The sequence below is a fragment of the Oncorhynchus mykiss genome, chromosome 9, assembly GCF_013265735.2.
Source record: "Oncorhynchus mykiss isolate Arlee chromosome 9, USDA_OmykA_1.1, whole genome shotgun sequence".
NCBI classification, from domain to species: Eukaryota; Metazoa; Chordata; class Actinopteri; order Salmoniformes; family Salmonidae; genus Oncorhynchus; species Oncorhynchus mykiss.
Genome location: NC_048573.1, coordinates 32,088,606 through 32,160,694, shown reverse-complemented (window position 1 = coordinate 32,160,694; position 72,089 = coordinate 32,088,606). Strand labels below are relative to the sequence as shown.

Below are 72,089 nucleotides of genomic sequence, written 5' to 3'. Positions count from 1 at the left end.
TATGAACTGACAGAACAAGGAATACTTGTGAGAATAAAAAAGGGGAAGATTGGGGGAGAAGAAAAGGGAGGGGAAAATATAGAAAGAATAAGGAAACAGGAAACATTTATGGTTCTTCGTTATTTATTATGATTAGCTGAAAAACAATTAACATTTTGTTTTTTCCTGTGTTTGAGGAAGGGGAACAGGTCCCCAGTTCGAATCGTGCCTCAGCCAGAAATAACATTTCTAAACAACCGCTATAGTCTCCAAAAGTGTCATTTTTCACATTGATTAATTGAAAATCACCTGAGTTAATGAAATGATTATGGTAGTATAATCATAACATATAGAAGCGTTGTTCTAATGAGATTGGTTTATTACTGTATTATACTCCCGTTACCTTGTTTATGCAATTAGTATCTTAAATGATCAGTTATCTGTTGCAGTTTCTTGTGTACTGCATATTACCTGATATAATTATGAACATTCTAGCGCTCGATTCAATCAGATTAGTGTTGGTCGACACCATCAATAGAGATTGTTTTTGCGTGTCAGAGGTGGTCAAATCTACAAGCGGCTCCTTGCATTACCTTAACGCGTATACTGCCATTGGATGCAACGAAATCACTCAACTTCATATCCAATGAATCCCATGCAGCCACGTTAGAAGTTCCTGCAGCCATGTTACAGGTTCAAACACTTGAATGCGTGAGGTTCTATTGTAGGCCATAGGCCCTACTCGCGATTAGACTGATAGGCTTTAATTAAATCCCCCCTATCCAAATGAACATATACAGTGCCTTGCGAAAGTATTCGGCCCCCTTGAACTTTGCGACCTTTTGCCACATTTCAGGCTTCAAACATAAAGATATAAAACTGTATTTTTTTTGTGAAGAATCAACAACAAGTGGGACACAATCATGAAGTGGAACGACATTTATTGGATATTTCAAACTTTTTTAACAAATCAAAAACTGAAAAATTGGGCGTGCAAAATTATTCAGCCCCTTTACTTTCAGTGCAGCAAACTCTCTCCAGAAGTTCAGTGAGGATCTCTGAATGATCCAATGTTGACCTAAATGACAAATGATGATAAATACAATCCACCTGTGTGTAATCAAGTCTCCGTATAAATGCACCGGCACTGTGATAGTCTCAGAGTTCCGTTAAAAGCGCAGAGAGCATCATGAAGAACAAGGAACACACCAGGCAGGTCCGAGATACTGTTGTGAAGAAGTTTAAAGCCGGATTTGGATACAAAAAGATTTCCCAAGCTTTAAACATCCCAAGGTGCACTGTGCAAGCGATAATATTGAAATGGAAGGAGTATCAGACCACTGCAAATCTACCAAGACCTGGCCTTCCCTCTAAACTTTCAGCTCATACAAGGAGAAGACTGATCAGAGATGCAGCCAAGAGGCCCATGATCACTCTGGATGAACTGCAGAGATCTACAGCTGAGGTGGGAGACTCTGTCCATAGGACAGCAATCAGTCGTATATTGCACAAATCTGGCCTTTATGGAAGAGTGGCAAGAAGAAAGACATTTCTTAAAGATATCCATAAAAAGTGTTGTTTAAAGTTTGCCACAAGCCACCTGGGAGACACACCAAACATGTGGAAGAAGGTGCTCTGGTCAGATGAAACCAAAATTGAACTTATTGGCAACAATGGAAAACGTTATATTTGGCGTAAAAGCAACACAGCTCATCACCCTGAACACACCATCCCCACTGTCAAACATGGTGGTGGCAGCATCATGGTTTGGGCCTGCTTTTCTTCAGCAGGGACAGGGAAGATGGTTAAAATTGATGGGAAGATGGATGGAGCCAAATACAGGACCATTCTGGAAGAAAACCTGATGGAGTCTGCAAAAGACCTGAGACTGGGACGGAGATTTGTCTTCCAACAAGACAATGATCCAAAACATAAAGCAAAATCTACAATGGAATGGTTCAAAAATAAACATATCCAGGTGTTAGAATGGCCAAGTCAAAGTCCAGACCTGAATCCAATCGAGAATCTGTGGAAAGAACTGAAAACTGCTGTTCACAAATGCTCTCCATCCAACCTCACTGAGCTCGAGCTGTTTTGCAAGGAGGAATGGGAAAAAATGTCAGTCTCTCGATGTGCAAAACTGATAGAGACATACCCCAAGCGACTTACAGCTGTAATCGCAGCAAAAGGTGGCGCTACAAAGTATTAACTTAAGGGGGCTGAAGAATTTTGCACGGACAATTTTTCAGTTTTTGATTTGTTAAAAAATATCCAATAAATGTTGTTCCACTTCATGATTGTGTCCCACTTGTTGTTGATTCTTCACAAAAAAATACAGTTTTATATCTTTATGTTTGAAGCCTGAAATGTGGCAAAAGGTCGCAAAGTTCAAGGGGGCCGAATACTTTCGCAAGGCACTGTATTATGCAATAGCCTGCACTTTCTATCGCCATTTTAAACTTCTAATGCGGTAGGGATAATAACCCACTGGGCACAGATGTCACTTTGTATGCTCCCTTTGTTACAATATACAATGACAATTTGATGACCAAATATTATAATAAAGTTGCTGTTCATTAGCAGTAAAGGCCTACATTTAATGACAGGTATTTCTAGTAATACAGTCTGTTTTCTAGATGAACACAACCTTCACGTGTCATAGGCCTATGCATGTTTTGCCATTATCTCATCATAATACATACCTTCTGAAAGAGCTCATACCATCTCTTCTGCCTCGGAGCTGGCCAGTTGCCTGCATTGACAAGCCAAACCCCTGTGGTGGCAAATGCCAGCAAGTGGAACATCCACTCCCTTATGGGACTTATGGGGCTTTTTAGACGTCTGAAACCAACAGTATGAATGTATCACACTATCATATAACACTACCACAAGAACAATTAGCAATACATAGCAAACCAAATGTAAACTAGGCTAATTACAGTCAGCCTACAAGAATACATGGTGGTATTGGGAAATTAGTCAGGCAAGTAGGCTAATTAAGCATCAGGGCAAATTAGTAAACAGACTATATCAGCTAGGCTATATCATGGACTGACTGACTTTAATTCATAAACAAATATACTGAACAAAAATATAAAATGCAGACTGAACCAGGTTTTGCTTTTGCTGAACCAGATTTTGCTTAGCCCCAGTCAGTTAATTTTTTATCCTGACAAACCCACAAGTCCTTAACAATTACAAGCATACCCATAACATGATGTAGCCACAACTATGCTTGGAAATATGGAGAGTGGTACTCAGTAAAGTGTTGTATTGGATTTACCCCTGTTAGGATCTAATTCTCAGAGTAAAAACTTGACAGCTTAAACCAAGTTTATTCTTCCCAGAGGATCAATACAGCTGCATTAGACAAAAACATTGTTCACACAAGCACTGATATTAAACCCTTTCTCCTAGGCTGAGTCTCCTCCTACACATCGGAACAGCCGATGCATCTCTGTTGCTAGACAGAACCTTAGTGATATCTGTTCTTCCTCTCTTCATCTGACCTGACCTCTGCACCAAAGTGCTCACTCCTCCCCAACTCACGGTTGTCATAGGCGGCAGCGTAGCCTAGTGGTTAAAGCATTGGACTAGTAACCGAAAGGTTGCAAGATCGAATCTGAGCTGACAAGGTACAAATCTGTCGTTCTGCCCCTGAACAAGGCCGTCATTGAAAATAAGAATTTGTTCTTAACTGACTTGCCTAGTTAAATAAAGGTAATGGTGACTCGTACCAGACTGTCCCTTCTCTAACAATAACATGTCATAATGTAAATGTTATACATTACCATCTCTCCCTCAGTGACATGAATAACTATATTTGATATTCTCAGAACCCAACACCACAACACTTTGTATTCAGGACAAAAGGTGAATTGCTTTTCCAATTTGTTTGCAGTATGTAGTGGAAATTTCCTGTATTTTCCAAATCATGAGAGCAAACCACCACACAAGTCAGAGTTATCATAAAGTCCATCTTTAATTATTATGAGCTCCATCACAACCCTGTGACTCTCAGATCAATTCAGTGTCTATAAATGAATTCTCTGAGAGTGCTTACACATTGCAACTGAGATCCTTTATAGCAAAGACACACATAGCCAGACAGCATTGGCTATAAATTATCGTTCAGCTTTGGTCTCCTAAAATATGTTCTTATCTCGCTCTTGGTACCACTCAGGACCAACACCATTACCTCACCCAATGGCATATATCAAATACACTCCCTCCTGGACAAGATCACAGAGACAGTGACTGGCACACAGACATTGTGGAGTCAAGAGATAATTGGTTCCCCCTCAATCATCCCGTCATGTGGTTTAAAAGATACGTTTACACATGACACATTCACAGATAAAACTAAACAGACCTCTCCCCTCTCTGGGCCCACATAACTTTGCCCACATAAGCATGCGATAAAATGAATAAAACATCTTATTTATAAATGTTACCCAACTAATTCTGATTCTGCCATGACAAGTATTACCTGCCTTTTTGCAAACAGGAATATTTTTATTCTGTACAGGCTTCCTTCTTTTTACTCTGTTAATTAGGTTAGTATTATGGAGTAACTACAATGTTGTTGATTCATCCTTCATTTTCTCCTATCACAGCCATTAAACTCTGTTTTAAAGTCACCGTTGGGCTGATGGTGCAATCCCTGAGCGATTTCCTTCCTCTCCAGCAACTGAGTTAGGAAGGACGCCTGTAGCTTTGTAGTGACTGGGTGTGATGATACACAATCCAAAGTGTAATTAATATCTTCACCATGCTCAAAGGGGTATTCAAGGCACTCGCACATCTGAGCTATCTTTTTTGCAGATGCACAAGATGGACCCCATAATGTCAAAGTGGAATTATGTTTTTAATTAAATTAATTCTAAATGAAAAGCTGAGAAAAAAGAAGAAACTCGCACACTGATTTTGCTAGTATCTCTGTTCTTTAATAAGCTTTACGTATCGGCCTCAACAAGGACTTCGTTAGAGCTTTTGTGAGCACATTTTTTTTTGCATTACTTAACATTTTCCCTCAACTCCAACCCCATTCGATGCATTGAATGGATGTGAGTGGAGCTATGTCTACATAAGGGTGCTAATAAATAAAATACTCACAAAAACTCTGACGAATACCTTGAGGGCGATATGTAAAGCTTATTAAAGAGCAGTGATACTAGCAAGAGCAGTGTACGGGTTTCTTCTTTTCTCCGCTTTTCATTTAGAATGTAGGTGTGTAGGTGAAGTGACACAAAATCTCAAAGCTGTAACAACAAAATGTGGAAAAAGTCAAGGGGAATGAATACTTTCTGACGGCACTGTATTTCAATGTAGTCCTATGGTTTCCTTTATTCATATTTCCCAGGTTATATCGGAGTTCCGTGTGTCTCTGTCCCAGAGTCATGTATTTGTATTTATTATGGATCCCCATTCTGGATTCTCATCTTCCTGGGGTCCAGCTAAATTATGGCAGTTTATACAATTTCAAAACATTACAATACATTCACAGATTTCACAACACACTGTGTGTCCTCAGGCCCCTACTCCACCACTACCACATATCTACATTACTAAATTAATGTGTATGTATAGTGTGTATGTTATTGTGTGTGTGCCTGTGCCAATGTTTGTGTTGCTTCACAGTCCCCGCTGTTCCATAAGGTGTTTTTTGATCTGTTTTTTAAATCAAATTTTACTGCTTGCGTCAGTTACTTGATGTGGAATAGAATTCCATGTAGTCATGGCTCTATGTATTACGGTGTGCTTCCCATAGTCTGTTCTGGACTTGGGGACTGTGAAGGAACCTCTTGTGGCATGTCTTGTGGGGTATGCATGGGTGTCCAAGCTGTGTGCCAGTAGTTTAGACAGACAGCTCGGTTCATTCAACATGTCAATAACTCTCATAAATAAATTGCAATTTTCCTATGTCCTTTTTATGGCACCTGACCACACGACTGAACAGTCGTCAAGGTGAGACAACACTAGGACCTGTAGGACCTGCCTTGTTGATAGTGCTGTTAAGAAGGCAGAGCATCACTTTATTATAGACAGACTTCTCCCCCTCTTAGCTACTACTGCATCAATATGTTTTGACCATGACAGTTTACAATCTAGTGATACTCCAAGCAGTTTAGTCATCTCAACTTGCTCAATTTCCACATGATTTATTACAAGATTTAGTTGAGGTTTAGGGTTTGTGGTGGCTTATTTCTGCATTACCAAATGAGGAGACTTACAAACTTCACACACCAGTCAGAGTTATACTTAAACTACATCTTTAATAATAATAAGAACTTTGCAATAGCATTTGACTTTCAATGATGCACCATCTCTAATGAACCATTGAAAGTGACAACAGAAAAGTACAAAGATCTTTTATAGCCAAGATACAGCCCTCTCAACTTACATGACGAACCACAGATATTAGGAACGTTCACAAAGGGACTTTATAATTGAGAAAGGAGTATCCCTTAGCCAGATAACATTCGCTATAAATTATCGTTCAGTTTGGTCCCTAAGACGAGGTTCTAATCCAGTTCATGGTACTTCATAGCACAAAAACACCATCTCATCCAATGGCATGAATCAATTGTCAACTCTAGATACTCCCATCTCAAGTAAACCCCCTCTTGACCCCACTCCTGGACAAGCTCACTGAGGTGAGTGAGCCTCTAGGTCATACACTATCCCAGGATAAGTGCAACATCAGAGAGGACATACAATGGTTCCAGACACTGCCATTCACCTCCCCCCAATGCCAAAGGAGGGAGTGATTTGCATACAGACATTGTGGAGACAAGTAATTGGTTCCCCCTTAATCACACCATCCCTTCACATGGTTTAACAGATACATTCACATATGAAGACAATGTTCCATCCTGTCCTCTTCCCTTTCTGATATTCTGCATAGCACCAGAGACATGTAAAAGACAAGCCTGACCTCTCTCCTCTCTGGGCCCCAAGTGACTGAGCCCCAGCTGAGGGAAGAAATGTATTGGAAATACATTCTAATAAAAAGTATACCACATAAGAATATTATTCAGATATGACATCTTAATTACTTATGTTACCCAACTAATTCTGATTCATCCACCACAGGTTTAGTGAGTGTTTTGTTCCAAATACAATGCTTTTAGTTTTAGAAATATTTAGGGCTAACTTATTCCTTGCCACCCACTCTGAAACTAACTGCAGCTCTTTGTTGAGTGTTGCAGTCATTTCAGTCGCTGTAGTAGCTGACATGTATAGTGTTGAGTCATCCGCATACATAGAAACTCTGCCTCTACTCAGTCAGTGGCATGTTGTTAGTAAAAATTGAAAAAAGATACAGCCTGGAATCGAACCAGGGTCTGTAGTGATGCACTGAGATGCAGCGCTGTCTGCGGTTCTGAAACACATCAGTGCGCTGTTTAAGTGGCGCCTTTTCCTAGACCATGTTGCTATGTGCATAATAGCAAAGTTAACCAGAATACTGGTGTTGGGTGCAATGCGGCGGAGGCAGCAGCAGAGTTAAAAGACGACAGAAGAGCCCTTGCCTTATTTGTCTAAGAAAAGTGAGGAGAGAGGAAACCCTAACTTAATTAGGTCTATAATCAATTGTTAAATATGCCTGGCTTTATAAATCATCCATATATGAAGTGCATTCGAAAAGTTTTCAGACCCCTTGAATTTTTCCACATTTTGTTACCTTATAGCCATATTCTAAAATGGATTAAATTAATGTTATTCCTAATCAATCTACTCACAATACCCCATAATAATAAAGTGAAAACAGGTTTTTAGAATTTCTTGCAAATTATTACATAATTAAAAACTGAAATACCTTATTCATGTAAGTATTCAGAACTTTTCCTATGAGACTCGAAATTGAGCTCATGTGCATCCTGTTTCCGCTGGTCATCCTTGAGATGTTTGGCCACCCGGCCAAACTGAGCAATCAGGAGAGAAGGGCCTTGGCCAGGGAGGTGACCAAGGACCCGGTGGTCACTCTGACAGAGCTCTGTGGCGATAGGACAACCTTCCAGAAGGACAACCATCTCTGCAGCACTCCACCAATCAGGCCTTTATGGTAGAGTCACCAAACGGAAGCCACTCCTCAGTAAAAGGCACAGACAGCCTTGCCAAACGGTACCTAAAGGACTCTCAGACCATGAGAGACAAGATACTTTGGTCTGATGAAACCAATATTGAACTCTTTGGCCAAGCGTCACATCTGGAAGAAACCTGGTACCATCCTTACGGTGAAGCATGGTGGGTGGCACCATAATGCTGTGGGGATGTTTTTAAACGGCAGGGACTGGGAGACTAATCAGGATCGAGGGAAAGATCAACGGAGCAATGTACAGAGAGATCCTTGATGAAAACCTGCTCCAGAGCTCTAACCACCTCAGACTGGGTCGAAGGTTCACCTTTACAAAGAAATGCTGATGATATGTTACTTAAGCTCCGTTCATTGCTTTCCTTGGCAGATAGCAATTAGGGTCCAGATTGTTGGGGCCAGTTTCCTTTGAGTTGATTGAGGTGATTTGGTGTAAGGGGTTCCAAGTCACTTGGGTCATCAGAGACCGAAGTGATTGGGCGTTGAAAATGGCCTGTACCTCACACAGAGCAGTTTGTAGGACTTAGTCATTGAGGGTTTGCTGCCTCGTGACTAGGTCTGTGGCGGTCATGAAAGGTTATTGTCATGCAAAAGTCTGTCCGTCTCAAGGTACTTGACCGTTAATTAACATAAACATGTTTAGCATCTCCAAGCCTCCACACATATAACCACTCAAACATCTACATTTAAAAAAGTATAATAAACCAATTTAATCTACACCATCACAATACCTCCATTATTTATTTTTTGTCAGGTCTAAAGAAATATTACGATAAAGAAAATGTATTCTAGAAGAACAGAATATGAGTTGGCCTACTGTAAGCCTATGTTCAATGCTCCATGCCATAGGCCATAGGCTTGTTCATTTAGCTGACAAGATATGCTTATATGTCCCGTGCCATTATTTTATTTTATGTGATTTTATAGTAAGAAGAATATAATTTTACTTAGATGAATAAAATAGAAAGGATATTTTTGTCATTACAGAGTGAGCGCACATATGAAGTGGCTATGTGGAGTGTAAAAGTGATAATTTGAAACAAGTCCTATATGCTAGATTTAGAGTTATTTGGCAACCTTAGTTGTGAATGATACAGACCGTCTTAAAAATCGAAACATATATGGGCTGCATGCTATTGATGATTTGAGAAAGTAGTGTCGTGACGTGGCTATCATTAATGCGATGACTGCTATTTATCAAATTATTACCTACGTTTAATTATTACTCCATTAAATTAATCCTGTAACAATTAACTCATTAGGAATTTGGGGCACCACGGGAAAAGTTGTTTACCGAGTTACTATCTCCCGACTTAAACTCTAAAGATTATCTAAATATCTCTTACATAAAGAAAAGTCAATCTTTGTCCACCAGAGGTCACAGTGTCCTTCTTAGTTGTCGGCTTCTTTGTCTTGGAGTGTTTTTAGAATGGATTTTTCAGGTGTACCACACAGTGGTGAGAGATATTTGACCTTCCCTCCAGGCTTTGGTCAATTATCTTAGACTACTTTACATGCAGAGCTGCAGACAGTGCATGTTTTGATCTAGTCTTCACCTTCTTCACTCATCAAGAGTTTCAGAGGGTCTTACCATTTTCTGGTCTTGTAGTTTTAACCATTTCAACATGTGGACCACGTCCTCACGTTCTCTGGTCTGTATTTACATTCTCAGCGAGTCCTTTTAAGCACTCTGGTCTTGGAGGGCGGTTCCATCACGTGGACACGAACTCTGACCTCATTAGGGGCGTGGCTTAGTTACTGTGCAACAGACATGAAAAAACATTATCTCATTAGAAGACTAAACTCATATTTCTATCTTTTCAAACATAGTTTCATCGTTCCCCATATTGTATTAACATCCTACAGGGTGGAAACTTTACAGCTAGAATGTGTTTCCTTCCTAAGTTACAGTATTTCCTTTATAAAGTCTTTCTGATCATTTTAATGACATCACAAAATAGACATTCATTTTACATATTCCATCCCTCATCTTCCCCAACGTTTGGATGTTGAAATATATTGTTCCAGTGTCCGTTGTTTGATGTTGAAGTTTTGGCTTCGAAATCTCTCTGTTTAACAAAGGGATTTTCAACTTCTCAATAGTGCTGTCAGGATTTGGCCAGGATTGTTCAGGTTATGGTCACTAGATGCCCCCATTGTGCTTTTTTGACCCTTTTGTTTTTCCCTTGTTCTAAGTTATTAGTTGCACCTGTGTCTCATTTCCCTTGAATGTATTTATACCCTTTAGTGTTCCTCAGTTCTTTGCTCTGTGTTTGTAGGTTAGCACCCAGCCATGCTGTGAACTTTTGTTTCTCTAGTTGGATTTTCTTGAGGTACTCTGGTTTTGTTCTTGTTTATTTTAGTTTTTTCCCTGCTGTTCTTACCACTTTGTGGATTTTCCTTGTGTCTTGGAGGATATACATTTTTTTCTCTTGGAATTACTTTTGACGTTGTGGATTTATATTTTTGCCTGAAGATCTTTTCCTTTTTTCTTTATTAAATCACCGTCTCTAGTACTGCTGTGTCTGCCTCATCTTCTGGGTTCTGCCGACTATTAGTGGCTCAGTTTACTAAGTGACTGTTTCTCACACCGGAGACCTGAGTTTGTAACCGGGTCCTGACAAGTGCAGGGTAAGAGAGAAAGTTTATGACCGGCGTTAAGTCATAAAACTGGACCAACTCCTCCCTTCATCTCTGGTGGAAGAGAGGCAGGGGTCTGGCTATCTGTCAGCCCTGTGCCGAGCTGATCTGACGCCTTTGATCCTCACCAAGGAGAGAGAGTCATGACAGTAACAAAAAAAGCTTGCGCACTGTTCCTTACCTCCATCTGCACAGATGTTCTCTCATCAGGTATTTTCACCCGTCAGACTATTCACAATTTAATCTAATCTTTATTAATATGTTAAATTAATTTGGATTTAGAATAGCCCATTTATTAAATGGGCAGGTGGAAAAAAGTATGTGTATGCACTCCAATACTGAATGGAGACTGCATGCTTTCCACTGTCTATTTTGTAGGCTACTTCAGTTTTATAGCCGAGCACGTGCTTAATATGAGCTGAGAAATACAGTGCCTTGCAAAAGTATTTACCACCTTGGCGTTTTTCTTATTTTGTTTAATTACAACCGGTAATTTACATGTATTTTTATTTGGATTTCATGTGAAGACATACACAAAAGTCCCAATTGGTGAAGTGAAATGAAAAAAAATTACTTGCTTAGAAAAATAAATAAATCAAATGGAAAAGTGGGGGTGCATATGTATTCACCCTTTGCTATGAAGCCCCTAAATAAGATCTGTTGTAACCATTTAGCTTCAGAAGTCACATAATTAGTTAGATTGCACACAGGTGTATTTTATTTAAGTGTCACATGATCTCAGTATATACACCTGTTCTAAAAACACTCCAAGACAAGGCCCCACAGATCCTGCAACACCACTAAGCAAGGGGCACCACCAAGCAAGCAGCACCATGAAGACCAAGGAGCCTCCAAACAGGTCAGGGACAAAGTTGTGGAAAAGTACAGATCAGGGTTGCATTATAAAAAAATATCAGAAACGTTGAACATCCCACGGAGCACCATTTAAATCTATTATTAAAACATTGAAAGAATATGGCACCACAACAAACCTGTCAAAAGAGGGCCGCCCACCAAAACTCACGGACTAGGCAAGGAGGGCATTAATCAGAGAGGCAACAAAGATACTGAAGATAACCCTGAAGGAGCTGCAAAGCTCCACAGCAGAGATTGGAGTGTTTTCCCATAGGACCACTTTGAGCCGTACACTCCACAGAGATGGGCTTTACAGAAGAGAGGCCAGAAAAAAGCCATTGCTCAATAAAGAAAAAAATAAGCAAACACGTTTGGTGTTTGCCAAAAGGCGTGTGGGAGTCTCCCCAAACGTGGAAGAAGGTACTCTGGACAGATGACACTAAAATTGAGCTCTTTGGCCATCCAGGAAAACGCTATGTCTGGCGCAAACCCAACACCACTCATCACCCTGAGAACACCGTCCCCACAGTGAAGCATGGTGGTGGCAGCAACATGCTGTGGGAATGTTTTTCATCGGCAGTGACTGGGAAACTGGTCAGAATTGAAGGAATGGTGGATGGCGCCAAATACAGGGAAATTCTTGAGGGAAACCTGTTTCAGTCTTCCAGAGATTTGAGACTGGGACGGAGGTTCACCTTCCAGCAGGACAATGACCCTAAGCATACTGCTAAAGCAACACTCGAGTGGTTTAAGGGGAAACATTTAAATGTCTTGGAATGGCCTAGTCAAAGCCCAGACCTCAATCCAATTGAGAATCTGTGGTATGACAAAGATTGCTGTACACCAGCGGAACCCATCCAACTTGAAGGAGTTGAAGCAGTTTTGCCTTGAAGAATGTGTAAAAATGCCAAGCTTATAGAGACATCCCAAGAGACTTGCAGCTGTAATTGCTGCAAAAGGTGGCTCTCCAAAGAATTGACGTTGGGGGGGGGGGGGGGGGGTGAATAGTTATGCACGCTCTAGTTTTATTTATTTTTGTCTTATTTCTTGTTTGTTTCACAAACATATTTTGAATCTTCAAAGTGGTAGGCATGTTTAAATCAAATGATAAAAACCACCCAAGAATCTATTTTAATTCCAGGTTGTAAGGCAACCAAATAGGAAAAATGCCAGCGGGGGTGAATACTTTCGCAAGCCACTGTAAATATAAGAACACTTATTTCAATCCATGCATCAACCGCTGTTTGAGGACCATGCTCTTGCTGCCCGACAGGTGATGTTCCGCCCAAACTCTTTATGACATGGGCTCTCCAACCTTGTTCCTGCAGCTACTCTGTGCTTATTTTGGGAAAAGAAGTGAAATCTGTAGTAACATGTTTTTTGTGTGCTCTGGTGCTCGAGAAAAGAATAAAGGATGGAGAGGAGGAGATGAAAACGCAAGACGGTGAGATATTCTGTATAGCTAAATGTAGTATGTCACCCAATTAATTAAGAATTTTTTTTATACGATTTATTAGGATCCCCAATAGATGACGCCAATGGCGATAACTGGTCTTACTGGGGTCCAACACATAATGATAAAGACATTACAGAAAAAATACTTTACAATTTACATACACTTAAACATTAACATTTAGTGCGTGTGTGGGTGCGTCTATCAGTTACACATACAGTGCCTTGCGAAAGTATTCGGCCCCCTTGAACTTTGCGACCTTTTGCCACATTTCAGGCTTCAAACATAAAGATATAAAACTGTATTTTTTGTGAAGAATCAACAACAAGTGGGACACAATCATGAAGTGGAACGACATTTATTGGATATTTCAAACTTTTTTAACAAATCAAAAACTGAAAAATTGGGCGTGCAAAATTATTCAGCCCCCTTAAGTTAATACTTTGTAGCGCCACCTTTTGCTGCGATTACAGCTGTAAGTCGCTTGGGGTATGTCTCTATCAGTTTTGCACATCGAGAGACTGACATTTTTTCCCATTCCTCCTTGCAAAACAGCTCGAGCTCAGTGAGGTTGGATGGAGAGCATTTGTGAACAGCAGTTTTCAGTTCTTTCCACAGATTCTCGATTGGATTCAGGTCTGGACTTTGACTTGGCCATTCTAACACCTGGATATGTTTATTTTTAGAACCATTCCATTGTAGATTTTGCTTTATGTTTTGGATCATTGTCTTGTTGGAAGACAAATCTCCGTCCCAGTCTCAGGTCTTTTGCAGACTCCATCAGGTTTTCTTCCAGAATGGTCCTGTATTTGGCTCCATCCATCTTCCCATCAATTTTAACCATCTTCCATGTCCCTGCTGAAGAAAAGCAGGCCCAAACCATGATGCTGCCACCACCATGTTTGACAGTGGGGATGGTGTGTTCAGTTGTGTTGCTTTTACGCCAAACATAACGTTTTGCATTGTTGCCAAAAAGTTCAATTTTGGTTTCATCTGACCAGAGCACCTTCTTCCACATGTTTGGTGTGTCTCCCAGGTGGCTTGTGGCAAACTTTAAACAACACTTTTTTATGGATATCTTTAAGAAATGGCTTTCTTCTTGCCACTCTTCCATAAAGGCCAGATTTGTGCAATATACGACTGATTGTTGTCCTATGGACAGAGTCTCCCACCTCAGCTGTAGATCTCTGCAGTTCATCCAGAGTGATCATGGGCCTCTTGGCTGCATCTCTGATCAGTCTTCTCCTTGTATGAGTTGAAAGTTTAGAGGGACGGCCAGGTCTTGGTAGATTTGCAGTTGTCTGATACTCCTTCCATTTCAATATTATCGCTTGCACAGTGCTCCTTGGGATGTTTAAAGATTGGGAAATCTTTTTGTATCCAAATCCGGCTTTAAACTTCTTCACAACAGTATCTCGGACCTGCCTGGTGTGTTCCTTGTTCTTCATGATGCTCTCTGCGCTTTTAACGGACCTCTGAGACTATCACAGTGCAGGTGCATTTATACGGAGACTTGATTACACACAGGTGGATTGTATTTATCCTCATTAGTCATTTAGGTCAACATTGGATCATTCAGAGATCCTCACTGAACTTCTGGAGAGAGTTTGCTGCACTGAAAGTAAAGGGGCTGAATAATTTTGCACGCCCAATTTTTCAGTTTTTGGTTTGTTAAAAAAGTTAGAAATATCCAATAAATGTCGTTCCACTTCATGATTGTGTCCCACTTGTTGTTGATTCTTCACAAAAAAATACAGTTTTATATCTTTATGTTTGAAGCCTGAAATGTGGCAAAAGGTCGTAAAGTTCCAGAGGGCCGAATACTTTCGCAAGGCACTGTACATGTCAGTACATACACACAACAAGTAGGTCACATGGGGTGAGAGGCGTTTGCTTTACACTTGCACTATATAAGATGGAAGGAAGTTCCATGCACTCATGGCTGTGTATAATACTGTACGTTTCTTTGAATTTGTTCTGGACCTGGGGACTGTGAAGATTCCCCTGCTGGCATGTTTGGTGGAGTAGGTGTTTGTGTCAGTGCTGTACAAATGCAGTAATTGTAGGCTAACTTTATGCCGCCCTGCACAATCAATGAACCAGGGCTATACTTCTCTCCCACTCATGGATATACATGTTGGAGCATAAGGTAACCAGTCCATCCAGTATGCATAATAAAACAGTTCACACTCAAATATGATTACTCTAATTTATTTAATTTTTGAAGTAGAGGCTAAACCAATTATGTACCAATGGCATCTTAAATCCGTTTTGTTTTGTTTTTCCGCCCTGCGTAATATGCGGTAGGCTATGTATTGAGAAATTAAAATTCACACTTTTTTGGTTACTACATGATTCCATAGTGTTGATGTCTTCACTATTATTCTATGTAGAAAATAGTAAAAAATAAAGAAAAACCCTTGAATGAGTAGGTGTGTCCAAACTTTTGACTGGTACTGTATTTTGAGTTTCGTGCAGTAATACAAATAAATTAATACACTATAAACTTAAACAGTTAGGTCCATATTGTAACCTGTCACAACCCCACCCATCTAACATTGCCATTTCATGCAATGTTTACTGTACAATGCCTTATTGTACATGCATTTGTCTTGAGTTCCTTAATGAGTGAAGACAGCATTGGAAATCAAAGAGGCACTGAACAAATGCTATTCACCATAGTTATCAAATCCAGGACTGACTTAGACTTATCTAAGAATCATCTATTTTTGAGAACAGGCCATTGCAATAAAAAAGTTTGATTTACCATTTACAGTATATCAGTGCAAATGTCAACTTTTGGAACATTTAGGGGACTCTTTTAAAAGCAATTTTCTTCTGATGGAATAGTATGGGCATTCCCCTTACAGAAATAAACATACACTGACATACATTCTAAGCTTAAATAAGGTGACCAGCGTAATTATGCAGAAATAATTTCTGACCCTCCTATGGACCAGGAGGCCATCTAGTCCCTGAATGAGATCATACACGTTCACTTGTTTCCTTTACTGTAACAACAGGACCAGTTTTTTCATTTAGATCACAATTAATAAGATTTAATGGGGGGGGGGGGGGGGATCACCACTCCTTCTCTGAGACACTTGATACATACGGACCCTGATTCAAAATTACTTTACAATATGAATACCATGCACTGCATGTTCTTAGTACAGAACACATTTGTATTCCCACTAAACCATGCATAAAGACAGACAAAACATAGACAGTAACAGTAAGCAGACAAGAAGCAGCTGGTTCATTAAAAGAAAGAAAAAACCTGTGCTGCTGTAAAAATTCCGTAATAGTCCTCAGACTTGGCAATGAGGAAATATTTAATTATGACTACAAGAGCAAAGTACTCTTTTGTGAACCTCAAAGAACCATTGGAGAGCTCAAATGGTTTCGTTGAGTCATTTTGGTTCCACATAACACCATCACCCTTCCCAAAGAACCCTTGAGGAACCCTCCTTTTTTTGTGTGTAGCATGTGACAGGACTATTCTCATGGAATGCGATACGATCGCACAAATTTCAGGTTATTTGTTAGTTAAAGAGATACTACAACCTGTTCTATTTTTGGCCTCAAAGTCACAGGTGGAATCTTGAGATATATATATATAAAAAAAAAAACAGTGTACATTTTAAAAGACATTACCCAATAACTCATAAAACTCTATAACATACGTAAAATAACCAGACCCTTTCCAGTGTCATTTCAATAGCCACTTGGGGTTTTGAGGAGTTGCCTAGTTTTAGCTGCTCCTTCAAATCTACTCCCATCTGTAGCAGTGTACCCTTCCATATTTATTTTCCAGCTTTGACGGTGCGTACCAGCTCTGAGAGGGCGATTGCACGCCTGTCATGGAATACTGTACATCCTACAGTATCACGACATCCACCGAAGTCGTTTCCTCTCCTTGTTCGGGCGGCGGTCGGCGTCACCGGTCTTCTTTCCATCGTCAATCCACTTTTCATTTTTCATTTGTTTTGTCTTGTTTTCTTACACACCTGGTTTCCATTTCCATCATTAATTGTTGTGTATTTAACCCTCTTCCCCCCCATGTTCTCGTGTGGAATTGTTTGTTTGTAAGTGGTTGTACGCTATGTTACTGGTGTGCGTCGGGTTTTGTACCCATGTAGGTCCTTTTTGTATTGCCGTGGGTTTTGTAATTAAACTGCTCCGGCTATTACCTTTCTCTGCTCTCCTGCGTCTGACTTCACTGCCACCAGTTCTGCAACCCCTACATACAGGCCCTATCAGGGCTGGCTTTGCCACCCACTGTAGAGCCCAAGGGCTATGGGCTACCAGCATGGCCCGTGTGTGGTGTGGCAAAAGATCTGGGACCAGGTGCCACACAGCACTCCTATAGAAGCCTGAAAGACACTAGTTACACCCCACCTCTGTCTTTTGCCTCCATACCCTCTCCGGTTTTATACTGCATAACAGACTCCACAGAAACCCCACTCTGGCCCTACACACTGCACCTCTACCGCACCTCTACAGCTGCACCATCGAGAGCTTCCTGAATGGTTGCATCACTGCTTGGTATGGCAACTGCTCGGCCTCCGACCGCAAGGCACCACAGAGGGTAGTGCGAACGGCCCATTACATCACTGGGGCCAAGCTTCCTGCCATCCAGGACCTCTATACCAGGCGGTGTCAGAGGAAGGCCCTAAAAATGTCAAAGACTCCAGCCACCCTAGTCATAGACTGTTCTCTCTGCTACCACACGTCAAGCAGTACCGGAGCGCCAAGTCTAGGTCCAAGAGGCTTCTAAACAGCCTCTACCCCCAAGCCATAAGACTCCTGAACATCAAGTCAAATGGCTACCTAGACTATTTGCATTGCCCCCCCCTCCCCTCTCCACACCACTGCCACTCTGTTGTCATCTATGCATAGTCACTTTAATAACTCTACCTACATGTACATACTACCTCAAATAACCCGGAGCCCCCACACATTGACTCTGTACCAGCACCCCCCTACATATATATATATTTTTTTTTTACTGCTGCTCTTAAATTACTTGTTACCTTTCTCTTATTCTTATCCGTATTTTTTTAAACTGCACTGTTCGTCAGTGAGTAAGCGATACAATTTTATTTGACTTACTTCCTTCCTTTTTTGAAGAATCTCTCAAATAGCATCCCTACATTAGTTCAGTACTTCACTCTGTGAGCAGTGGCAAAAAAAGTAGAACTACAACTATTTCCTTTAAAGCATTAAATCGACATTGATTTGAATTTAGAATTAAAATTACATCATTAACTTGAGAAAAACAATATATGTCTATGCCTGCATGACTTATGTATACATTTGTTAAAGGGCAGTGTATTGTGCACTGTAAAGATTCATACAGTACCAGTCAAAAGTTTGGACACACCTACTCATTCCAGGGTCTTTCCTTATTTTTTACTATTTTCTACATTGTAGAATAATAGTGAAGACATAAAAACTATGAAATAACATATGGAATCATATAGTAACAAAAAAGTGTTAAACAAATCCAAATATATTTATATTTGACATTCTTCAAAGTAACCACTTTGCCTTGATGACAGCTTTGCACACTTTTGGCATTCTCTCAACCAGCTTCATGAGGTAGTCACCTGGAAAGCATTTCAAATAACAGATGTGCCTTGATAAAAGTTCATTTCTGATGAGTCCCACCGTACCTTCTCCGCTATTCAATCTGGTTTCAGAGCTGGTCATGGGTGCACCTCAGCCACACTCAAGTTACTAAACGATATCATAACCGCCATCGATAAGAGACATTACTGTGCAGCCGTATTCATCGACCTGGCCAAGGCTTTCGACTCTGTCAATCACAACATTCTTATTGGCAGACTCAACAGCCTTGGTTTCTCAAATGATTGCCTCGCCTGGTTCACCAACTACTTCTCTGATAGAGTTCATTGTGTGAAATCGGAGGGCCTGTTGTCCGGACCTCTGGCAGTCTCTTTGGGGGTCTATGGGGGTGCCACAGAGTTCAATTCTCGGGTCGACACTTTTATCTGTATACATTAATGATGTTGCTCTTGCTGCTGGTGATTCTCTGATCCACCTCTACACAGACAGCATTCTGCATACTTCTGGCCCTTCTTTGGACACTGTGTTAACTAACCTTCAGATGAGCTTCAATGCCATACAACTCTCCTTCCGTGGCCTCCAACTGCTCTTAAATGCAAGTAAAACTAAATGCATGCTCTTCAACCGATCGCTGCCCGCACCCGCCCGCCTGTCCAGCATCTCTACTCTGGACGGTTCTGACTTAGAATATGTGGACAACTACAAATACTTAGGTGTCTGTTTAGATTAAAAAGTCTCCTTCCAGACTCACATTTCCAATCCAAAATGAAATCTAGAATCGGCTTCCTATTTCGCATCAAAGCATCCTTCACTCATGCTGCCAGACATACCCTTGTAAAACTGACTATCCTACCGATCCTTGACTTTGGCGTTGTCATTTACAATATAGCCTCCAACACTCTACTCAGCAAATTGGATGCAGTCTATCACAGTGCCATCCATTTTGTCACCAATGCCCCATATACTACCCACCACTGTGACCTGTATGGTCTCGTTGGCTGGCCCTCGCTTCATATTCGTCGCCAAACCCATTGGCTCCAGGTGATTTATAAGTCTTTGTTTGATAAAGTCCCGCCTTATCTCACCTCACTGGTCACCATAGCAGCACCCACCCGTAGCACGCGCTCCAGCAGGTATATTTCACTGGTCACCCCCAAAGCCAATTACTCCTTTGGCCGCCTTTCCTTGCAGTTCTCTGCTGCCAATGACTGGAACGAATTGCAAAAATCACTGAAGCTGGAGACTTATATCTCCCTCTCTAACTTTAAGCACCACCTGTACCTAGCCCATCTGTAAATAGCCCATCCAACTACCTCATCCCCATACTGCTCATTTGCACCCCAGTATCTCTACTGTATATAGACTTTTCTATTGTGTTATTGACTGTATGTTTGTTTATCCCATGTGTAACTCTGTGTTGTTGTTTGTGTCACATTGCTTTGCTTTATATTGGCCAGGTCGCAGATGTAAATGAGAAGTTGTTCTCAACTGACCTACAAGATCAAAGCTGCTATGCAGTGCCCTAGACCACTGCACCACCCGGGAGGCCCCTGACACTTCTTATTAATTAAGCTACTCCTGCTTTGCAGTATGAAACTTTGACACTGGCAATATATCATATGTTAAATGGAAACTGTCTGAAAACAATCTATTACAATGGGCATTTACCACCACGAATTGTACATGCAGTTAAATGGCATAAACTCACAAGTCCACTACTGGGACATTGTACATTATACGTACACTCTACCTGTGCTGTCCTTGGACTGTTTTTGACAGTGCCCATTGTCAATATCCTTATTGTGAGCAATGACACATGTACTGTCCAATTAGCAGCGTATTTTATTGGCAAAACACAATTTATTTTTTCATTTTTTTCCAACTTTATTTAACCTTTATTTTCACCTTTATTTAACCAGGTAGGCTAGTTGAGAACAAGTTCTTATTTGCAACTGCGACCTGGCCAAGATAAAGCATAGCAATTTGACACATACAACAACACAGAGTTACACATGGGATTAACAAAACGTAGTCAATAATACTGTAGGGAAAAAAGTCTATATACAGTGAGTGCAAATGAGGTAAGATAAGGGAGTTAAGGCAATAAATAGACCATGGTGGCGAAGTAATTACAATATAGCAATTAAACACTGGAATGTGCAGAAGATGAATGTGCAAGTAGAGATACTGGGGTGCAAAGGAGCAAGATAAACAAATAAATACAGTATGGGGATGAGGTAGATAGATGGGTTGTTTACAGATGGGCTATTTACAGGTACAGTGATCTGTGATCTGCTCTGACAGCTGGTGCTTAAAGCTAGTGAGGGAGATATGAGTCTCCAGCTTCAGTGATTTTTTGCAGTTCATTCCAGTCATTGGCAGCAGAGAACTGGAAGGAAAGACGACCAAAGTAGGTGTTGGCTTTGGGGACCAAAGATATACCTGCTGGAGCGCGTGCTACGAGTGGGTGCTGCTATGTTGACCAGTGAGCTGAGATAAGGCAGGGCTTTACCTAGCAGAGACTTGTAGATGACCTGTAGCCAGTGGGTTTGGCCAAACAACGAGACCATACAGGTCGCAGTGGTGGGTAGTGTATGGGGCTTTGGTGACAAAATGGATGGCACTGTGATAGACTGCATCCAATTTGCTGAGTAGAGTGTTGGAGGCTATTTTATAGATGACATCGCCAAAGTCGAGGATCGGTAGGATGGTCAGTTTTACGAGGGTATGTTTGGCAGCATGAGTGAAGGATGCTTTGTTGCGAAATAGGAAGCCGATTCTAGATTTAATTTTGGATTGGAGATGCTTAAATGTGAGTCTGGAAGGAGAGTTTACAATCTAACCAGACACCTCGGTATTTGTAGTTGTCCGAGTATTCTAAGTCAAAGTCGTCCAGAGTAGTGATGCTGGACAGGCGGGCAGGTGCGGGCAGTGATCGATTGAATAGCATTCATTTAGTTTTACTTGTATTTAAGAGCAGTTGGAGGCCACGGAAGGAGAGTTGTATGGCATTGAAGCTCATCTGGAGGTTAGTTAACACAGTGTCCAAAGAAGGGCCAGAAGTATACAGAATGGTGTCGTCTGCGTAGATGTGGATCAGAGAATCACCAGCAGCAAGAGCGACATCATTGATGTATACAGAGAAGAGTCGGCCCGGGAATTGAACCCTGTGGCACCCCCATAGAGACTGCCAGAGGTCCGGACAACAGGCCCTCCGATTTGACACACTGAACTCTATCAGAGAAGTAGTTGGTAAACCAGGCGAGGCAATCATTTGAGAAACAAAGGCTGTTGAGTCTGCCAATAAGAATGTTGTGATTGACAGAGTCGAAAGCCTTGGCCAGGTCAATGAATACGGCTGCACAGTAACGTCTCTTATCGATGGCAGTTATGATATCGTTTAGGACTTGAGCGTGGCTGAGGTGCACCCATGACAAGCTCTGAAACCAGATTGCATAGCGGAGAAGGTACGGTGGGTTTCGAAATGGTCGGTAATCTGTTTGTTAACTTGGCTTTCGAAGACTTTAGAAAGACAGGGTAGGATAGATATAGGTCTGTAGCAGTTTGGGTCTAGAGTGTCACCCCCTTTGAAGAGGGGGATGACCGCGGCAGCTTTCCAATCTTTAGGGATCTCTGACAATACGAAAGAGAGGTTGAACAGGCTAGTAATAGGGGTTGCAACATTTTCGGCAAATAATTTTAGAAAGAGAGGATCCAGATTGTCTAGCCCGGCTGAATTGTAGGGGTCCAGATTTTGCAGCTCTTTCAGAACATCAGCTGACTGGATTTGGGTGAAGGAGAAATGGTGGGGGCTTGGGCGGTTTGCTGTGGAGGGTGCCGGGCAGTTGACCGGGGTAGGGGTAGCCAGATGGAAAGCATGGCCAGCCGTAGAGAAATGCTTTATTGAAATTCTCAATTATAGTGGATTTATCGGTGGTAACAGTGTTTCCTAGCCTCAGAGCAGTGGGCAGCTGGGAGGAGGTGCTCTTATTCCCCATGGACTTTACAGTGTCCCAGAACTTTTTTGAGTTTGTACTACAGGATGCAAATTTCTGGTTGAAAAAGCTAGCCTTAGCTTTCCTAACTGCCTGTGTATATTTGTTCCTAACTTCCCTGAAAAGTTGCATATCACGGAGGCTATTCGATGCTAATGCAGAACGCCACAGGATGTTTTTGTGCTGGTCAAGGGCAGACAGGTCTGGAGTGAACCAAGGACTATATCTATTCCTAGTTAAAAAAAATTTGAATGGAGCATGCTTATTTAAGATAGCGAGGATGGCACTTTTAAAGAACAACTCCTGTGGCGGGCGGGGCACAGTGCACGGTGTTTCTTCCGACACATTGGTGTGGCTGGCTTCCGGGTTGGAGGCGCGCTGTGTTAAGAAGCAGTACGGCTTGGTTGGGTTGTGTTTCGGAGGACGACATGGCTTTCGACCTTCGTCTCTCTCGAGCCCGTACGGGAGTTGTAGCGATGAGACAAGATAGTCAATGTAAATAGTCCGGGTTGCCATTTGATTCATTATTCAGCAGTCTTATGCCTTGGGGGTAGAAGCTGTTGAGGAACCTTTTGGACATAGACTTGGCGCTCTGATATCAGTTGCCGGTAGCAGAGGGAAGAGTCCATAACTTGGGTGACTAGAGTTTGACAATTATTTCGGCCTTCCTCTGACACTGCCTATTATATAAGTCCAGGATGGCAGGATGCTCAGCTCCGGCGACCTACGAGCTGTTGGACATAATATAGGCCTTATGGACAAAATCGCATTAAAAAAAAAAAAAAACTATATCCATACGGCCCTTTAGTAATGGATAATTGACAAACAATTCAAAACATTTTCAAAAACGGTGCAAAACGTACCTTCATTTGCCATATGGTTTCTGACAGTAGAGTGCACACGCCATCTATAGGATTTTTAGTTTATTACATGGTACATTAAGCATATACCATTTGCAAATGTTTTGGACGATCCGCCATACAAATCTGTGGTATTTTCTTTTGTATATCTGGTTTGTCCAATGGCAATAAGTCGCCATTCATTTTTGTACATAAAGCATATGGTTTCACTTACCACATGAATTACATCGGTAGAAAAGACAAAACAACCTACTAGTTCGCTGACTATACAGCTAAACACTGCAACAATTTCCATGGGACAGAGAGCAATCGTTCCAGCTCCACCACTGATGTGCTCGACTGTACCAATTATGACATAATAGGACTGGTTAATCTAAGAGCTATTACCCAAGTTTGACCGTTTCAAACAAACAAATGTCTGCTGTTTAATTTAATATTTCACTCACCTAGACATCGCTTATCAAAGTGCAAGGACTTGTCTGAATCCATGTCACTAACCAACATAGATACAGCCTCTTTCACAGTGAAAAATAATGGTCGCATCAGCGCCATCATTTTGAGTAATGAAAAAAAAAAGAAAGTAAGCATACCCTGTTTCTGGATGAGGACAACAGATTGCTGTTAAGAACAATCCGAAATGTATTTTTGATACTGTCGCAAAGCTAACTAAAAAGCAGCATTCCCCAAGTGAGGATGGCTTTCACTTCAGCAGTAATAAATTCATGAACTTCTTTGAGGAAAAGATCATGATTATTAGAAAGCAAATGACGGACTCCTCTTTAAATCTGCGTATTCCTTCAAAGCTCAGTTGTCCTGAGTCTGCACAACTCTGCCAGGACATAGGATCAAGAGAGACACTCAAGTGTTTTGGTACTATATCTCTTGAAACAATTATGAAAATAATCATGGCCTCTAAACCTTCAAGCTACATACTGGACCCTATTCCAACTAAACTACTGAAAGAGTTGCTTCCTGTGCTTGGCCCTACTATGTTGAACATAATAAACGTCTCTCTATCCACTGGATGTGTACCAAACTCACTAAAAGTGGCAGTAATAAAGCCTCTCTTGAAAAAGACAAACCTTGACCCAGAAAATATGAAAACCTATCGACCTATATCGAATCTTCCAATCCTCTCAATTTTTTTTGAAAAAACTGTTGCACAGCAACTCACTGCCTTCCTAAAGACAAACAATGTATACGAAATGCTTCAACCTGGTTTTAGACCCCATCATAGCACTGAGACGGCACTTGTGAAGGTGGTAAATGACCTTTTAATGGCATCAGACCGAGGCTCTGCATCTGTCCCCATGCTCCTAGACCTTAGTGCTGCTTTTGATACCATCGATCACCACATTCTTTTGGAGAGATTGGAAACCCAGATTGGTCTACACGGACAAGTTCTGGCCTGGTTTAGATCTTATCTGTCGGAAAGATATCAGTTTGTCTCTATGAATGGTTTGTCCTCTGACAAATCAACTGTACATTTCGGTGTTCCTCAAGGTTCCGTTTTAGGACCACTATTGTTTTCACTATATATTTTACCTCTTGGGGATGTCATTCGAAAACATAATGTTAACTTTCACTGCTATGCGGATGACACACAGCTGTACATTTCAATGAAACATGGTGAAGCCCCAAAATTGCCCTCGCTAGAAGCCTGTGTTTCAGACATAAGGAAGTGGATGGCTGCAAACCTTCTCCTTTTAAACTCGGACAAAACAGAGATGCTTGTTCTAGGTCCCAAGAAACAAAGAGATCTTCTGTTGAATCTGACAATTAATCTTAATGGTTGTACAGTCGTCTCAAATAAAACTGTGAAGGACCTCGGCGTTACTCTGGACCCTGATCTCTCTTTTGAAGAACATATCAAGACCATTTCAAGGACAGTTTTTTTCCATCTACGTAACATTGCAAAAATCAGAAACTTTCTGTCCAAAAATTATGTAGAAAAATTAATCCATGCTTTTGTTACTTCTAGGTTAGGCTACCCGGATAAAGCACTAAATAAACTTCAGTTAGTGCTAAATACGGCTGCTAGAATCCTGACTAGAACCAAAACATTTGATCATATTACTCCAGTGCTAGCCTCCCTACATTGGCTTCCTGTTAAGGCAAGGGCTGATTTCAAGGTTTTACTGCTAACCTACAAAGCATTACATGGGCTTGCTCCTACCTATCTCTCTGATTTGGTCCTGCCGTACATACCTACACGTACGCTACGGTCACAAGATGCAGGCCTCCTAATTGTCCCTAGAATTTCTAAGCAAACAGCTGGAGGCAGGGCTTTCTCCTATAGAGCTCAATTTTTATGGAATGGTCTGCCTACCCATGTGAGAGACGCAGACTCGGTCTCAACCTTTAAGTCTTTACTGAAGACTTATCTCTTCAGTGCGTCATATGATTGAGTGTAGTCTGGCCCAGGAGTGTGAAGGTGAATGGAAAGGCTCTTGCTGTCTCTGCCTGGCCGGTTCCCCTCTCTCCACTGGGATTCTCTGCCTCTAACCCTATTACAGGGGCTGAGTCACTGGCTTACTGGTGCTCTTTCATGCCGTCCCTAGGAGGGGTGCGTCACTTGAGGGGGTTGAGTCACTGATGTGATCTTCCTTTCTGGGTTGGCGCCCCCCCTTGGGTTGTGCCGTGGCGGAGATCTTTGTGGGCTATACTCGGCCTTGTCTCAGGATGGTAAGTTGGTGGTTGAAGATATCCCTCTAGCGGTGGGGGCTGTGCTTTGGCAAAGTGGGTGGGGTTATATCCTTCCTGTTTGGCCCTGTCAATTTCTGCCATTCTGAAAAAATTGTTAGGATGGGGATGGAGCCACAGTGTCTCCTGACACCTCCTGTCTCAGCCTCCAGTATTTATGCTGCAGTAGTTTATGTGTCGGGGGGCTAGGGTCAGTTTGTTATATCTGGAGTACTTCTCCTGTCTTATCCGGTGTCCTGTGTGAATTTAAGTATGCTCTCTTTAATTCTCTCTTTCTCTCAGAGGACCTGAGCCCTTGGACCATGCCTCAGGACTACCTGGCATGATGACTCCTTGCTGTCCCCAGTCCACCTGGCCGTGCTGCTGCTCCAGTTTCAACTGTTCTGACTGCGGCTATGGAATCGTGACCTGTTCACCGGACGTGCTACCCATCCCAGACCTGCTGTTTTCAACTCTCTAGAGACAGCAGGAGTGGTAGAGATACTCTTAATGATCGGCTATGAAAAGCCGACTGACATTTACTCCTGAGGTGCTGACTTGCTGCACCCCCGACAACTACTGTGATTATTATTATTTGACCATGCTGGTCATTTATGAACATTTGAACATCTTGGCCATGTTCTGTTATAATCTCCACCCGGCACAGCCAGAACAGGACTGGCCACCCCTCATAGCCTGGTTCCTCTCTAGGTTTCTTCCTAGGTTTTGGCCTTTCTAGGGAGTTTTTCCTATCCACCGTGCTTCTACACCTGCATTGCTTGTTATTTGGGATTTTAGGCTGGGTTTCTGTACAGCACTTTGAGATATCAGCTGATGTACGAGGGGCTATATAAATACATTTGATTTGATGTCAACAAAGGAGGGTGCCTGGGGGCACGCAGGGCCTGGGTTAACCTCCACATCACCCGAGGAGCGTAGGATGAGGGTACGGCTAAAGGCTATCAAAACTGGTTGTCTAGTGCATTGGGAACAGAGAATAAAAGGAGCATATTTCTGGGTGTGGTAGAATAGATTCAGGGCATAATGTACAGACAGGGGTATGGTGGGGTGCGGGTACAGTGGAGGTAAGCCCAGGCACACATGCACGACCATGGAAGCCCATTTCATGAAGCTCCCAACAAACCGTTCTTGTGCTGACATTGCTTCCAGAGGCAGTTTGGAACTCGGGAGTGAGTGTTTCAACCAAGGATAGATGAGTGTTACTCGCTTCAGCACACGGCGGTTCAGTTCTCTAAGCTTGTGTGGCCTACCACTTCGCAGCTGAACCGTTGTTGCTCCTAGACATTTACACTTCACAATAATACCCCTTCAGTTGACTGGGGGCAGCTCTAAAAGGGCAGAAATGTGAAGTACTGTTGGAAAGGTGGAATCCTATGACAGTGGTGGAATCCTATGACAGTGCCACGTGAGCTCTTCAGTAATTCTACTGCCAATGTTTGTCTATGGAGATTGCTTAGCAGTGTGCTCCTTTTAATTCACCTGTTAGCAACGGATGTGGCTGAAATAGCCGAAACGGCTAATTTGAAGGGTGTCCACATACTTTTGTATATATAGTGTATGAACCGATTGGGACCGGCTAGCATATTGATTAGAGACAATGAGGGCACAGTGGGAGCTGCTTATCAGAGGGAAGATCAGTCAACAAAGTGAATTGGCTGTGGAGCTAACGGTGAGAAAAGTCTTAGGAATTCAGTTCTTACACAGGAGGAATTGTTGTGTATTGGAGATTGAGGAGAAATGGCACCTCAATCGCTCTCATACACAACAATAAATTGACTGTCTACGCACATCCCTGCACAACCAAAAAACCCTTCTTCATCTCAAAGTACTTACTGCAAACCTCCCCCCAGCCCATTGACTTTGACAGACCAATCTTGTCAATAGTAGCCCTTTGCAGGGAAATTATGCAGACATGTCTTTGTATTGCGTTTTGAGAATCTACAGAGAATAATGAGGTGGTTGTGTCATTACTGTTGTAGTCTTCATTTTATACTTTTCAGTGTCCGTTGCTGGTTTCTGTTCCAAAATCTTGTTGTGCTCTATCACTGCAAGGTGTGTCCACTCCCTCATGCTTGTGTACCCAAAATGCCCCCGCTTTGGGGAATTTTTCAGCAGGGCACTGGAATGACACCAGATAACCTGAGTTTAACAAAAATAATATGTCAAAACAGAACAGGGGACTAAACACTACCCAATTCATGTTTATACCATGCTTACTGTAAATCTTAGTCGTCAGCTTGTAAATGTTTTGGCCAATTTACCCTTACATTGTGCAGAGCTAGGTGTTCGAAGCGTATGTTGGTGGAATCAGATTCTGTACCACCTACAACAAAATACACCTTTTAACCACCCCACTAATTGTATTGATCTCTATTAGACTGGCTAGCTAAGCATACCTAACATGGACATTTCAATATTGTCAGCTTGCTGTTAGCTAACTAGCGTCACAAGATTGCTAGCCAACTGAGAACCCACCATATACAATTTATACACATTCATCATTGCTAGCAACACACAGAGTGAGTTAGCTATATCAACAATTCTATTTTTAGTAACAGTGTTTTCCAGACAAGGGTGGAATAGATGGCTAGATACTCTTTATTTGGTAACATGAGCTAGCTTACATTAGCTAACGTCAGTCAAAGATAAAACGAACAAACAAATATGTTTACTCTGCTGAAGGTCTAGTTGTGACACCGCCTCAACCCCCACCACCAGGGGATTTGTATCCTCCACTGGACAACCTAAAATTGCAATGTCCCTCAGTTGTTCCTCTGCATCCTCCTCTAGTTCATCGAAGTATTGCATGGAAGCTATTAAAAATAAATCCACCAAAACTGACAGTCGCTTACAGGCAGCTCAGCTACAGTTTTACACAGCAGGTGCTTTTCAAACTGGGGGCCATGGTCACAGTCGTGGCAGGGGTGGTGACAGCAGAGCAGCTAGGGGGGATAGTGATGGAGTTGGAATGGAGATGGAGGCTGCTTCTATTATCACAACCCCGGCCACTGGAGAAATTAGTGTCCAAAGAGGTTGGAACCAGGAGAGAGGAGAGGAGATGGCTCAGAATACGGACACCCCTCAGGGGAAACAACATCTTTAATACAGCAATGCCCACAAGTAAAAGTAGACCAATCTGGCCCAAAGCTTATGGTAAAAATACAGGGAAAATAAATTCCTATGTTGTTAGATACAGGTGCTACTACATCCACTTTTGGTAAAGGAACTGGATTTGGCCTAACCCTAACCAATAAAACTATAAACGCATTCCTCCACCCCAGTAGTACAATTTGAAACAAAACACATGCCCAGTAAACGTTGAAGATTATTTTATATATAAATATTCTTCAAAGTAGCCACCCTTTGCCTTGATGATAGCTTTGCACACTCAGCATTCTCTACCAGCTTCACCTGGAATGCTTTTTCAACAGTCTTGAAGAAGTTGATAAGCACTTGTTGGCCGCTTTTTCTTCACTCTGTGGTCCAACTCATCCCAAACCATCTCAGTTGGGTTGAGGTTGGGTGATTGTGGAGGCCAGGTCATCTGATGCAGCACTCCATCACTCTCCTTCTTGGTCAAATAGCCTTTACACAGCCTGGAGGTTTGTCGGGTCATTGTCCTGTTGAAAAACAAATTATTGTCCTACTAAGCGCAAACCAGATGGGATGGCGTATCGCTGCAGAATGCTGTGGTAGCCATGCTGGTTAAGTGTGCCTTGAATTCTAAATAAATCACAGACAGTGTCACCAGCAAAGCACCCTCACACCTCCTCCTCCATGCTTCACAGTGGGAACCACACATGCGGATATCATCCGTTCACCTACTCTGCATATCACAAAGACAGCGGTTGGAACCAAACATCTCAAATTTGGACTCATCAGACCAAAGGACAGATTTCTACCAGTCTAATGTCCATTGCTCGTGTTCCTTGGCCCAAGCAAGTCTATTCTTCTTATTGGTGTCCTTAAGTAGTGTTTTCTTTGCAGCAATTCGACCATGAAGGCCTGATTCATACAGTCTCCTCTGAACAGTTGATGCTGAGATATGTCTGTTACTTGAAGTCTGTGAAGCATTTATTCGGGCTGCAATTTCTGAGGCTGGTAACTCTAATGAACTTATCCTCTGCAGCAGAGGTAACTCTGGGTCTTCCTTTCCTGTGGCCGTCCCCATGAGAGCCAGTTTCATCATAGCACTTGATGGTTTTTGCGACTGCACTTGAAATTCAGATTTCTTGAAATTGACTGACCTTCATGTCTTAAAGTAATGATGGACTGTCATTTCTTTGCCTATTTTAGCTGTTCTTTCCATAATATGGACTTGGTCTTTTACCAAATAGGGCTATCTTCTGTATACCCCCTACCTTGTCAAAACACAACTGATAGGCTCAAATGCATTAAGAAGGAAAGAAACACACCTGTTAATTGACATGCATTCCAGATGACTTTGACTGGTACTGTATGTATTTCACCCACCCAACCATTTCATTTACTGGGAAGAGACTTGCTAACGACACTGCGATTTATTGTACTCATGAGTGGGCAAATTGAACCACTTCTCGAGACGGAGTGGGAAACTGACTCTGTCTCAGTATATTCTGTCTCAAATTCCAGACTCATTATGAACAGGGCACTCTAATAATGCAATATTTTAGTAATCTGAAGCTAATCTACCTTTTATTGTTTGCGTTTCCTATGGGAACAGAGGGATCAAGCTTGGGACTGATATTACATTTGAGGTCTCCATTCCCCGACACATCTGGAGTTTGGGTCAAAGATAAGATGTGTCCTTGGTGTTGTGAACTCAAATAGGCTGTAAGGGACTGAGGACAATTTGGAACGGAGGTATGAATAATTGAAAAGGATACAGATTTTGTCAACCTGACATGATGATTTCCAAATACTATTTCGATAGCGTTTGAATAACACTGGTGATTTAAGTACGAAGGTCATTTAAAAAAAGAAGAAAAAAAGATGTTTCCATTAAGTGTGACACTGTCCATAATTAAAGTAAGTAGATCCAAGACTAAACCAGCACCAATTCTTTGCAGGACCTAGCAAATTTGTTGAATAACAGGTTTCATATTTTATTGATGTCCCAAGGGACAGAAAGTACAGAACGCAAGCCATTCATCAATGCAACTGGTCTAGACTATAATATTGCAAGTGAAAGGAGCTCTGGGATTGTTTACTTTAATAGGTGCCCATTTCGCTTAATGGTACCCTGTATTATCTGATGAGTCTCCAGTATGATTATGTATACGCATGGTTTTATCAAGGCTTCCTGCCCAAAATGCAGTAAGCTCGATTGAAAAAGAAAAGGGAGGTAAATAGCATAGGCCTAGTAGTACCGAATATTGCATTTTTATGACTGATTAATATATAGCATAGTGAATACTAATTAAATGTTTGTTTTCTCTTCCAGGACTGGTGGAATGTCCAATACCCAATATTCTGATGAGTTTAAAAAGGATTCTGTATCTCTCCCTTTGAAATGCTTCCTGAGGCAGGTGCTTTGGAAGAGCAGTTAGTGAAACTCTGCAGTACTATAAAGTATAAGGGTACCCAGATCGGGCTGTAAAGGGAACTCCCAAATTAAGTATATCCTGGTCATTTGTTTGATTTTTCCCTACGTTTTACCACACACACACCAGCATACACACGCAGCCCACCTGTTATGAATATTTGTAGTGGTTAATACCATTTCTGATTTATTTTATGTGTGATTTTTCTATGAGTTTAGTAGGTTCTTCATGGGTTAACAAAGATGCACCTTAAAGGGCCACAAAATACATTTTCTGAAGTATGCTTCTCTGCTTCTCAAAACTCCCCCAGATGGCCGTCCCAATTACTATCTCCAGCCTGGGTAATAGTCAAGTGGCACAATAGAGGTAAAGAACCTTTTAAAACCCAGATGGAAATGGACCACATCAGATCGCCCTCACCACCCCCACAGTGGTAAAGTGCTTGGGAAAAGACACATGGATATTGATGTGGACAAAAGGCGGTAACCTTACAGACCGAGATCTTGATTGGGTGGAGGATGAGGTGTTTAGTATGAGAAGATTTGATTTTAATAATGCTACCTCTTTGCCCAAGCAACCCATCACCCTGGCCTACTTTCCCCCAGGATATGGATATTTGTGTTATATAGCTAATGGAACTGGTCCCCAGTTGGGAGAAAGTCATTGAAAGTATAACCTTTGTGTCTACAATAACCTTACCGTTACTGTTGAGAAATGGAACATTCTACCCTAACATGGTCATTGGGAATACGTTATAAACTTAAGAATGTCAGTGTGTAATGCTAAACCTACTTCCTCAGTAAGTACTTCCTATGTAGGTGTGTGGTGGAAAAGCCTACTATTATCTGCCAATAAACTGATCAGGCTCATGTTATGCTGCCCATGTTGTTCCTGCTGTGCGTGCTACCCAAGAACCCCTATGTCACCCTTTCTCCCACTTGTATAAGAGACACAAAAATTATCAACGGAAATCAAATTTATCAACCTATGGAGGTCTGGATTTGGAGTCACACTCAAAATTAAAGTGGAAAACCACACTACAGGCTGATCCAACTTTGATGTAATGTCCTTAAAACAAGTCAAAATGAGGCTCAGTTGTGTGTGTGGCCTCCACGTGCCTGTGTGGCCTCCACGTGCCTGTATGACCTCCCTACAATGCCTGGGCATGCTCCTGGTGAGGTGGCGGATGGTCTCCTGAGGGATCTCCTCCCAGAACTGGAGTAAAGCATCCGCCAACTCCTGGACAGTCTGTGGTGCAACGTGGCGTGGCGTTGGTGGATGGAGCGAGACATGATGTCCCAGATGTGCTCAATTGGATTCAGGTCTGGGGAACGTGCGGGCCAGGCCATAGCATCAATGCATTCCTCTTGCAGGAACTGCTGACACACTCCAGCCACATGAGGTCTAGCATTGTATTGCATTAGGAGGAACCCAGGGCCAACCGCACCAGCTTATGGTCTCACAAGGGGTCTGAGGATCTCATCTCTGTACCTAATGGCAGTCAGGCTACCTCTGGCGAGCACATGGAGGGCTGTGCGGCCCCCCAAAGAAATGCCACCCCACACCATGACTGACCCACCGCCAAACCGGTCATGCTGGAGGATGTTGCAGGCGGCAGAACGTTCTCCACGGCGTCTCCAGACTCTGTCATGTCTGTCACATGTGCTCAGTGTGAACCTGCTTTCATCTGTGAAGAGCACAGGGCGCCAGTGGCGAATTTGCCAATCTTGGTGTTCTCTGGCAAATGCCAAACGTCCTGCACGATGTTGGGCTGTAAGCACAACCCCCACCTGTGGACGTCGGGCCCTCATACCACCCTCATGGAATCTGTTTCTGACCGTTTGAGCAGACACATGCACATTTGTGGCCTGCTGGAGGTAATTTTGCAGGGCTCTGGCTGTGCTCCTCCTGCTCCTCCTTGCACAAAGGCGGAGGTAGCGGTCCTGCTGCTGTGTTGTTGCCCTCCTACGACCTCCTCCACGTCTCCTGATGTACTGGCCTGTCTCCTGGTAGCGCCTCAATGCTCTGGACACTACGCTGACAGACACAGCAAATCTTCTTGCCACAGCTCGCATTGATGTCCCATCCTGGATGAGCTGCACTACCTGAGCCACTTGTGTGGGTTGTAGACTCTGTCTCATGCTACCACTAGAGTGAAAGCACCACCAGCATTCAAAAGTGACCAAAACATCAGCCAGGAAGCATAGGAACTGAGAAGTGGTCTATGGTCACCACCTGCAGATCCACTACTTTATTGGGGGTGTCTTGCTAATTGCCTATAATTTCCACCTGTTGTCTATTCCATTTGCACAACAGCATGTGAAATGTATTGTCAATCAGTGTTGTTCCTAAGTGGACAGTTTGATTTCACAGAAGTGTGATTGACTTGGAGTTACATTGTGTTGTTTAAGTGTTCCCTTTATTTTTTTGAGCAGTGTAAAATGGATTTAAAAAAAATCCTCATCAATCTGCACACAATGCCCCATAATGACAAGCCAAAAACAGGTTTAGGCATTTTTGCAAATGTATTAAAAATAAACGAATTAAATATGACATTTACATAAGTATTCAGTATTCATAAGTAACATTTACTCACTACTTTGTTGAAGCATCTTTAGCATCGATTACAGCCTTGAGTCTTCTTGGGTATGATGCTACAAGCTTGGCACACCTGTATTTGGGGAGTTTCTCCCATTCTTCTCTGCAGATTCTCTCAAGCTCTCTCAGGTTGGATGGGGAGCGTCGCTGCACAGCTATTTTCATGTCTCTCCAGAGATGTTCGATCGGTTTCAAGTCCGGGCTTTGGTTGTGCCACTCAAGGACATTAAGAGACTTGTCCCGAAGCCACTCCTGTATTGTCTTGGCTGTGTGCTTAGGGTCGTTGTTCTGTTGGAAGGTGAGCCTTTGCCCCAATCTGAGGTCCTGAATGCTCTGGAGCAGGTTTTCATCAAGGATCTCACTGTACTTTGCTCCGTTCAGCTTTCTCTCAATACTGACTAGTCTCCCAATCCCTGCTACTGAAAAACATCCCCACAGCATACTCCCACCATCATGCTTCACCGTAGGGATTGTGTCAGGTTTCCTCCAGTCGTGATGCTTCAGGCCAAAGAGTTCAGTCTTGGTTTCATCAGACCAGAGAATCTTGTTTCTCATGGTCTGAGAGTCCTTTGGGAGCCTTTTGGCAAACACCAAGCAGGCTGGCGTGCCATTTAACTGATTAGTGGTTTCCGTCTGGCCACTCAACCATAAAGGTCTGATAAGTAGAGTGCTGCAGAGATGGTTGTCCTTCTGGAAGGTTCTCCCATCGCAGAGGTACTCTGACCAAGGCCCTTCTCCCCCGATTGTTTGGCCAGGCGGCCAGCTCTAGGAAGAGTCTTGGTGGTTCCAAACTTCTTTCATTAGGAATGATGGAGGCCACTGTGTTCTTGGGGACCTTCAATGCTGCAGAAATGTGTTGGTACCCTTCTCCAGATCTGTGCCTCGACAATCCTGTCTCGGAGTTCTACGGACAATTCCTTCGACCTCATAGTTTGTTTTTTGTGCTGACATGCACTGTTAACTGTGGGACAGATAGATGTGTGCCTTTCCAAATCATGTCCAATCAATTGAATTGACCACAGGCGGATTCCATTCAAGTTGGAAACATCTCAAGGATGATCAATGGAAACAGCATGCAGCTGAGCTCAATTTCGAAAATCATAGCAAAGGGTCTGAATACTTATGTAAATTAGTGTGTTTATGTGTTTATATTTGAATAAATTTGCAAACATTTCTAAAAACCTATTTTCGCTTTGTCATTGTGTGTAGATTGATGAGAAAAAAATATAATTGAACTGACTCGCTACAAATGAAGAGCCAGTGATTTTATTTATTTGACCTTTATTTAACTAGGCAAAGAGTTAAGAACAAATTCTTATTTTCAATGACGGCCTAGGAACAGTGGGCCTGTTCAGGGGCAGAACGACAGATGGTCAGCTCGGGGTTTGAACTTGCAACCTTCCGGTTACTAGTCCAACGCTCTAACCACTAGGCTACCTTGCCGCCCCAATAATTGAAGTCTCTTCAGAATTGGACTACTTGATAACCAACCACAACTATAAAAGCTTCAGAACTGGATTGTGAAATCTCCAGCTCTCCGACGGTTGTGTGGCGTCTAGCTTTATCTGAAGCTTCAATAGACATCAGTGCACATGCACACTATCTAGTCCTTGGAAAGAGAGCTTTGTACAACAGACGAGTCATATAATCAATTCTCAAAGCTGTACCAGCCCATTTTATTCATTTACACACTTGATCTCACATAAATAACTTTATTTGGGGCTTTCCAATCTGAAAAGCCATTTCCTTGAGTCAAGTCATTCATTGTTATGACCGAACAAAAGCAGTAATGGTTTATTTAAGTGATAAGATTTCATTTTAGTTTTTCTGCCTGTTCCGTGTTATGCGTTGTTCCATTCCTAATAACAATTTGGTATAATGTCAGTAATAATCACATACCTCCACAACAAAAACTGAAAGTGAAGTTTCAGTACACTCATTCAATCATTAAGGAATTCAGACCAGGATTGTTTTGTCATCATGTTTAATACTTAATTTCAGTCATCATTGACTGAAATTAAATATATGTTAGGCCAGAAAGTCAATATTGTGTGAGCAAGTGTTGCTTATTTACACATAATAAGTTGTCAAGTAAATATGGTCAGTGTGTGTCTTCATCACTGTGCTTTCTGTTTCTCCCACTGTTCTGGTGTCAGCGTCTTCTGTTCAAAGGCATGGATCTCTTTTAGCTCTTCAGCCAAGCAGGTGTTCACCATCCTGAAAAAACAAAAATCAGAAACAAGAGTCAACTACAGTCTACTCCACATATCCATTCAAAGTTAGCTCATAACACATATCAGCTCTACCTGCCCACTGTGCCTACCTGTGTCTCGCCAGCAGTGGTTTCCCCTCAAACTGGGGAGACACTATTAGAACTTTGAAGCTGGCAGCACATCTGTTAGGGGATGTGTCTTCAACTTCCTGTGAAAATAAAGCCGGTAGAACAGGGCATTGGTGGGGTGTGTCACACCATAGCTCAGGAGTGGCAACGTGTGAATGGTTTTGCTCCAGTCCTGTACTAACACACACTCTCTGCCTCTCCTGATTTTCTCTCTCTGATCATGAGCAATTGAGTAGTAGAATTGGGTAAGAGCAGAGCTAGAACAAAAGCCTGTACACCCAGTAGCTCTCCAGTAGGAGTGTAAATGTACAAATACAAAATGACCAAAATCAGCCCAATTCTGTATCACTAATTGTTTTTTCACCAATCAATCACAGCATAAGGCAATTTTAGATTTTTTTTAACACCTTTTTTCTCTCCAATTTTGTGGTATCCAATTGAGTTACAGTCTTGTCCCATTGCTGCAATTCCCTTACGGACCCGGGAGAGGCGAAGGTCGAGAGCCGTGCGTCCTGCAAAACACGACCCAACCAAGCCGCACTGCTTCTTGACACAATGCCTGCTTAACCCAGGAAACAGCACCAATGTGTCAGAGGAAACACCGTACATCTGGCGACCACGTCAGCGTGCCAAACCCTCTCCTAACCCAGACGACGTCTCATGGGTCTCCCAGTCACGGCCAGCTGTGAGACAGCCTGGGATCGAACCTGGGTCTGTAGTGACGCCTTAGACCACTGCGCCACTCAGGAGGCCCACGCACATTGAATTTAACAAACAATTGGTCCCCCAAAACATGCACCCCTCCGTTGAATTTCAAAATCCCGATGTGGCCCGAGCTTAAAATAAGTTTGCCCACCCGTGGCATAGGGGTATACTACAAAGCAGGATCAATGAGTTAGCCTGCTAACTTGCCAAAATATTCTAAAATAACTTTTTATTCTTGGAAATATAAGCTTGAAAAGTGCATGTTCTAATGGTCCAACAACCAAAACCACATGTCTAAGTTTCTTAATTAAGCAGAAAAGCTATATTTATTTCTGGTTGTTTATCAAAGTTGTTTATCAAGTATAACACCCAGATCTTTTCACATCAGATTTTCAGAGGTGATCTGATTAGTCAAAAGACCAATTAGTCCAAATAATATCAGAATTGAACTCCCTGTGTAAACGCAGCCTATGATGCGCAACATCCATGTTCATTCATTGCGGAATAGGGATACATACCACATGCACCGCTCCGATCTCCTTGATTAGTTTGTCACGGATGTGATCTGTTGTAACAGACATACTTTTGGTGTCGCTTTATGATCCAAAACGTTACGGTAGGTTATTTTGTTAAACAAGATGACGAAGCGAAAGGGAAGGTCCACTACCATGTATGTATTGAGAGGCGGAATTAGATACTCAGGAAATGTGAAAGTATCCAATCGCAACTATGGAGTCAGAACTTCTAACCAAACAGCTACCAAATAGGGCGGGAAGAATATTTTTACACCAATGAGCGCTAGAAATGGACCATCTCGGAGTGACCAATCAATTGGGACATGTGGGGGTCCTTATTTTACGATCTTGTTTCATTTCTTGCATGAATAAATAGTTTGTAAATATACCTTCTCACGTGATCAAAGATACACAATTGTGGGATTTTTCTCGTAAATTCACATTTTGATATGTATAAAATGTTAGTAGAATGTGTGCTTTGAACTATGTTATGTCAGGCATTAGCTTGAACCTCTATTAATTTGAAAAGAGAAAACGTTTTGTTACAACAAAGATTATCTATTATACTGAGAAGATAGTCGAGTGACCGCTCTAACAATGGAAATACATGTCCTCCAAGATGGAAGGCAGGCGAGATCAGGTGGGACCATTCTAGCCAATGAGAGGGCAGATACGCTTGACACACCAATACGTCGTTTTTCTCAAAGTTGCAGGAATGCCACGTGCATCCACTTATAGTAAGTAGTACGTCTGTAACAGCATGAACATTAAACGTTATTAGTCAAATAAGCCTCAAGTAATTCGACACTATCATAGATCTAAATACAAAATGGGTTTACCTCACATGGACAGATTTTGGGTGGAGTAAATGCTCTCGCTTCGCTTCTTCCTCTTTTGTTTACCGTACATTTTTCTCACGTAGTATCGGTTAGGGGGAAATTAATGTGCATATGTTTTTCATAATGCTGGAGTAAAACTATATATTACCATACTACTCACATCAGGTTTAAGTTCCTTTTGTAACCAGGTAGAAGTCAGACTAGCTAGCTAACTGTTAGCTGACACTAACTTGCTTATTATTGACACATAACTCTACATCTGGATTTTATTTTGGTGACTTGATCATTTCATGTACATCTACTATGGTCTTGGAGGTAGAGAGTTTATTCGGGGTGTACATGCTGTATTGCACCAATCCCAAATTCAAGGGTCGTATCTACATTGGTTTCACTGTGAATCCAGAGCGTCGTATAGGACAGCACAACGCCGGGCGACACCGAGGTGGAGCCAAGAGGACCAGTGGAAGGGGACCTTGGTAACTAACAGAACTAATGTAAAATAATATGTTGCCATTTCTACAGTCTTTGAGAGACCTTGTGCAATCATGTAGATTTTGTCTTTGTGCCGTCTCCAGGGAGATGGTTCTCATCATTCATGGCTTCCCCTCTGACATAGCTGCTTTGAGGGTAAGTCAGTAGGAACTGCTTATCTTTAGCCTAATAGGCTGATCACACCGCTCGCGTCGCGATATTTAGAAATCGATGTTATTCAATGAATGTGCCAATGAGCATCTGCGTTGCTAAGGGCTAACATAGAAGTCATTCCTATTTCTGACGCAGATCGCGCTGCAAGTCCTGCCTCTCCCATCTCCTCATTGGTTTACGCTTTGATACACCAGAAGTACATTAATTTCCACTGGAACTCTGCGCTTGCCTTGCAGCATTGTGTTGCAGAGGCAGTTTCAGTGCGTTCTGTGTGGTGCATATTGGATTTTTCGAACGTATGCATCAAATTGTATGCATTGAATTGACAGAAAGTAGCAAAATGTGAATGTTGAATTTTTATTGCACACATATCAAGGAAAAAAAAAAGTGGGATAACATAATTAAAACAGTTTGGCTGTAGAATTTCTTTATTTTTTTGTATAAATGTATTTGCCAAGTATATTATTTATTCGATGACATCCACAAATTAATTGTGAGAGAGAGCCTATCATATAATTTCCCTCCAAAATGCAGTTTTGGAGCGAAATGCAATAATAAATAGTCAAGATAGCAGAGTAGGATCTTTCAACAATGAGACGAACATTGAGGAAGGTGGTCTTGATCGTGCTGTTGGACCGGGACCAGCCCCGCTGAAAGTGCCGTTCTGTGTGGGTCCAGAGATGGTTAAAGTCCCGAAAGCAAGTAGGGGAGTACCACCGTCTCATTCAAGAGCTTCGACTGTTTGGAAGAGGAATTCCGAAGTTACTTTCGTCTGGACCGAAGCCTGTTCGATCACCTGCTCCAGATGGTCGGAGCCAGGATCGCTCGAATGGATACCAACTACCGGGAGTCCATCAGCCCAGATGAACGCCTGGCAATTTGTCTCCGGTAAGCTAAATTCTAGTACATTTTTAAAGCCTTTGATAGCATAATTGATTGATATTTGATATATTGCTTTTATGTGCAAGCTAAAGGGCTCTCTAGCTAATAGTCCCTATTTGACATCAGATGTATTTTTACAGAATGTCCATTAGGACTATAACTTTTCCCAAAGTTGGTTTATAATCCTTTTTTAATTATGCAATGTTACCAAATGAAAAGAAAGTTGGGGTGCCTTCTGCTCTGATGAAGGTAGGCTAGTCTTCTCCAGGACCCATTGGTTCAAGACAGTTAGTCATTCATTACGTTCTTATTGGACTCGCATTCACTCTTAAAGAAAAGGGTTCTGAAAGTGTCCTTCTGCTTTCCCCATAGGTTAACACTTTTTGGTTCCTGGTATAAAAAGGTTATACATGGAATCAAAAAGGGTTCTCCTATGGGGACACCCGGAGAACCCTTTTAAGTAGATGGTACCATTCTTTCTAAGAGTAGAGTTGGCCTGGGCTACAGTTTATTGATATAGTCATAGACTGAATTGTACTGTTTCAAGGCATTGTTAATGATGGTTGATGAGTATTACAATATAATTAGTAGAGCATAATATACAGTAATGAGTAACAGTACTCAGTATGAGTAGATAAAATATGTGGGTGGAATTCAAGTTACACACACTGTTGATAATTATTTTGAATTATATTTTAGATTCTTGGCGACGGGACTCCTACAGGACCATCAGATTCAGCTTCCGAGTTGGACGGTCCACGGTGGCAGGCATTGTCCCCTCTGTGGCACAAGCCATTTGGGACTGTCTGGTTGGTGAATACATGTCTCTCCCCAAGGAGGAAGATTTGAGGGGTATCGCTGCCGAGTTCCTGGAGAGGTGCTATTTCCCCAACTGTCTTGAGTCCATTGCCGGGAAACATGTGGTAATCCAGGCTCCACCGTGCTCAGGTTCACAATTCTACAACTGCAAGGGTACATATTCAGTTGTACTCTTGGCTGTAGTAGATGCCATCTGCGGTTTCCGTGTTGTCAATGTTGGTGCTTACGGCAAGGGAAGTGATGGCGGGACCCTCCGGGACTCTGCCTTCGGCCAGGCATTTCAGGATGGCACCCTGGAGATTCCACCACCTGCATCACTCCCTGGGGCAGAAGACCTGGGACCTGTTCCCCACGTCTTCGTCAGCGACGAAGCCTTCCCTTTGGACACCAGCTGCCATTGCCAAAGCCTGTAAGGATCTTTAACATACGACTGTCCAGGGCAAGGTTAGTTGTTGAATGTGCCTTTGTGATTCTGGCAGCCCGGTGGAGAATGTATCGGAGAGTGCTTGGTCTCAGTCCCTCAAATGTTGATGCCTGTGTGAAGGCCACATGTGTTCTCCACAACTACCTGCGGAGGTCTTTTCCAGGAGCCGCTCTGGATGAAGATGTGCACGCCAAATGGTTACCTACCTGTCACCAGGGCAGGTGCCAACAACACCCCCAGACAGGCACTCCAGGTGAGGAGGAAACTGACCACCTACTTCTCATCGCCAGCAGGTGAAGTTCCATGGCAGTATGCCGTGGAGTGAAACAGCTCTTTTAAGAGCCCCCTAACACAAAGGTTATTTTCAGAACCATCCACCGTTGTCCATAAAATTGCATTTTTCCCCTATATTATTTTATGTATAATTTCCTCTCTTCATTTGGAAGTTATATTTAAGTGAAATGTGGGAGTAAAGAGCACACCTTAACCCCTTCCCTCTCCCATTAACGGCAGTATTATACACACCTGGCATGGTACATCAGGTGAGCGGGAGCACTAATTAAGGTTATACGACATGATAACAAAGGGAAAGGGTAACCTAGGGTCCATAAAAATATTACAGTTTACAACCATGTTCACTGGTCTGACAAAATACAGGTGGGAAAAAAACTAATTAGGAAGATAATGTGTTTTTTTTTTTTTTTTTTTTTTTTTTTTGATCGGCAAATGTGTAGGGAAGAAATAAGCAGATTAAGTCTAAATGAGATATTAATAAACAACTGAAACAACTGACTATGAAAACATAATTTAATAAGTATTCAAGTACAGGAAATAACATGACAGGTATGTATGTATGTTGTTTTTGTAACTATTGAAAGAGGTGTGTGTGTGCTTGTAAAAATGAAAAATAAATGAATGTATAGCCTGTAATCTGTAAGACAACAACAAGAGCATGTATTTTTGGCACAACTGCAGACAGATACAGGCACTACTCATAAAGCCTAGACATAGTAGGGGAACTTCAGACATGGCCATAAAGAGAGAGAGGGCAGGGCACTGGAGATCTGAGGTACAGAGAGGACTGGAGGAGAGGTGTGTGTGTGTCTGTCTCTGAAAAAAAGAAAATAATATTTAGCCATAACACAGCTAAACAAACAAATGGCCCGTGGATTTCATGGACCAGTCGATGGAACTTAACTTCACAAAAAGTTTCAACACCCTGGTTTTCAAGTGGTTTTAAATGAAATAAATATATTCACCTTTAGTCTTGTAAGAGACCAAGAAGAGCATCTGTGAATTCTCCAGTATATGAGTTTGAATTCTGTCAATTCAGAAATCTAATAATAGATAATAATAACTAATAATGAATGCTATCCTAACACTTTATAAACAAATTACTTTATGAATTGACTGAATTTAAACGGAACTGGCGTGTGTGAAAAGAAAGGTACAATGAGGGAGGTCAAAACAACAACCAGACAACTCCTCTTCCTGTCCTTCCTGTTAGCTGGTCGGCTAAATTGACTCCATTTATGGAAAGGAAGAGAAAAACAACACATACAAGCTTAACATAATATAACACCATAAAAGGTGAGATTTATGTTAACTAAATACTGCTTGTATAGTGTAGTTAGTGGTGTAAATATTGGAACAGTGTGGTAAAGTTGGTAATACTTGCTGTTTACTCATGGAATTTGTATTTCAGATCAAAAGATGAATATGACAGGCAAATATTTAGACAGCAAACTGTTGTTTTAGGATATTTTCTAACCCAGAAACAACAGCTATACATTTTTCTCATATTAATACTTTGATCTGAAATACCAATTAACCTACATGAGTATACTGTAAAAATGACCTACTTTACTTCACTGTCGCAACACTTATGACACTACTTGTGATGTGGAGGAAAAAGAAACGGATCATTGAACTCGACTTTGAAAAGCAGCTGATACATTTTAACCTTGACTGCTGCTTTTCTTTGCTGGCAGCCTTTTCGGTGTTGGCACCAGGCTCATGGCAAAGAGGGTCTCTTCATCCTCCTTCCTGTGAGCATCAGGTTGGGCTGCATCCCTCTCGACGGCTTGGAGGAGCCTCTGCTGAAATGAGTTGAGTGGATCTGGCGATGGTCGCCCTTGTAGATGACATTGAGGGTCTTGATGCTCCGGTGGCGACAACACTTGTGGATGACGTAGTAGAGGGTCTGGCTGTAAAATTGTCACTCGTTGCCCTAGGCACAATAAATGGATCCAGAAAAGAAAGAATGTGGCAGAAGCGCCAAGGCTGCTGGCCTGAAGCTGCTGACCCAGACCTCTTCTTCTCTTTCTCTGCCCTTCTCTCTCTCTGATACCTGTCCCTGAGTCCTCTCCACTTCCTCCCACAGTCTTCTTAAGATAGACATGAACATGATAAGCCAAACCATTACCTAGCATAATTATAGTTATTAGATAGCTATCATGGACATGTCACCTACTGTACACACAGACACACACATGGTTATCTGACCAAATTATTAGTTGTACAGTACTATCTACCATTTCTATTACTATTTATCTGACATTCAAACTCAGTCAAACATGATTATTTGGGAAAGTTATCAGGGATAGTAACTAGCATAATTTATATGACTATTTCTTTCACACACACACCTCATTGGCTAGGTTAGCAAGCTAGGTTAGCTAGCTAATGTTAAAAATCTGTCGTTATGCCCCTGAACAAGGCAGTTAACCCACTGTTCCTAGAACGTCATTGAAAATAAGAATATGTTCTTAACTGACTTGCCTAGTTAAATAAAGGTAAAAAAAAAAAAAATAGCCACATCTAACACTGCTCACTACTAAACTGACCTGGCAGTCCTACTCTCGTGAACACTTGTCTCCAAGCAGCGTTCTTTGTGTTTATGTCCCTGTAGCTGTCAGCAGTTGTGTCAAAAAGACACTGTTTTGAGGAAACTGCGAAAATGATTCTCCTCCATGTGTCCAGCCGCATGCGACCATCTGCAAAAGATACCTGCATCAGTATAGTTACTTAGCTGCACAAAATGTTATGCAGTAGTGATGCAAAACAGAGTCGGTGTGTTCGAAGTGTTACAGAATCAGGTACCCATGTGCCATCTCCTCATTAGTTATACCCACGTGGGTGACTGAAAGACAAACAAGGTCAGTGGCGGTAATGAACCTAATTTATGAAAGTTGCAAATCATAGTATAAAGTCAAGAGAAGAAAAGGCCTGGAAGGAAGAGAGATGACTAGAAACGATTCGGTTTACCGTTTTATGTGTGGATTAATTGGCGAAGTAGAGGACCTTGTGTATTTCAGGTAAAATAACAACTCAATGTTTATATCCCAGGACAAATTAGTTAGCAAGTGCAAGCTACTAGCTAAATTGCCATAAATGTTTAATGCTTTTCGACCTGTCCCCAAAATAATATAATTGGTTCAGAGTTTGTTTTGATATTTTAACCTGCGTGTCGTGATCACGTTTGGTGTGGGGTGACAAAATACATTTATGCATGATGGCACACGCGCGCAGCCGGTTTGGGTTCTGTGTAACTTTCAATTCATCAACCTTAGTTACACCCCGCCCCATACGTGTCACTTCCCCACCAGATTGACGTTTCAAGACCTAACCTCTGTCTTCTCCTTCCTTTCATCAACAGTTTGAATGGGCATGGCAGAATCCCCACTCCTCCCGACGCCTGTCCCACGTCACCCGGCGCTCAAAGAAGGAATCCAGCCTGCAGTTCCACTGGCGTGTGGTGTCCAACATGTTGCGGGTGATGCCGTGGAGCCGCCTGCCCCTCACCACCCGCTGGCTCAAGCAGGAGTACAGGATGGACTTTGAGCCTGGCCTTCAGCCGCCGCTGCACATCCCTTTGGCCTTCGGCAGCATCAGGGCCAGGAAACAGAAACCGAAGGATGTGGAAGAGGAACAAGAGGAGAAGGGTGCAGATATATGCCTCCTTTGTCAGGGGACTGTTAAGGTAAAGCTCATGGCGCTTTATAGTAAAGCTGTACAGTGGCCACCAATCCTGGTCCTGGAGAGCATTGAAGACGCAGGGTTTTGTTCCAAACCTGCATCGAAACATCTAATTTAGCTAGTTGACTGCTCATGTGGACCTTGATTAATTTAATCCTTTCAGTCTGCAGATAAGATGACCTGCTTCCATCCCTTATGTCACATGACCAGCCACCTGATTTGCTTAGCCAAACACTTTCTGACGGGTGAGGCCGCACATCTCCTTCCTGTGGAGGGGGAGTGTCCCGGTTGCCGTCACTCAGTACTGTGGGGGAGTCTGATTCGCCACAAGAATGGCTGTTACGGAGACCTGGAGAAGAACACAACCTCATCCCAAGTAAGTGGCGATTCAAATGTAGGAATAATGATTGTTAGTGTTTTGTATTTTACTTATTAATTGCCTCAATAACTAACAGTAAAAATATTAGGATGAAGGCCCAAGGCATCTGTGATACTTCTGTTAAATGACTTGTAATAATGCATCTGTGCTGTTCCACAGAACCATTGGACAGATGAACTGCAGTTCTAATCTGAATGTGATCAGTCAGAACCTTCCTAATATGAACTTTGAACTGCTACCGAGTCACCATGACTGTACAGAGAAAAGACTGCGAAGATAGGATGAAATACAGTAGATCAATGACTAGCAAGTTACTCTTTAATGGACTTCCTGCAACAGCAAAGGGTTGATCAATTGATTGATCCATCAGAAGATTTAATGTATGCACAAAAATCATGCTGATCTGGTGTGAAAAATGTTTTTAATGCAGCATCTGAACCCTTTTTATATTGTATCTGTTAACTAAAAAACAATCATGAATAACGCAGTTTTAAATGTGTGTGTAAAACCTATATGTATTGTATGTACAACCAATAAAACATAGATGCTTTGTTTTGGAGCCAAGGAAAGCACACGTTTTTGACCCTGAGGAAGTGTTTATTTCAATATGATGTACCCACAAAGTTTCACTCTTTAAACCCATCACTAAAATAGCACCTGAGACCATATAGATCTAAACAGACATACTCTATCATCAGAACACACAACAAAATAACCAAACTATTTCATAAAAAAGGCAACCATATAACATATCAACATCAAGTGTTTGTGCAAGACAGAAAACATAGTGACAAATAGATTTGAAAAAAGTGCATGGCTAGATAGACCCATCAGTGTCTCTTCATGATGGCTTTAGGTTCCTTTCTATGTACTTCATCTCTTGTCACTGAGCAGGGCTAGTATATGCAGTGACCACAGGCTTTAAGAAAGAAAACATGATTAAACAACAATGAAAGCATTCTCAGATTAAGCATAGCAGCTAAACTGTAAATACATTGTGTATGTGATCAAATAGCTTCAGTGAAGTGTTCAAGAGCATGTGAGTATGGAACATGCATCTGGTCAAACCATTTGGCATGTGTTCAAATTCTCATGCTCTTGAAATTAACTCTTACCATGCTGGGTGCTGCAGGGGAGCAGAAGCGGAGCAGCTTGCAGCTGTAGATAGTCAGGGTGACAGAAATGCCGAGGAGAGTTGCGTGCACGAGGAACCACTCGACATAGAATGGATACACTGAATTCTGGGTAGGTGTGGGCGATAGCAGACACAGAAACAGAGTTTGAGGTATGAGTGAATGACGCTACCATACTGTTGCTACGTTTACTTTTCTAACCATCTTCAGCACTATTTGTATTGTGTTTTAATATTAATGTATTCCATCAACAACCTTTGATTGACACATACAGATGTTCTGATTGCTACCAACTACTAAGTCTCTGAGCTGTACAAGACAATAGTTTCCCCAGAACTTCCCCAAATCTTGTCACTGTGAGATTCAGCTGAAGTAGTTGATCTCGGGACAGATACATTATATAGGCCTTATATACAGTATACTGTATAGTCTGTTCTAACTATTTCTATGCGACTCACCATCAGCTTGTCGCAGGTGATGTGATGATGTGTGTTGTTGTAATCAGTGAAAAGCCAGCAGTCTGGCACTAAGTGGGTGTCAGACAGCTTTCCTCCTACGACGACCACGTTGAACATGGCCATAAGGCAGGTAGCCAGCTGTGTCCCCAGACACGCCTTCAGCTGAAAGGACGAGGAAAATAAGACATTAGATGTTTTTGTCTTCCAGATATAAATGAACTCTCAGTTAGATAATATGATAATTTAGCCTGGTTACAGATCTGTTTGTGCTCTCTTGCCAACTGACTGTAGGAGTAGGCAAAACAGCACAAACAGATCTGGGTTCCGACTATGATGACTCACTGTGGGAACATGAAGACTCTGTGCTGCTATGGCCACACTTCCCGCCACTATCGCCTACAGAGAGCACAGCACAGTTAGCTGAAAATCCCCCATTTCATGGCAAAATACAGCAAGGAAAAACAAGAACAAATCATAACTTTCTTCAATTGTTCAATAATAGCATGAATTTATAAAGCTAATAAGCGGCCAAGGACATGCATAGAGAAGTATCCTACTCACAGACAGGGAGCCTATCGCCCTGGTTACTTCTTCATTTCTCTGATCCAATCGGTTGGCTACACTGACATAAACTGAGTTGAGCACAAACACACCCAAAGTGATCTGAGAGACCTATGATGAGAGGAAATATCCACAAAGTTAAGATTCCTACAGAATAAATGTAGTAGGAAGAACAGTTTTATAATTGCATTTTAACGTTATTAAATCAAGTTAAGTAATTGAGAACCAATTAACAATGGAATACAATATCAGTAGTTTAGAAAAATAGCCTTATTCTGTAGGGAATTGATGAGGATTTAGTTGTTTCTTAGATTTCGCATTCCGCAAAAATAGACTCACACACCCCCAGTGCTTTGGGCTGGAACTCCTGGTAGGTCTTGCGGGTCGGGGTCTCAGTCTCAGCACCTGGAAAGTCGTGGTCCAGAAATGTAACATCGAAGAGGGAACCTCTCTCTTCATTCACGTCGCCGGCAGGTTGTGAACTGGCGGATGAGTCCGCAATAACCCCAGTTTCAGCAACAACTTCGGCGGGATAGAGGATGGAAAACCATATGCCAATGTGGAAAACAGACCCCTAACTGTTTTAGCCTATACATAACCATAACTGTTCTAGGCAATAGGCCAAGGTAGGCTTCCAGAATTGGACAAAAATAAACCAATTTATTTCTTAGGGTTAGTTTTCGTTTGTTTGGAAATTACATTTGTTGACCACATTATCCGGACATTTTGAAGGAATTATGCAGCCTAATAGGTTGAATTTAAATAAACAAATGCAATACGAAAATAATTTACCTTCCATTTCCACAGAGTTGCTGCAAAGATATCCTACAGCCTATTTAATAAACAGCTTACGTTTTGTATTTGAACGTAGCACATAAAATGAGACGAGTAAACGCCCAGTAAAGTTTTATTTTCCATAATGTCTGCCCTCTAGTGAGAGAAATTTGATCCTACATTCCGAAGTTGTGGCATAGGCACATAGGCAAACCATTTTTCAGAAATTGTATTCCATAATCATACATCTTATTACTAGAATCCCAGTATGTTTTGAGTTGCACATTAATCAATCAATCAAATTGATTTATAACGCCCTTTTTACATCAGCCGATGTAAACAAGTGCTATACAGAAACCCAGCCTAAAACCCCAAACAGCAAGCAATTCAGATGTAGAATCACCGTGACTAATTTGGACATTTGGAAATATAACAGAACATAAAAGTTAACTCAATACAATTTATTTTAAAAATAACACTTTTTTTAATTACAAAAAGAAACACAATATTACTCTTAGCAATTAGAAATGACATATACTGTACAACCACATCCAATATATCAGTCAATGGGAAAAAAATACATGTTTCTTCTGGTTGATTAGTTAATATAAACTCAGCTAAAAAAGAAACTTCCTCTCACAGTCAACTGTGTTTATTTTTAGAAAACTTAACATGTGTAAATATTTGTATGAACATGACAAGATTCAACAACTGAGACATAAATTAAGCAAGTTCCACAGACATGTGACTAACAAAAATTGAATAATGTGTCCCTGGGGGGGGGGGGGGGGGGGGGGGGGGGTCAAAATCAAAAGTAACAGTCAGTATCTGGTGTGGCCACCAGCTGCATTAAGTACTGTCCAGCGACGGTGGGTTTGTGCCAATAGCGACGTTGTTGCCAGTGATGTCTGGTGAGGACATGCCTTACAACAGGCCTACAAGCCCTAAGTCCAGCCTCTCTCAGCCTATTGCTGAGCACTGCTGGAGGGATTGTGCGTTCCTGGTGTAACTCAGGCAGTTGTTGTTGCCATCCTGGTATCTGGTCAAATAGTTGATTTTAAACTATTAGAATATAGGCCAGTCAGCTCAGACACACCATAGGTCTAGTATTTGTGGGCCTGCAGTCGAAACTAAAACTTCGACCTTGTCGAGTCTGTTGTTTAAACTCCAACCAAACGTTTATTTTCCATGAATGCTAGTGTCTATTCTTTATGTTATATTTCTGTTGACACGGACCATTCTGGCAGCAACAGTAGACCACCTTGCAGCAGCCAGTGTGACAGAGATAGCAACGAGAGCAGCCTGTATCAGGACCTGTGAGAAGCCCTTGACTGCAGCGTGCAGTTCGGGGCCGGGCTCAATGTGGGCGGAATCAAACATTGGGGCTGGGCTCAATGTGGGTGGAGTCAAATGTGTTTAACCCGAACCCTTCCCGTCTCCTTCAAGGTCACCCAAGTTGAGGTAAACGTCAAAGGTATCAACGTCAACAAATCTTAATCGAACCTACATGGATAAAAATATAAACCATGGAAGTAAGTGAGACTGTCATTATGCATAATGTACTTTGTAATATTCATGTTATTCCAGTGCGGTGGTATATTTTTATATGACCAACTACCGCACAGATGTTAGCATAGCGTTAATTAGCACCCATTTGCACGTGAGCTAGCTAATTGCTCACAATGAGGGAATCTTATTTGGACAAATTTGTCTACTTGAGCTGTAAGCCTAGGTTTAAATGTACAGTTTATGCAATCGATTTGATTGTTGATTTTCTGTGTTTCTTCAATGTATGCCTTGTTGTGTTTGGTTGACTCTAAATGTGTATCGTTGATGCCATTCCCTTAGTTACACATAGCGAGTCTACACAGCCTACACATAGTATATACAATAATGAAATCACCTGGTTCCAACATACATGGCAAGTCAAGAAAATACATTACAACTTGTCTATATTGCAAACTGAAGTTAAATAAAAAAAACTTCAAAACACATTTCCGAAGAAAGCATATACACATTGCTTTGAAAGATTTTTTGCATGTGAGTGCATTGATGTGAGAAATGGTGTGTTTGCAGTCAAAAAATACATTTTCTAGTCCAGCAACACCCATACATGTTGTGAAAAATACTTGGGCTAATTCAGTTCCAACTGTGTTCAAACCTGTTATGCACGCTGGAGTATAAAAAGATGTTGAATTGTACTTTTTCTTTACTTTCACATACACTGTGTTCACAGAAACATTGCTCGGATCTTGTCCCCTGGACCTTGGAGGACTTTTGGTGTGGATGATGTTCAGGTTAGATATTAATTTAAATGATTCCACTGAACTGTACCATTTGATTGTCATTCCTTTATTGAAAATTGTACCTTGTTCACACCACAGGGCCTACAAAGCAAGGTTTCTCAAACAACTGGGAGGAGTTTGTTTTGAAGGTAAGATGCTGGCTATTCAGTATATTATATTTTTTCTGTTATAACATTTGAAAAGCTATTACTATTTCTGTGCTTGCAGCATGCAAAGCACACTATTGTTATTGCTCTTACTTTTTCTTGTCTATTATTCTTGACACTTTTTGGGACCTTTTTCCTACCATTTTTACACTACATACACAATTCATACATCAAACTCCTGCAAAGCTGGATGCTGATGTGACATGCTGTGACTTCTTGGTGTCTTCTACATCCTGAAATATATTCCTAGAGGGGGCGTGGTATTATTATTATGATTTACTAGTATCATTATTGTTATCATAACTATCTACCTGAACAACCTACTCTTTCTTAACTTACAGTACGCTCTGATAATCAGACGCCTCACAAGTCCTCAACTGGCAGCTTCATGAAATAGTAACCGCAAAACACCAGTCTCAACATCAACAGTGAAGATGCGACTCCGGGATGCTGGCCTTCTAGGCAGAGTTGCAAAGTATAAAGCCATATCTCAGACTGGAGTTGCCTCTTCACTGTTGACGTTGAGACTGGTGTTTTGCGGGTACTATTTAATGAAGCTTCCAGTTGAGGACTTGTGAGGCGTCTGTTTATCAAACTAGACACTCTAATCAATCAATCAATCAAATTTATTTTATATAGCCCTTCGTACATCAGCTGATATCTCAAAGTGCTGTACAGAAACCCAGCCTAAAACCCCAAACAGCAAGCAATGCAGGTGAAGAAGCACGGTGGCTAGGAAAAACTCCCTAGAAAGGCCAAAACCTAGGAAGAAACCTAGAGAGGAACCAGGCTATGTGGGGTGGCCAGTCCTCTTCTGGCTGTGCCGGGTGGAGATTATAACAAAACATGGTCAAGATGTTCAAATGTTCATAAATGACCAGCATGGTCGAATAATAATAAGGCAGAATAGTTGAAACTGGAGCAGCAGCACAGTCAGGTGGACTGGGGACAGCAAGGAGTCATCATGTCAGGTATTCCTGGGGCATGGTCCTAGGGCTCAGGTCAGTTGAAACTGGAGCAGCAGCACAGCCAGGTGGACTGGGGACAGCAAGGAGTCATCATGTCAGGTAGTCCTGGGGCATGGTCCTAGGGCTCAGGTCCTCCGAGTCATAATGTACTTGTCCTCTTGCTCAGTTGTGCACCGGGGCCTCCCACTCCTCTTTCTATTATGGTTGGAGCCAGTTTACGCTGTTCTGTGAAGGGAGTAGTACACAGCGTTGTACGATATCTTCAGTTTCTTGGCAATTTCTCACATGGAATAGCCATTTCTCAGAATAAGAATAGACTGACAAGTTTCAGAAACAGTCCTTTGTTTCTGGCCATTTTGAGCCTGTAATCGACCCAACAAATGCTGACTCTCCAGATACTCAACTAGTCTAAAGAAGGCCAGTTTTGTTGCTTCTTTAATCAGGACAACAGTTTTCAGCTGTGCTAATATAATTGCAAATGGGTTTTCTAATGATCAATTAGCCTTTTAAAATTATAAACTTGGATTAGCTAACACAACTTTCCATTGGAACACAGGAGTGATGGTTGCTGATAATGGGCCTCTATACGACTATGTAGATATTCCTTTAAAAATCAGCCGTTTCCAGCTACAATAGTCATTTACAACATGAACAACGTCTACACTGTATTTCTGATCAATTTTATGTTATTTTAATGGACAAAAAATATGCTTTTCTTTCAAAAACAAGGACATTTCTAAGTGACCCCAAACTTTTGAATGGTAGTGCACGTATGGTTCAAGCAAACCACCATAGTCCCTGTGCCTAAGAACACCAATGCAACCTGTCTAAATGACTACTTTCCTGTAGCAATCATATCTGTAGCCATGAAATACTTTAAAAGGCTGGTCATGGCTCACATCAACACCATCATCCCAGAAACCCTGGATCCACTCCAATTCACATACCGCCCCAACAGATCCACAGATGACAAAATCTCAATTGCACTCCACACTGCACTTTCCCACCTGTACAAAAGGAACACCTACGTGAGAGTGCTGTTCATTGACTACATCTCAGCGTTCAACACCATTGTGCCTTCCAAGCTCATCACTAAGCTAAGGACCCTGGGACGGAACATCTCCCTCTGTAACTGGAACCTGGACTTCCTGACGGGCCACCCCAGGTGGTGAGGGTAGGCAACAACACATCTGCCACACTGACATTAAACACGGGGCCCCTCAGGGGTGTGTGCTCAGTCACCTCTTGTACTTCCTCATCACTCACGATTGCATGGATGCGCACAACTCCAACATCATCATTAAGTTTGCCGATGGCATGACGTGGTAGAACTGATTAAAGACAACCTATAGGGAGGAGGTCAGAGACCTGGCAGTGTGGTGCCAGGACAATAACCTCTCCCTCAATGTGAGCAAGACAAAGGAACTTATCATGGACTACAGGAAACGGAGGGCTGAACACGCCCCCTTCACATTGACGGGTCTGTAGTAGAGCGGCACTAAGGACCTATCCTGTTCCAAACACAGTCGTGAAGAGGGCACGACAACACCTCTTCCCCCCAGGATGCTGAGAATATTTGCCATGGACCCTCAAATCCTGAAAAAGTTATTCAGTTTAACCATTGAGAGCATCTTGAATTGCTACATCATCCTTGATATGGCAACTGCTCGGCATTTGACCGCAAGGTGCTACAGAGGGTAGTGCGCATGGCCAGTACATCACTGGGTTTGAACTCCCTGCCATCCAGGACCTCTATTCCAGGTGATGTCAGAGGAAGGCCCTGTCACATGAGTTGACGCTGGAGAGACGAAGCAGGCACGGGGAGTAAAACATTTCATATATAACGGACATGGAACGAGACAGGAACAGCGTCAGCAAACTAATACAAAGACAAAAAAACAATGCAGCAGCTGGGCACAGAGCAAGGGAACTGGCAAATATAGGGAAGGAAATAAATAGGTGATGAATGAGTCCAGGTGAGTCCAATATCTCTGATGCGCGTGACAAGGGAAGGCATGTGTGCGTGATGCAGGGCAACCTGGCACCCTTAAGCACCAGGGGGAGGGAATAGCGGGAGCAGACATTACAGGACCTCCCCCTCTTGGGGCGCCACCTGGCGTCCCATCTGGGCGAACTGGCCGAGACATGGGCACTGGGCAAGCCAGTTGGGGTGTGGAAGCCCGACGAACCGGCAGGAGCGTGAGAGCCCGGCGAGCCGGCTGAGGCAAAGCACCTGGCGATCCCGCTGTAGAGAGGGAGCCCGATGATCCGGTGGAGCGTGATGTGGAATGGGAAGCCCCCGAGCCAACCGAGGCAAGGAAACCTCTCGAGCCAGCCAGGGCGTGGAAGCACGACAGGCTGTCTAGGCACCCCCGGTTCCATCGGCGGCGGAATCCACCCCGACGTCACCAACAAAACAAAAGACAAAAAAACTCATGGACCGGCCAGGTGAACAAGAACTGACGATCTGGCTGAAGCCCGACGTGGGATGGGCGCCATCCGAGCCACCCGGGGCAAGGAAACCTCTTGAGCCAGCTAGGGCGTGGAAGCCCGACGAGCTGGCTAGGCACCCGTGGTTCCATCGGCGGCGACCCAGAGCCAATGTCACCATACCAACCGGAACGCCAGTACTCCACGATGCTTTGAATGTTGGCTGCTGTCACATGAGTTGACGCTGGAGAGACGAAGCAGGCACGGGGAGTAAAACATTTAATACATTGCTCAAAAAAATGAAGTGAACACTTAAACAACGCAATGTAACTCCAAGTCAATCACACTTCTGTGAAATCAAACTGTCCACTTAGGAACAACACTGATTGCAATAAATTTCACATGCTGTTGTGCAAATGGAATAGACAACAGGTGAAAATTATAGGCAATTAGCAAGACACCCTCAATAAAGGAGTGGTTCTGCACGTGATGACCACAGATCACTTCTCAGTTCCTATGCTTCCTGGCTGATGTTTTGGTCACTTTTGAATGCTGGCGGTGCTTTCACTCTAGTGGTAGCATGAGACATAGTCTACAACCCACACAAGTGGCTCAGGTAGTGCAGCTCATCCAGGATGGCACATCAATGTGAGCTGTGGCAAGAAGGTTTGCTGTGTCTGTCAGCGTAGTGTCCAGATCATGGAGGCGCTACCAGGAGACAGGCCAGTACATCAGGAGACGTGGAGGAGGCCGTAGGAGGGCAACAACCCAGCAGCAGGACCGCTACCTCCGCCTTTGTGAAAGGAGGAGCAGGAGGAGCACAGCCAGAGCCCTGCAAAATGACATCCAGCAGGCCACAAATGTGCATGTGTCTGCTCAAACGGTCAGAAACAGACTCCATGAGGGTGGTATGAGGGCCCGACATCCACAGGTGGGGGTGCTTACAGCCCAACACCGTGCAGGACTTTTGGCATTTGCCAGAGAACACCAAGATTGGCAAATTCGCCACTGGCGCCCTGTGCTCTTCACAGATGAAAGCAGGTTCACACTGAGCACATGTGACAGACATGTCAGAGTCTGGAGACGCCGTGGAGAACGTTCTGCTGCCTGCAACATCCTCCATTATGACCAGTTTGTGGTGGGTCAGTCATGGTGTGGGGTGGCATTTCTTTGGGGGGCCGCACAGCCCTCCATGTGCTCGCCAGAGGTAGTCTGACTGCCATTAGGTACCGAGATGAGATCCTCAGACCCCTTGTGAGACCATATGCTGGTGCGGTTGGCCCTGGGTTCCTCCTAATGCAAGACCTCATGTGGCTGGAGTGTGTCAGCAGTTCCTGCAAGAGGAAGGCTTTGATGCTATGGACTGGTCCGCCCGTTCCCCAGACCTGAATCCAATTGAGCACATCTGGGACATCATGTCTCGCTCCATCCATCCATCGCTTGCATCACAGACTGTCCAGGAGTTGGCGGATGCTATAGTCCAGGTCTGGGAGGAGATCCCTCAGGAGACCATTCGCCACCTCATCAGGAGCATGCCCAGGCGTTGTAGGGAGGTCATATAGGCATGTGGAGGCCACACACACTACTGAGCCTCATGTTGACTTGTTTTAAGGACATTACATCAAAGTTGGATCAGCCTGTAATGTGGTTTTCCACTTTAATTTTGAGTGTGACTCCAAATCCAGACCTCCATGGGTTGATAAATTTGATTTACATTGATAATTTTTGCGTGATTTTGTTGTTCAGCACATTCAACTATGTAAAGAAAAAAGTATTTAATACGAATATTTCATTCTTTCAGATCTAGGATGTGTTATTTTAGTGTTCCCTTTATTTTTTTGAGCAGTGTATATAACGGACATGGAACGAGACAGGAACAGTGTCAGCAAACTAATACAAAGACAAAAAACAATTAATGCAGCAACGGGGAACAGAGCAAGGGAACTGACAAATATAGGGGAGGAAATAATCATGTGATGAATGACTTCAGGTGAGTCCAATTTCACTGATGCGCGTGACAAGGGAAGGCAGGTGTGCGTGATGCAGGGCTCCCTGGAGTCCTCAAGCGCCAGGGGGAGGGAAAAGCGGGAGCAGGCCCTAGAACATGGGTCTCCAACCTTGTTCCTGGAAAGCTACCCCTGTAGCTGTCACTCCAACTGTAACTAACCTGATTCAGCTTGTCAACCAGTTAACTGATAGAATCAGGAGCGCTCGATTAGGGTTGGAGTGAAATTCTACAGGACAGTAGCTCTCCAGGAACAGGGTTGAAGAGCCCTGCGCTAGAAATTTTCAAAGACTCTATCCACCCAAGTCATAGAGTGTTTTCTCTGCTCCCGCACTGCAAGAGGTACCGGAGTGCCAAGTCTGTGAACAAAAGGCACCTGAACAGCTTCTACCCCCAAGCCATAAGACTGCTGAACAGTTAACCAAATGGCTACCCGGACAATTTATATTGACCCGATTTGATATTTATTTATCTTAATTGTTTTGCACGGACTCCCTTGCACTGGCTCTATGCACACTCAATAGACTCTACCCACACACTCACGCATACTACAATGACACACTACATACGCTCACACACACATGCGCATGTGATCAATACAATTTTATTTTATTTTAATATGATTGCTTTTGGGGTTTCCTGCCAGACATTGAATATCTTGTTTTGAAAGATGTATTTTGTACTTTGTTGAAGCACCTTTGGTGATTACAGCCTCAAATATTCTTGGGTATGACGCTACAAGCTTGGCACACCTTTATTTGGGGAGTTTCTCCCATTCTTCTCTGCAGATCCTCTCAAGCTGTCAGGTTGGATGGGGAGCATCGTTGCACAGCTATTTTCAGGTCTCTCCAGAGATGTTCGATCAGGTTCAAGTCCGGGCTCTGGCTGCTCCACTCAAGGACATTCAGAGACTTGTCCCGAAGCCATTCCTGCATTGTCTTGGCTGTGTGCTTAGGGTTGTTGTCCTGTTGGAAGGTGAACCACCCCAGTCTGAGGTGCTGAGCGCTCAGGAGCAGGTTTTCATCAAGGATCCCTCTGTACTTTGCTCCATTCATCTTTTCCTCAATCCTATCTAGTCTCCCAGTCCCTGCCACTGAAAAACATCTCCACAGCATGATGATGCCACCACCATGCTTTACAGTAGGGATGGTGCCAGGTTTCCTCCAGACGTGACACTTGGCACATCTGGAGTGAACAACTATTTTACCGGTCAATTAAAATAGTAGTACTTAATGGTTTACTTTCCCGGGAAAAGTTCATAAAAATAAAGGTGGCCTTTATTTTATTCATAGCCAATCCAAACGCTGGAAATAAAAACGGCCAATCTCCCTGTCAAGTAAAATGCGAAAACGCTGTGCATTGCCATAAAAGGAATACACCGTGCTCATGCGCACTGTGTGCAGTTCTGTTTGAAGTGAACTGACCAGTGAATATAGTATGCAACAATACTGGCGCAAGAAAACCATTAGAAACCATACTAAATGCATTATCTCAAATCTATTTACAAGTTTTCTTGATTGTCTCAATGCATCGGTGGAACAATGTTAGGTCATCACTATCCAAACGTGGAAAAGTCACAACTGGTCAGCTATGTGGAGGATTATTTGGAATGTGTTGAGTCCATGCCTTTGGATATACAAAGAAACGTCTCTCTGCTGCGAGAAATTGACTCAAAGTATCAAGGTATTGTTTTTCCTCTCGTTGTTTTAGTGCTTATATTTGCGAGTTTGACGATAAAATTACAAAACAGGGTGTGCTGGATTGACAAATTCCCGATCCACTTTAGCTAACGTTAATGTTCCACATACTAGCTAGCATTGAAAGCAAGTGTTTTGTGTGCTGAAATATAGATAGTTTAGTCTTTCGAGTACGATGTATGCCTTCAATTTGTTATCCTCAACATGTCCCGGTGTCAGGTCCGAGTTGGCTTGATATAGCTATAGGATCAGCCATTTTGACAAGAGGTGTTGTGGCGTTTAACGGCTTTCTTTCGAGTTGGTAAACCTGTTATCTGCATTCGTTGTATTATTTACAAGGGATGTTTACTTATTGTTGATAGTGTTGCCTACTAGCAAATATACAATTCGTAGTATAACAGTAACGTTAACAGAAAGAAAAAAACGAAACGGTCGTTGTTGCAATCCGCTCTAACGCTGGTGATGAAAATGTGCCATGTACGAGAATTTTGGTAGTATTTGTGCCGCGTTCAAATCAACTAGGACTCGGTGATTTCCGAAACCGGTGCATTCACGACAACTGGGAATTTTTCTCGGACTGGGATTTTTCTTGAAGCATCACCCATCTCGCATCGGGCCACTTTCTAGAACACAGACTGGCTAAACCTGGCTATTTGTATTATTTCGCTCTAAAAATCGGATTAAAAACTTAACCACACTGCAAACCTTTTATGCCTATGGTAATCCCTGCCCACTAGTGCCATTACGAAGGTTGGGTTGGCAACAATAGCTAGCTACTTCCCTCGCTGTAATGTTAACAAAACTGTGGGAAAGCAGTGCTCGGCAGGTGGGTGTGGAGGACACTACTGTTGTCCCCAAGCAAACTAGCAGCATCCTTCTTTGGTGTTTTTTCGGCAGTTGGCATCCAATGTTGGTGCATTACTACCACCCACTGTGCTGGATTGTGGGCCAGAGACAGCGCTGGCAGCCTCAATGGCAGACGTTATTGCCTGTTCAGGCGGAAAGTTTTTTCACTTCTTGAATCGGGTATTAGAACAACCTGTGGTAACCTAGTTTACCCAATTGGCTAGCAGCAAAAACGTTACCCTTTTCAAACCTAATTTTCTTTTCTGCTTGTTTTAGTCAATGACAACTAGATTTAAGTACATGTTTTAAGATTTATTTTCAACATTGCTTGCTCCTGAGTGTTCTCACTATTTAGAAAAACATATTTTAGGGCTTCCCTCATCCCCCTTTTCACGTGAGTGCTAGCTAGCTTCTGACGTAACATTAAGCTAGCCAAGACAAGCAACAACACAAATTGATTATACAGCGACAAGTAGTGAGTGGCGTTAAACGGACTATACCAAACAAGTTAAATGTATTGCCTGTGATTTAAATGTGATCCACACACATGTAGCCTCCTTGGATTCCCTACATTTCCCACTCTCCCATGCCGAATAGTCTGAAGCCACAGCACTCTTCTCGCTGGCTCTGTTTCCTTATGTGGGAGCATTGTGAATTGTAGGTCGGGATTTTTGCTATTGCACAACAAACACAGCAGCTTTTCGGCATGTTTTGTTATTTCTGTATAACTAAACATCGACAAAAGTTGTCTCTTTTACAGCAGGAGTCGATGTCAAATAATGTTGGTTTTCCCCAATTTGTGTGTGGTCGAGGGGAATTCCTTATTGCGTGAGTCGTTCAATAAAACGTCACAATACGGTGCCGAGCAATCGATTTGGCTGCTGTGGGGCAAGGAGATCCCCAGCTCCACTAAAACCATTGACAACTACGTGCCGTTTTCAAGGGATTGTTAAATCAGTAGTAAAAATAATAAAAATCTGCCTCCCCACACCGTGTTTGTTAAAAAGCTAAGGGATGGGGCTGGAGAAATGTAATCACTATCAAATTCATAGACGCTATGGATGCACCATCCCTGATATCACAATTATAGTTTTAACCATGTCTTTGAAGCTATAGTATTTGTTTACATTTTTATTTTGTTTACACACATTGGAGTAAAACAAGTTTATTTGTTGGGTTCTGATGAGCTTAGTTCAACTGTCGTTCCCTATGAGTCATTTTTAAGTTAGGGACTGTGTTATTTGTGATGAGGGATACCTGGAGAAAATCGGACTTCTGAAATAAAAATAGATGGCCTTCCCTAGAGTAAAATACATTTTTACCCTCCCTCCCTCCCAGAACGCTTGGAAAAAAGACAAGTGACCCTCCCATATACCCAAAATAATAACACAAAAATAGCAGAGAACATGCCTACCGTTTATCCTCACTCCTAGGACAGACCAGCCTTGGCAAAGAAGGTTGCAGTCGCTGACCACCGCGGACAATGGTAGGGGTGAAAAGATATTCATGTAGTGTTTTTATTATGACTATCTTGTTTGCGTTCCAAGAATTAGCCTTTTTATAAATGCATTTCATGCAATTCTACGTCGTTTTACGTGACTGGAGACAAGCAGAATATTTTAATACCACAACAGAGCATGACATTGAATGTGCACATGCTGCAGCCACAGAGACGTTTTGATTTCTATACATACTATTGTTAAGAGGTTAGAACTTTAGGACTGTCCCAAACTTAGACTATCAGCTGTAAAAGTTGAGTTCAACAGAACCAGTCACATCTGAAGTATCTGATCATCAATGAAATCGAGAAAGCTATTTCCTTAACCTCTTACCTCTTATTTTGATACATACTTAAACATTCTCAAATCATTTTTAGTCAATTTATATCAGTCTCTCCTCAGGAACAATATACACACTTATTTTCCTCAACAAAAATAAATTGACCAAACAAGAAAAAATAGAAAAGTAAATTAGAATAACTGCATATTTGCAATAAATTACCACTAGTTGTAATGTAATTAAACCTGGGGAAAACGTCCATCCGTTTCATTCTATGCCCATGTTATGTTGGTCTCTTTCTTCTTCATCGTTGGGTGTTATCGTACAACAGACTATACCTTTTATTCAATTACTCATATCATTCCAATTTATCATTACAATGACATTATAAAACAAAAGAAACAAAAACGTTTAATTTAATATTCTGTAAATTCTGTCACCCTGTCTCAGGATTAGTTTCCAGAGCTTCTCTAGGCTTAGTAAATTTAAACAGTCCTATATCCAAATCATAACTAAACATTGTTTATAAATTGTCCAACCCAATATTCAGGATAACAGTCCTTAGTGCTTACTTTAACTCAAATGTGACCTTATCTATTCAATACACATCATCCCTTTACTAATTAACATTTATACTAAACTTTTAGTACCAGTAATATCTATTTTCCAATACACCCTTTTGTCTCTGTTTTTCTGTCATGAGTGGCCTGGTAATAAAAGGTCAGTAACTCATTCCCCTTTAGTCTTTCTTCTCCCAGCACATATCATTCCCGCATGTCTATTTTAGATACAGTTCACAGGTCATCAGACACAGTTGTCCCTCACTATTCAGCCAGTAGTGTAGGTTTGAGTTTCACACACACTTGTTGTGGTGATAATCTCTCCCATGCATTAAAGCATTCTGACGTCACCTTCCATGATAACTCCCTTATTCTACTGCCGATCTCTGACGAGTTACAGGTTATGTAGTTATCAACACAACCCTCGCAGAGACCCCCACTCCAATGAACCATTTGGAGTATCTGTCATCCCGTGTTAACATATATTTCCCTTTTATATGCAGAATGAACAAAGCACATTTCTGTATTTACCCAAAGACCATAACCCCAGGGAACTGATCATTTCTCCTATGAACCCATGTTAAATAAAAAAAGTGGTCTAGTCAATTTAATATTACAACTCATAATTTTCCCAAGGAAATAATAGAATTTCAAAGTAATTGTACACTTATCCGGAACTCCATTTATAGCCTTATCCAGATACTTTGACTTTTAAAGTGGCCGAATATCTCTTGTACCGCAGTCTCCAATTACATTTTGACCAGAGAAAATTAAACCCCTTTTTTCTGGAAAAGAAATGTACATTTTGTTAACATTCACAATGTTACCTTTTAATCAGCAAGCCAATAGTATTACTTATATATTGATTTTATTCTATAAGCGTCTTAGCAGTTTCAGAGAATAACGGTATTGAATGTCTAACACAATTAAAATCCCCTTTTACTTTTTGGTCATTCATAAGTTTTAGCCATGCCACAAAACGCATAGTTTCTTCCTGGATGGTTATCTGTATCTTACCCTTAGAAATTGAAAACACCAATATGTTACATTTTGCTTTTCCTCCAACTAATTTTACCAAGGTGGTGATTTCTCGTTTATTTTCCGTCTTTTGACGCTAATAACAAATTATCCACGTATTTTATCACCACAAACTATTGTTTCAATGCAAAATGATACCACGTGGGACTATGAGTAAATCCCATCGGGATTTTACTAGAAGGCAGGTAAAACGTGATCTAATACGTCTTTCATCACATATAACTAATCTCTATGAACCACTCATTGATCGATCAGAGACTATACACCGCCAGGTGAAAATTCCATTCTTACTAACCTCAAAACGATTAGTTAAAATCAAATGTATTTATTTATATAGCCCTTCGTACATCAGCTGATATCTCAAAGTGCTGTACAGAAACCCAGCCTAAAACTCCAAACAGCAAGCAATGCAGGTGTTGAAGCATTAGTTGTTTCTCTTTTGAAAAAAGTACAAACTCTTGTATAGCGGCATTTCCTGCTACCGCACTAAGTTCCAGTGTCATCTTACACTCATTTTCCCCATACTTGTTAGCTCCACACCTACATTAGATATTTTCTATAGCTCTGCTAACCACTCGCACGTCTGCAAGGGCGAGCAGAGTCATATCTGTCCCCATCGTAATGTATTTTCTGATGATAGAATGTTGACATCTGAATGCTGGTAAATTGAGCTTCTTATTATGGTTTTATGTAATTGTTCCAATTCCTAATTGTCTCCCTAAATTGTTTATTTTATTTATCCTGTTTACCGGGTAATGTTGTCCTCCATTATCCAGTTTGCTCGTTCATATTCAAGCCGAATTTGGTAGAATTCACGTGCGCTTCCTTCAGCGACTCCATGGCTTTATTAAATTCCGTTATCTCTGTATGCTGGGGAGAAACAGTCCTTTTGTTTCCTATGCCACTATACATTTTTTTCCTAAACATTCCCATCGTATTATACACCTCGTGATATTTTTAATGTGTTCTAGACTTGTATTTTGGTGTCTCTTATGCAGTTGTCACACTATTCTAGTCCGCCTAGATTTATTTGAACCACGTAGTATATTTTAATTTCTGTATATTTTTAAAATCTTTCTTCTGACTTCGCATCCGTTATATACTATCCGTGCCTTGTTTAATACCTATTTTTAACACCTATTGTATTTTTTTTACAATGGTCGTTTAACACATTATCACGTCAATGTTCTATCCTTATTTTTACCTTTTGCCCAATGTTTATTGATTTCGTTCCCTTTGTCTAGCGATAGTTAAGAGTGCCTCCCCTTAATTTATTACCCTGCCTCCCCTTAATTTATTACCCTGCCTGTCACATAAAGACTCCGCTGTCCCTCTGGACCTCCTCTGGCACGACACACAACCTGTTCTTCTTCCTTTCACCACAGAGAATTCTCATTAATGCATTTTATTTCCATTCATTCAGTTTCTTTATTTTTATTTGTTCACACACACCCTTCGTTTTACCTAAAACGATCTATAGTTTCTAAACTTAATTCACTTCCTCAACATAAGCCAGCAACTTTCTATAGGGTTTATTTTGCAGTTGAACCCAGCCAAATCGGGTCAGAATTCTTCTGCTCCCTATCTATTCACCTGAGCAGTCCCTCTCTCTTTTCTAGAGGCGGTAACTGTGAATACACCACCCAAGCAGACCCCTTTTCTAATCTCTTTTAAAGGGCGGTATTCGTGGACTTTCTAACTACTAACCTGTCCATTCAGTCCTACTACTAACTTTATTGAAGCGGTATTACAGGAATTTTAAAACTACTTATTGATTTGTTTTGACCATATGATCAGGCAGCAGCAGCCCCACACTGGGCCAAGCAGCTCAGCCAGAGAGTGCGAACAGCCACACTAGTCAGCCCACACAAGGTCCCCAAATGAATGGCTCAACGAGGGGCAGTCCGAATCACACACTCGACACAAGTCGCCCGCTCAGGTTGATTGGGCTGTGTTTACGCACATCCCAAAACAGATCCTGAGACATTCGAGCCCGGCCAAGCAAAATCAGACGGAACAACTCCCCCAATCAACCCAGACACGTGGGTCCGTTCGAACGGTCCGACCAGAACGAGTGCAAGCCCCCTCCGCTAAAATGCCTGACTCCAGCAAGGTTCACAACCCCTATTCACTTAGTCCCTACACATGCGCACATACATTTACATTTAAAACAACCCCAAATTCACACATGCATGCAATTTATTGAATTCAAAAGTTCTTTAGCTTTTACTGGATTTTTAGGAAATTTAAAGAGAAGCCTACGTGACGCCCCTCTCGCTGAGACAGGATCTCTGAAGCAATCTATACAAACATTTTAACTATTTAAGAACATGCTTACCTTTTTATAGTTAGGCGGCCGCCTTTGTTTGCAAGATTGTCCAAAGAAACCGTCATCAGCCCGGAACGTCACTCCGTGGTCCCTGTCTCTCCTGGCAAGCTCGCCAAGTTCTGTCATGGAGAATCGGTACAAAATATAACACTTACAAGAACTTGTGAATTCAATATAGGCGTTTAATACAAACATATCAGAAGCCTAGATGGTCTGCGGAACACACACTTTTCCAGAGCACTGGCTCTGTATTTATACACATACAACATATGAGTCCATCCCACATGCAAATTAAGTTACTTCCCTCAGTCCATCTGCCACCATTATATCCCAATCTGTGCATCCTGCTTGTTCACGCCCAATAATGCCCATATCTGCTTTCAGTTAAGTTATAATAGTGGCAGGACGTCTTCATGTCCCAAAAATAATACATGCCCATCTTATGCTATGGGCCCCTTATGTTTAGCTTGGTGTGTTCTTTGCTATGTCTGTCCTTATTAGGACTCGTAGACTGCGTCTTTTCTCTTCCTGTCCTAAATATATATGTCCTATGTCCATAGTCCATCCGTTGGTCATTTGGCTGACCCCCCTCCTTTGTGTCCCTCTGACCTCGGTATGTCCAGCTGTCCTATGCACTCATGGCCTTGCTTTGGTTTCCTGTCCTATACAATAGACAATGCATTTTATGGCTTTGACCATTACGTCTGTTATTTCTTGGTTTCCTGTTTTTACCAGAATGACAAATACACTTAGAGTGCATCTTCCTCTTGTGGTCTAATGTATACCTGTCTTTGCTCAATAGTGTCATATCTGTCTCTATATGTAACAATAACACTAGCTAGCTAGGACACTGGCACACATTTTCCAGCTCATTACTCATTTGTCAGATTGCTATTAGGTGATTTTCAGTGCTCCCAGAGTTTGCAGCAGCTATTTTAGACATGCATAAAATTGTGCTCACCAAATTTCTCATGCATTTTTCCCCTGTTCCTACCAGGGTCCTTAATGAGCACTTACATTTTCCCTGCCCTGACTGACAGTGTCAGATATTATTTAATCCCTCATGATTATTCTACTCAGTAACTAAAACAAATGCAGGAGACGCCCATCCTAACTATTTTCTCATTCTGTGTGCTTTGCAGAGGTCCTGAAGGAGGTTGACGATGTCTATGAGCGTTACCAGGGCGAGCAGGATGCGGCTCAGCGTAAGAGGCTTCAGATTCAGCTGCAGCGGGCCCTCATCAGTAGCCAGGAGCTCGGCGACGAGAAGATCCATGTGGTTACCCAGATGACCGAGCTGGTAGAGAACCGCTCCCGCCAGATGGACTCCCTCTGCCTCCAGGAGCCCAGCGAGACCAGTGAGCGGGTCGTCACCGAGCGGCGCTCCAGTTCTGTCCAGGAGGCGGCGGTGTCCACCCCTGCTGAGCGTTCCTCGGCCCGCCGGCCGAGACGCCAGCGCAACAGTGAGAGCCGTGACTCCAACCACGCCTCGGGGAATGGAGCGGTGATGGACGACCCGGCGGATGAGCTGCCCCTGCAGCCGCGGGAGAAAAGGTCCAAGTCGGCCAAGAAGAAGAAGCGCAAGGCCAAGCAGGAGCGCGACGCCTCGCCCGTGGAGTTCACCATCGACCCCAACGAGCCCACCTACTGCCTGTGCGAGCAGGTGTCATACGGCGAGATGATCGGCTGCGATAACGACGCGTGCCCCATCGAGTGGTTCCACTTCTCCTGCGTGGGGCTCACCTACAAGCCCAAGGGGAAGTGGTTCTGTCCCAAGTGCAGAGGGGACAACGAAAAGACTATGGACAAAAACCTGGACAAGAACAAAAAGGACCGGAGGTCCAGGTAGTAGGTACAAGTCCTCCGTCCGTTGTCCCTTTCCTCTCGGAACATTGAACTGAGGGTGGAGTTTATTGAAGTGATTCATTCAAGGGATGATGAAATGTCAAGTTCTGAGAGCAATCGGAACACTATTTCCATCAGCGCTTACTTTGAGTAAAAGACTTGACTTGGTGCTGTTACAATACTGGCGACTCACACTGAAGCCTAAATGTTGTTTTGCGAAGTCCGATGTTGACTGTAAGGATCCTCAGCCTAAGCTGCCATCTTCTGTCTGTAATGTGTGTTACTTAACTTCCGTTCTAACAAGTGTATTGAGTAACTCGAGAAGCAAATTTTGGCTTACTAGCCCATTTGGAAATGTTGATTTGATATAATGTATCTGAATGAATGATGTCCTTTTTGTAAAAATGAATACATTATGTTTGGCCCATTTTCTTAATGTGTTTTTAAAATAAGTCTGTTCCAAATCGTGTGTCTCGATTCATGAATCACTGTACCAGACGGGGCTAAATAGATTGTGCAATGTTTTATTTTGTATGGCTGACAGAGGGGTAGTTTGCGCTGTTTCTGTGAGGTGTTCATCTGAGTTGGTATTTCAGGTCATTTTATGATTTCCCAACTGTCATTTCAATTGACCATCCACAGGTGCAGCACTCCAATTTGCTAAAAAGTGATGGTCTGTCTGGAATGGGATTTCATATTTGTGGAGACAGTCTACAGTCTATTACTTTTATCTGTTTCACTACACCCGCAATAACATCTGCTAAATAAGTGTGTTCGACCAATAAAATGTAACTTGAAATATACATTTTACCTTCCATTCTTCTGCTTATCAGGTCATATTGTTAAACTGAAGTGTTTCAGTAAGTCAAGATATTTTCAAATACTCATAAATAACATGAGTATCACAGAGATAAAGTTCCCAAAAACGAACTACTCCTACATGCGTCTCTGACTATCCTATTTGTGTTCATCCTCGCTACTACTGGACCCTCTGAACAAGTAGTCCTTCCTGGTTACTGTGGTGATCCCCTGTGATTGTGATGTCAGCCTGAGGGCAGGGCTGAGGCCCAGCAGTAGGGTCAGACACTGGACGTGGGTATCAGGGAAGAGGACAGACAGGATGTTGCAGGCCTCCAGGTCCTATAGCAGGGGTACCCAACCAGTCGATCGTGATCTACTGGTCGAGCACGGCGTGCTTGCCAGTCTATTGAGATTATGCTTCTACTCAAATTTATCCACACAAACCAATGCCTATAATCTCTTTGTTTTAATGTTCAACAGTCTTCCATTAAAGCAATGTCTGAAGTCACGTGATTTACATAAAATATGACCAGTCCCTGCCCAGTTAGTGCGGTCAAATGCTGCCCGCCAACTCAAAGTTGAGTTCACGGTGATGCCAGGCAGGTAGCTAGCTAACTTTGTAGCCAGATTTGTTAAGTTCGGTCGACAATAGCAATGAGTGAAGGGAAGGATATGAAAAAAAATTATCCTCCCATTCCTTTTTTTTGTGTGTATGCCTCTACCATAATGGCATCGATATCCCAAAGAAAAGTAACATTTTAAAACCACACACAAAAGATTGTCCAGCATAGACTGAATTATGAAAAGTACAAGAACTAAAAAAATAAACTTGCAGCGCAGCAGTCAATTTTCACAAGGCCTGTGACCAAAGGGAAGGCGGCAACCATAGCATCTTATACTGTGAATCTGGTTCTGCCCCTGAGAACAAGGCAGTTAACCCACTGTTCCTAGGCTGTCATTGAAAATAAGAATTTGTTCTTAACTGACTTGCCTAGTTAAATAAAGGTAAAATAAAATAAATTCCCTCCAGTTTGACGAGTCCACAGATATGGTAGATGTGGCACACTTATGCATTTTCATCAGAATGGTATTTGACATGAGTACAAAGGAGGAACAACTCGCCATTTTTTCACTGAAAGGACATACAAGGGGCGAAGATTTTTCCATCTTTTATGGAGTTTGCTAACAAATTCCAACTGCCCTTTTGTAAGCTTGTCTCCATTACTACCAATGGGGCACCCGCTGTGGTGGGTGTTACCCACATGTTACATTGTGCAAACAAGATTATTATTTCGTAATTCATCAGCAAGATTTGTGCAGGAAGATGTTAAACATGAAAGAGCTGATGGATGTTGCGATGAAGATTGTGTGTTCTATTTGAGCAAGAAGCCTACAGCGGAGGCTATTTCGCGCTCACTTAGAAGAGACTGAAGCATAGCTGAGCCGAGGTACATTATTAGGGAGATTCAGTGAGTCGTTGCCTGAAATCAAGGAGTTTCTCAAGGTCTCCAAACATGCAGAATATGCACAGCTAGAGGACATACAGTGGCTCTTGGATTTAGCTTTTTTCACTGACCTAACTTACATGCTTAACTTACATGCTTAAGGAATTTAATGTAGCGCTGCAAGGAAAAGGCAAACATGTAATCAACATGATTAAATGCAAACTACAGCTGCTCACAAGAAAGCTGCAACGTAAGGACCTGCACTTCTTTCAACACATGCATTCAGAACTTGAACACCAGGGCAAGGATACAGCACAGCTTGACAGTGCACGTTACGTGGAGCAAGTCCAGAGCGTCTTATCTGAGTTTGACATTAGTTTCCTTGAGTTTGCTTCACTTGAGCCTATTGCCACTTAGATGTGCTTTCCATTTGGCACAGACATAAAAGTGGAAGTCATTGCCTCCAAAATGGGATCCCTTTTTCAGTTGGACACAACTATAGCAGAGACTGAAATTCTCACCCTTAAAAATGAAATTCAGCTGAAATCCAAGGCAACCACTGAGATGAAGGAAGAATTCTGGGAGCTACTGCTAGAGGAGAAGTATCTCAACATTAGAAGATGTGCTCTCAACTTATCAACCTACCTCTGTGAGTCTGCATTTTCTCACATGAAGATAATAAAGTCCAAGTACAGATCTACTATGACTGATGACCACCTTGTGGCCTGCATGAGACTTGCAACAAGCTGCTACAGCCCTGGCTATGAAAAACGACTTGCCAATGCCAAAACGACCCAATGCCAAAAGTTACACTAAGGTAGGAAATTATATTAGTTGCATTTATTTGTGGAAAACATGTTATTGGTCCACATTATATTTGCGTATCAAATTGGTATCATAGCGGCAGGTGGTGGGTTGTGTTTCATCCATTTTGTTGGTTGGTTTAGATTTATAGACTGGTAGATCTGCCAAATAGGATCAGCTCACCTGTGTGAACACACAAATGCCATGAATTGTCACTTTATCATCACCTGGGTGTCACACACTAGTGGCACTCAGTAAATAAACAAATTGTAACTCCCTCAACTTTTACCTAACACACGTTTCTATCACTTGTCTGTGAACGTGGCTTCAGAAAGTATTAATACCCCTTGACTTTTTCCACATTTTGATGTTACAGCCTGAATTCAAAATGGATGAAATCGATTTCTGACCCATCTCAACACCCCATAATGACAGTGAAAACATGTTTAGACATTTTAGCCAGTACATTTAAAAAAAAAAAATCTAATTTAAATTCAGGCTGTAATACAACCAAATGTGGAAAAATAAAGGGTGTGAATACTTTCCGAAGGCACTATATGTGTGCACATAAACCTAATCATATTTCTCTAAAAAAGGCAAAGATGGCTGAAACTCCAAAGTAATCTCTGTCCTACCTGCTAGTAGAATGGATGTTGCTCCTCTCAGGGATATAAATCTGGTTGGACACTCCTAGCCTCAGGCTAGCCTCAGGCTCCTGTAGCCAGAGATAGTCTTGTGTGACCCCAAAGGCGACTCTGCTGGCATCATCTGTGATCGCCAAACAACAGACTCCAGGCTCATTCATTAATCAATTCCTTACCTTCATTTTTTTTTTTTATCAATAATTTAAAACATATTGGGTGGGGAGAGATCAAATAATGTAGCTTGTATGGACAATATGGACAATATATGGACAATAGTGTCGACAGTGATCACAGATGGACAATAAAGTTATTTGAATTTGAATCTGGCTTGATACTGTACATACCGTGCCTTTCTGCAGGTCCCAGAGGGTGAGGTAGGGTGTATGTTGAGCCTGGCTGTAGTTGGCCAGGACCAGATGTCCCCCAGGGTGAGTGAGGGCGATGATGTGGCGGGTCAGCAAGGATGTTCTGGCCTCCAGGATATGGAGGTGTTCCTGGGACTTCACGCTGAACACATTGAGGTGGTGGGAGAAATAGGAACACACCACCAGTTGATAGAGAGGGGTAGAGAGGATATCAGAGGGATGGAGAGACATCACATAGGTTAATTAAACTCTATAGAGCCAGCCACATTTTCAGAGCACATGGCGCACACACAAACACTTTACCTGTTGGTCCCCACCGAGGAGTTATTGGTCTATGGAGTTGTATGTCTCCCTGTCCAACCTGCTCTGCTCCCTTTGCACCTCCCTTTTCGCCCTCCTCTTCTTAGCAGAGTGTTTCTCTGTCCTTCCTTCCCAGGGCATCACCTGAGCTAGGGTTAATAGTAATCCACAGAGCAATATAAATGTGTATATTGTTACAGCTACAACACTGGAGTGTTCAGAATTATTGAGAGCATTAGACTACAGGGTAATAGCAAGGTAATAAAATAGTAACATTGAAAACAAGTTATGCTGGATTTTTGGACAGATAGCTTAGCTTGCACTACTTTTCTGGTAGAGTCTCTGGTTTTGTTACCTGTGGTTACCTGTGGTCTCCTTAATGATGGTAGTATCCGGGACTGCCTGTCTCTGATGATGCTGCTGGATGTAATATTTGTGTTGTGGAGAAATGACCAGGCAGGAGACTGGAGTACAGTTAGTTTTTGTTTAGTCAAAACCCCTCGTGCTCTACAGTTCGCGGCATTCCAGTGCGCATGTGCATTTCCTATTAGGTGTAGTAACGTAACACTGCCGTAATGCATTACTGCTTAGTAACAGCACAGTAACTAATATAAACAGATGTAGATCCCAGATACTACACTGGACACTTTGATCCTCCCTTTGATATACCCAGACTCTAGGTCCCACACTACCAAATGGTCCCTATAACACCCAACAAATAAAATAGGTTATGGACAATATAAGTGTTATAAAAAAGTGTTAGCCTTCCACATCCCAAAACCGGTTCACAACAATGGGGAAAACCGTATTAGGGGCAACAATGAACAAAACATTGTTAAGCTGTGCAAGAATTAGGATGCTAGAGGGTATTATTTCTCTGAAGTAACTGACTCAGAGGGACTGTTTTTGGAGTGTGGTGTTTCAGGTGGTGGACTAAGTTAGCTGGTGCTTGTTTCAAGTAACCGACTCTCTCTCCCCTTGTCTCAGACAAGCCCAGGAGTAGCTGTCCGACCGGGAGCCTTTATTTGTGTCGGGG

The 72,089-nt window shown here is 42.3% G+C and overlaps 4 protein-coding genes across 8 annotated transcripts; 2 read left to right on the top strand and 2 right to left on the bottom strand.

Moving 5' to 3' along the window:
- Positions 1–35,941: 35,941 nt before the first annotated feature.
- zgc:112271 (BolA-like protein 2) lies at positions 35,942–37,936 on the bottom strand. Its single transcript, NM_001160518.1, is given in 3 exon segments — positions 35,942–36,509; positions 36,616–36,713; positions 37,857–37,936. Coding segments are annotated over 3 exon segments (261 nt in total). The 5' UTR covers positions 37,920–37,936; the 3' UTR covers positions 35,942–36,409.
- A 589-nt stretch (positions 37,937–38,525) lies between these two features.
- slx1b (SLX1 homolog B, structure-specific endonuclease subunit) lies at positions 38,526–46,391 on the top strand. 5 transcript variants are annotated; one of them, XM_036987798.1, is made up of 6 exons: positions 38,526–38,590; positions 39,096–39,168; positions 39,268–39,319; positions 45,121–45,444; positions 45,604–45,816; positions 45,979–46,391. In XM_036987798.1, the coding sequence occupies exons 1-6, from the start codon at positions 38,569–38,571 to the stop codon at positions 46,006–46,008; spliced, it is 714 nt and encodes a 237-aa protein (XP_036843693.1). In that variant the 5' UTR covers positions 38,526–38,568; the 3' UTR covers positions 46,009–46,391. The 5 variants fall into 5 exon arrangements, with proteins under 5 accessions (XP_036843693.1, XP_021471076.1, XP_021471080.1 ...); XM_021615401.2 differs by lacking the exon at positions 38,526–38,590 and having other exon boundaries at positions 38,603–39,168; XM_021615405.2 differs by lacking the exons at positions 38,526–38,590; positions 39,268–39,319 and having other exon boundaries at positions 38,747–39,168.
- A 4-nt stretch (positions 46,392–46,395) lies between these two features.
- Positions 46,396–48,903, bottom strand: LOC110531922. The gene is made up of 7 exons (XM_021615407.2): positions 48,764–48,903; positions 48,315–48,493; positions 47,972–48,082; positions 47,753–47,806; positions 47,411–47,572; positions 46,935–47,060; positions 46,396–46,738 (listed from the first exon to the last, which is right to left on the bottom strand). Exons 1-7 carry the CDS (start codon positions 48,768–48,770, stop codon positions 46,703–46,705), a joined length of 675 nt encoding a protein of 224 aa, XP_021471082.1. The 5' UTR covers positions 48,771–48,903; the 3' UTR covers positions 46,396–46,702.
- Positions 48,904–57,976: 9,073 nt separating this feature from the next.
- On the top strand, positions 57,977–67,501 carry LOC110531919 (inhibitor of growth protein 2). The gene is made up of 2 exons (XM_021615398.2): positions 57,977–58,283; positions 65,992–67,501. Exons 1-2 carry the CDS (start codon positions 58,142–58,144, stop codon positions 66,696–66,698), a joined length of 849 nt encoding a protein of 282 aa, XP_021471073.1. The 5' UTR covers positions 57,977–58,141; the 3' UTR covers positions 66,699–67,501.
- The last annotated feature ends 4,588 nt before the right edge of the window (positions 67,502–72,089 follow it).

Coding starts and splice junctions, on each gene's coding strand:
- slx1b (XM_021615401.2), top strand. CDS start 38,996: ATGGTCTTGGAGGTAGAGAGTTTATTCGGGGTGTACATGCTGTATTGC. Junction 39,169..39,267: donor ACCAGTGGAAGGGGACCTTG/GTAACTAACAGA, acceptor TGCCGTCTCCAG/GGAGATGGTTCTCATCATTC. Junction 45,445..45,603: donor TTTGTCAGGGGACTGTTAAG/GTAAAGCTCATG, acceptor TAATCCTTTCAG/TCTGCAGATAAGATGACCTG.
- LOC110531922 (XM_021615407.2), bottom strand. Junction 47,807..47,971: donor GGGCGATAGGCTCCCTGTCT/GTGAGTAGGATA, acceptor TGCTCTCTGTAG/GCGATAGTGGCGGGAAGTGT. Junction 47,061..47,410: donor TCACCTGCGACAAGCTGATG/GTGAGTCGCATA, acceptor ACACCTACCCAG/AATTCAGTGTATCCATTCTA.
- LOC110531919 (XM_021615398.2), top strand. CDS start 58,142: ATGTTAGGTCATCACTATCCAAACGTGGAAAAGTCACAACTGGTCAGC. Junction 58,284..65,991: donor AATTGACTCAAAGTATCAAG/GTATTGTTTTTC, acceptor TGTGCTTTGCAG/AGGTCCTGAAGGAGGTTGAC.